Raw genomic sequence first — 67,423 nt, 5'->3', positions numbered from 1 at the left:
GGCTCATAGAAAAGGTGGTTTTTAGGATATTTTTGGACATGAAAACGATAAGAGAAACCAAATATTATTTATGTATATATGAACATACACTTAAACGCAAGAATTTAATTTTTCTTTGGTACTCATTTTTCTGGATGGATGCGATCTATAGCTCTTGTTAAGGCTTTATATCGTAAAATTCGGTATGTTGCCAAATGACAACAGTATGCATTTAAGGGTTAACTCTCCAATAAAAAGTTTTTTATATAAATAAATGAAAATGGTGGATTTATAAACAAGTTTGCGCAGCAGTTCACCGCGGACAATTCGTCCTTGCACGGTTTAGCACGTAGTTTTTACCTGAAACAATAATTAATCGGAAGGCTTTTCTGCACAGGACAGACTATTACGGTGATTGTAAGTATTTTTGAATTTTTAAAATAAAGTACTCGATTTTACTGCCTTTTTAGCGGTTAGAACATCAATAACATAGTAAAATAAGATTTGAGTATTAATACATTTTAGTTAAGTCTGTGCTCAATTGTATTCTCTAGAAATAGTGTTTACTTGTATACAAAGCTTTAACAGTTTTTTTTGTAATCGTGCACGGAGTTGTGGAAAACGTGGATTCCTTGGCTTTAAATTTTTCAAAAGGACCCAAATCAAATTAAACAGGTCCGTCACCAGGATTTTGTTTCGGGAGGGGCTTAAATTTTGTTGCATAAATCTGGACAAACATATGATTACGGCGTAAAAGCCAAATGTCAAAATTCACTTTAAAGGGAAATCCCGGACAAATCGCTACTGGTCGAACACAGTTCGCCGCACAAAAGGGAAAACTTTTCTTTTTTTGTTTACACCAACATCTGTGATTGGCGAGTGACCGTATGTTCGGAATTTTCATTCAAGGGGAACTTTGATAGTTGGCTTTAACGCCGCAATCAACCGTTGTCGAGAAATCTTTAAATTCTGATGACTTAAGATAGTCGCTAGAAACTACAAACTTTTTTTGAAAATTTCTTAATGAAAACAATTTGAAATCTAAGAGAATAGGAACACAAAAATTCTAAAAACCTGTTCACAAGAAAGGCGAATTATTTATGTTGAATCTGATTTTTAATATTTATTTACAAGTTACAATTTTTGTTATTAGAATTTTGATTTAAAATAGCGTTTAGAATCATTTTCAAAATTGTATTTTTGACTGCAAATAGTATGAATTATAAAAATATGTCAAAAGTTGTTGTAAGGAAAACTTTTTTATTGAAAGCTTCTCCACGATTCAAATACACTGAAAAAGTTTCTTTTACGTCTTTAAAACGATAAACATTTGATTTTTAACATTTTATAATGGGGTGACGCGAATAACTCCTTAAAAAGGGTATAATCACATGAATTAACTGTTTTTGTTGGAACAAAATTCCAAATATCTCGACAAACTTATGATTACGGCTTAAAAGCCAACTGTCAAAATTCTCTTTGAAAGGAAATTCCAGACAAACCGTTGCTGGCTAAACACATTTCATACCAGTTAATAAAAGAGAAAACTTTTCTCTTTTGTCTACCACCAACACCTGTGATTGGCGAGTCAAAGAGATTTTTGACAGTTGGCTTTTAAGTCGTAATCATATGTTTGTCGTGATATCTCGAAAACTATCGCATTTCGGAAGATTTACGTTAAATGCATTTAGATTAAAATGAATTATATTCTGTAATAAAATTCCAGTCTTGTATGTCAATTAGTATGAATTTTTAAAACATGTATAAAGTTATTGTTAGAAAAACTTTTACCGATAAGTTCTTCATCATTCAATTACATTCAAAATGTTCCTTTTCTCTTTAAGTTTTCGTTGACAAAATATAAAAAATAGAAAAAAATGGGTTTTTTCATAACTTAAATTTTTAATACATTTTTTTGTTTTTGTAAAAAATGACACAACATTTTTTTCAGTGTATATTTTTTCGTACATAAATATTTATTCCCTGAAACTCGTTCTCTGAAAGTTTTGCTGTATAAAATAAAGTAATCGAACAAAACAATTTTGAGATTAATGCACTTAGAAATGTTTACGCCCTTTAGAAACATTGCCCTTGTATCAAAATTTTGCGATTGCCAGAGAAAATTATGGAGATTAATAAATCGAACACAACTTCAAAGTTTCGTTAGAATCGACGATGGTCATATTTTGTGGTCGGCCGGATTTTCATGGAATCCCTCATGTGCGGGTGAGACGACGCACCGTGGTCACAAACTGAAAAAATGGTGAACAAAAGTATTTTTAGCTCTCGTCGATGTTTTTGTGATTAGGTGTGTCTGGCTGAGTTTCATGAAGTTTGATCATACCTATAAATTGGCTAGCACCTTCACTTTTCTTAAGGGGGTACTACCATTTCTAGACAGATTTTTTTATTCAACATTTTAAAAATATTTTTATTTTGCAACCTTGTGTAACGGTTCAGTTGGAGTAACTTAATTAAGGGTACTTTTTATTTAAATATTTGTACGAGCGATATATATCTATGTGTTGGCAGGGGTTCCTTAAAAGCAGCTTTTGGTTGTTTTTCCCAACAGTGAATTTATATAACTTAGGTTTGTTCTTGAAAGATTCTTTATGAAACAGCATCAATTCGTTGAAATTTTCGTTTTTATCCCAATATTGACATCACTACAACTAATACTTAGATACATATCGCCCGCATAAATATATAGATAAATAGACTTACAATCTTATATGTCACTGTGTTAGGTCCGTTAGTTTGTGGATATGCCTTATTAAGAACCTATAAGCCTTTCTATTCCCGTTAAAAAAGAAACGGTCCCAAATTATTTCGTGAGAAAAACAAAACATTTTACACTGCAAGAACCGGTTGAGGTTAGGTATTTCGTGAGGCATACAAACCAAAATCCTTTGGCGATACATTGCATCTGTGGTTGTAAATCAGCTGTCAGAAATCATAATACCTGACGCAAATGACCATTTAATGACATTCCGAGGTGAAAAAAATACATTTTAGCTACGTATCCTCTGCCATCGAGTGCGGCCGCAATTTCGATGCGGCATCTATCCCAATTGCAGGGGAGCGATGCCGCACGACGACATTTTCTTCTGAAATTTTGGAAGACCGTGCTCATGATCAGAATGTTTTCTAAAAGATCCCAGCTATTCAACCGATACATGATTTACCAAAAAAAATCGAACAATTTAAAAAAACGAAATTTTAATGCGGTACTGTAAAATTTTCGGCACTCCGTGAAGCAAATGGACGCACATAATCATTAATAACATTTTCGTGAGTTAATAATAAGGATTATTTTACATTTCCAGTGTTGTAATTCTTCGAAAGGCAAACTCACAATATCATATTACCGTATAAAAATAACCCTATATACGAGATATAGAGAGTGCGGCATCTCACCCGACGCGGCATCTTTCCCGAAATTACCTTATACTCAAACGTCCACCATTTTACGCTATTAATCTGTAGATGTCGCAGTGCGTAATTAAACTTCACGGCAATATGTTAATATGCCAAATATTATTAGTACATTTCCCCAAAATTCCACGCGGCCTTTCCTGATCGAAAGGAACGGCCGCGCTTCATGAAACACCCCCATAAAAATTGACATTTCTTGAGCGTTTTTTTTTTTCAAAAAGACATATCTGCAATGAGTTACTCTCTTTGTTTACTTTCTCTTCTGTTAATAATTCGGTCACTTTAACATTTATCACTGCTAGTTAAAACTACCGTCTTTCGATCTGTGCTGTAAAATAAGTGAAAAGTGTTATAGTGACGCCGTAAAAATCGAAAGAGAAAGTAAACTAAGAGAGTACCTCATTGCAGATATGTCTTTTTGAAAAAACGCTCAAGATTTGAAAAATTGTGCACTCGACCGACGAAACCAGGTGCCTTTAAGATCGACCTACTAATTTACCGACTAAATTGAATTACGTCGGTGGAAAATGTTTGTCACCATACACGGAAACGAAAAACTACCTAAAATTGAGTTCCTTTGACTCAATCTCGTGGTATCGTGGGGGTAGTTAAAATTAGGTAAACCGTGTTGAAGGTAGTTTTCATTTAACCACGGCAAACATTACAACTCATTGATAGGTTTTTTATACTCAAATTTAAGTTGAATTTACCTAATTTTAAGTATACCCCAAACAACTCAAAAGTACCTTCCTCCACGGAAGACCTCGACTGAGTCGAATCTCTCGTTTTGTTTTTGACAACACTAATAAGTGCGAAAGCGACGCACAACTCAAAAGTTAGTTAAAAGAACTTATTTATAATTAATTAATTAATATCAACAGACACAGTGTGGTCCTAATGATAATTTCTTAATCTAACTTATTCAGCAGGTTGTTTTATTTAACCGTGTATTGATCAATAGATTTTATACGTTTTAATCTGGTACTCGATTTAATCGACTGAAAAATCGGTTGGAAAAATTTTGTTGCATCGGAACAAGATTTAATAGTCATATTATTCCACAGACGAAATCGGTTCTCGTGTTGTTGACAAACGCTGAAGTCTGAAATTTTATGTTCTTAATACAAATTTTATTAGTTTTACACATATATGCAATTAATGAAAAGTGAAAGTGGTAAAACATTACAGTCACAAACTTTTAATAGCAAGAAGTGAATATCGCTCGGATTGATTTGGGTAAGTCTGACTAATATTTCTCTTGCTAGTTTTTTAGTAATTCCTAATAATATTCACTTGAAGATTCATTCAGACCGTTGATGCCTGTACGATAAAAAAAAAACAACCAGGAAGTTCAAGATTATTACAATTCCACTCCGCATTTGAAGAGCAACAAGAAGATCCGGAAGATCAACAAATCCTTCCAGGTTCCAAGCGTAAGTTGTTTTATTTTTTTTCACATTTATATAAAATAAAACAATATAAATGTCACACATTTTTCTGTGAAAAACTGTCTTCTACCTATTTTGAGAATTTCCCTGTAAAGGTAAGGTGCACCGGTTCCAACAGATCTACTTATTTAATCGTCTTCCATCAACCGATTTCGACAAATTTCGTCGACCTATTTCGTCGGATGTTGCGTCGACAGACACTCATGTTAAACACTCATAAACGTCGGTGCAACAATTTATAAATTCGTCGATTTCAAAGTCGGGCGATTCAGCCGACCAAAGCCGATTTAATCGGTGTGATAATCGGGAGGATTTTTTTTATGGGGACCGTGCTTAGCCAATCTGTCATAATGTTGCGAATTTGCATAACGAAGGGCTGAATGAGTAAACAAGTTGGTCCGAAAATCAGCGTTATGCAACGTTTTGTGCAGGTTGAGTATACCAGATGCAAGTGGTGCCAAATTTATCACGTGCAGTAAAATTCAAAAATTTCTTTTGAAGTATAGAATTGATAATATTGGTTTAATGAGCTATACTTATCAATCAAATTCTGTTTTAAAAATTGTTCTTGCGTTTAAGCAAAAATGGGAGGCTTATTACTACTGCAAATAGCAAATACAAATAGTAGTTACACAAAATCCTTGCTGGCAACCTTAGAGCGGCGTTTAGTAAGCAGTTGGTGCGGCGTGTACGTTTCGGTGAATGTCTCAATAAAAAGCGAGAAAAAAATAATCTCATTATTTGCTTACCCTAAACACACTGTTTATAATTTTCGAACTAAGTGATTTGTTTGAAATTGACGAAGAATAGCTCCGTGGAATATTATGAATGATTAAAGACTGAGTTGTTGTGGAAATAGGTGAAATATGCCGGTGCGTATTTAGATGATTGAGCTACTAGCGATGAAGAATTTCGTCTCATCGCTAAAGGGCGAACACGAAATTATTGCGACACCGAAAATGTCATGCCAATTTTCTTATAATGTTTAAAATCAAACCAAAATTTTGGGGTAGTTTTATACATATATTTACTTCAAAAATTAAAAGAAAAGTTAATCGATGGAGCCTTGAGTGTAAAATTGAACGCATTTTCGCTTGATACCCTCCATCAAAGTCTTTATAGTGTCATCCGGTACCAGTTTCTCAGTTTTTTCCATTTTCTTAACATGTCCTTCTCGTCTTTGACTGTCTTCTTGCTCTTCCGAAGTTCCCGCTTCATCATTGCCCAGTACTGCTCCACCGGGTGCAGCTCCGGACAGTTTGGCGGATTCATGTCCTTTGGACAAAATGGACAGAATTGGCCTCATACCACTCTAGGACACTTTTAGAATAGTGGCATGATGCCAAATCTGGACAAAATAGCGGAGCTTCGTCGTGCTGCTGCCAAAACGGCTCAGATTTGTAGATCGCCATTTACTGTGCCCTTTGTCACGAAAGGCTCACTCCTCAGTCCGCAAGAGCAGATGGCCTGCAAAATGAGATATTTGGAGGCGAACTTCGACAATTTCTTCTTCTTAAATTTGTCGTCCACATAGAACTTGCTCTTGCCGGTGAAAAACTCCAACCCCGGAATTTGCTTAAAATCGGCTTTTATATACGTTTCGTCGTCCATCACACAGCAGCCATATTTTGTCAGCATATTCTCGTAGAGCTTCCGTGCCCGAGTTTTAGCCGTCGATTGTTGCCGCTCTTCGCGGTTTGGGAAGTTCTGTACCTTGTATGTATGTAGTCCAGCTCTCTTCTTTGCATTCTGGACGTAGCTCTGCGACATGCCGATCTTTTTAGCCAAATCACGGCTTGAGACGTTGGGATTTGCTTTAATCATCCGCTTCACCTTTCCCTCCGTCTTTTTGTTCTCCGGTCCCGGTTTTCTTCCAGCTCCTTTGCCGTGATCCAACGTCAACCGCTCCTGGAACCGCTTCAACACTCTGGAGACGGTTGAATGGTGAATGTTCAACATTTTTCCCAACTGCCGGTGCGACAGGTCAGGAAATTCCAGGTGTTTGGAAAGAATTTGTTCTCTCGACTCGCGTTGGTTCACCTCCATTTTCGTTTAATCGAAAACCACGACTTCGAGTTTGACAGCATGTAAACAATACACATCAATGAGAAAGTGTGCAAAATTTGGTTGATTTTTACCCAATGGTAAAAAAGTTATGCCCTGTTGAATGTGTCGCAATAATTTCGTGTTCGCCTTTTCATATCTAGGCAAGACATCGGAGAAAATAGCGAGTGCTTTATTTTCAATCGACTATATGATTAATGAGACTATTGAGAAGTAATAGTAAAACTCCAAAGTTTTTTTTTTCGTTTCGTTTCATTTCAAATGGTAGTGCGAAAATAGAAGCATTCAATTCGAGTTTTCGTGGTGCTCAAACAGAAGTATTTTCCGATTCTCAGGACATTTTTGGTATTAAATTGGTGCTTGAGAATGAAGTAAGGATACTGATGCCATTTTATGCGCATTTCATCGATTGGAGGCTGCGTAATTAATAGAATAGTGTGACACCTTCCCTAATGGGGCCAAAATTAGGTATATGGATACTGAATTTTTTTTTTCGTTGCATCGAAAATTATTTTGATTTCAGTTCAAACGCGAAATAGTGAATTTACGCCTTTTATTTTTTTATTCACTGCGCGTAACTCAAATAAATGTTTGAAATTCAGTATTATCCACAACTTCTACACAATAAAATGTAATACGACATAAACATATTGGAGAATGTATTTTACATTAGGTACTATAAATACACATTGAGAGACAGCGCTATAGAAAAAAAGATTCCGCCAACTAGCCCCACACTCTTTTCTCAAATGTTCGGTGGCGAGAAACTTTTGCCTCCTTATCCTTTCTTGACATGATGGTGCTCAAACCGCTTATTAATATTGTAATCGGTATAGGCAATTATAAACTGGTACATCAGAACTGAATAATCAATATTTTGCAGCAAATTATCCTTTCAGAGCTTGCGGACCGTTAATTAACCTCTCGTCTACATTCCAATCGAAAACCAATTTTTCACTTGAATTGATATTTATTTCGAAGACAAAAAAATACAATTTTCGTTAATCCGAAACGACGCATTCAATGACCCGTGAGTGCTTTTGTCACCAAAACTTCCGCTTCGACGATGCGGCTCCCGCCGCTCAAAGCGGACGTCCTGCTAGTCTCGCTGGGTTCGAATGATTCGCCCCGCATGGTGGAATCTCCCACACGCTCCGACGGGGTTTCCACCGACGAGATAAACCTCGTTTGATCTCGGCGAGGAATGACGAACAGCTTTGTGCGTGTTCGGTTGAGATCTGCCAATGGGTCAGTTTTTTCTGCCGGTCCCGACGATGTCACTGTTTCTGCTGTTTTCAATGGCGTTTCAGTCTTGCCTATAGTGACGGTTCTAACCATTTTCCGATTAACACCATCACACCCCTTCTTCGGTAGGGAGGATTTGAGCGCACCGATGGGGAAAAATTCCTGATCTTTGAAGCGCGCGGACCCACTTCCAAAGGCCACTTTCATATTGCGACCTCGCTTTCGGCGCCGCACTGGAATGTCGACGGTGTGCATCCGAAGAGTGGCTGCCTGCCGGTACGGGTTCCAGTAAGGGTTAAACGTAAGGTCTAACCTAGGCCGCTGTTGTTGACAGCTGTCGATGGGACGGGGTGGCAGCGGCGGTGGGGAGACACATGTTGACAACTGATAACGACCGGGCGGTGGACGGGGAAATGGTTCCGCGCAGTATGAGTGGCGAACGGATGTCAGCGCTGCAAGGGCTGCTTCGGGTGTTTTCAGTTGACGTTCTCGACGCTGGCTACGAACTACGCCCGTTGGGATGTCGAATATGCCTTTGAAGTAACAATTCGGGCCCGGTTCGGCAGGATTGCGCCAACAGAGGGTCGCCTGGGATAAGGCCAATCGACAGCCGGGTCGTTGCTTGTGTCTGTCACCTGGAGGGCAGATATTTTGGTTGGAATGAAATTCCTTATTAAAAATTTTATTGCTTGCTAAATAAATTCAAAATTCAGATATCAGTGTCCAAATGTGATTTAAAATCTGGTTTTCTCAGTAATATGTTCAGTATCTACGTACTAGTGAGCAAATATTCAATCGAAATGGCACCTCCAAAAATTTACGAGAAAAACATATTCTACATTCCTACATGTAACAATCTGATCAATCGCCATTTTTCGGCTCGTTTGGTATTCAAACAATTCATTCGGTAGCTAATCCCTTTCACATAACTGCCCTCAATTTACCTGCCCGTATTTTCCCCACAAAGTATCGCTTCGGATGGGCTAGCTTGTTCATTTCGGCAGGAATTTTCCCTTCTTCGGTTTCGGTGTTTGCCAGTTTCCGCCGACTGCTGACCGATGTCTGCGTGAAGCGGTCTCCTGAGGAAAAAGGTAAAATATTATAAAAAAGACGCAAACAGGAAGAAACCGAAACCATCTCCGAAAATGGATCCAAATCAGCATCAGATCTGTATCCGGTGTGAGGGTAGGGTGTTTGGCCCCTTCATCGAATCCCGGTTTCGCACCAACGCACGTGAACAACATTCCGAAGCATTTTGTCGGATGATTAAATCGATTTGTTACAATCTCGAGCCGGGATAAGATGCTGGGGGTTCCGATGGAGCGGTTAAATTACCTGTGAAACATTGATAAGGTCCTTTGCAACCTGTTGATTTGATAGCTAAATCCGAGATATTACCACCTAATCGATACCTGCGAGATGATAGAAAAAAATTAAAGGATGTATGAAATCGTGGCAATTAAAGGTTTGTTCGATAATGGGCTGCGGGGGATCCAAGTATGTGATCACTAGTGATGGTATGGAAAATTTAATACCAATAAAGAAAACAATAAAAGTGAAAAGCGGAAAATTGAGAATGTTAGAATAAATATTCAACACAATAGGGGTCGGGCCACTCCGCAGGCAACCTTCATGGATGCGGAAACAGTTTTTACCGGGGGCGTTTGTATTAGGGTGGGTTTAAATTTACACTTTCACATAATACTACATGATACTTAGTCAAACTTTAAAGGAGACGCAATGAACCATATTAACCATAACCGTTCTACTTAAGCATAGAAAGTTATGATAGAACATGCGAAGAAGGTAGCTGAGAAAATTCAAGCTTTTGAATCACCCTTGTTTAAGTTGAAAAGGGTATTCGCATAGCTCCCCAACGGAGATGAACTGTAAAAAGAAGGATATATAAATTATGACCGGTTGATAGAAGCCAATAAAAATAAAAGGTAAATTTGATATCGAGTGAGGTTGATCTATTGGTTTATGGTACCCCTTTTTCCACTTAAGCATATGCTTAACTGATCTGGGTTGTTCTTTTGATCACTTTACATTGATTTATTTGCGTACATACCTGTTCGGGGGTAACATCCATTCCTTGTGACCATTTCGCAGTGATTTCGGGCAACGGTAGAAGGGAATGTGGTAAGTTGTTGGTTTGCCGATTTCTGTTTTGATGCTGGCATCAGCTTCAGCTGAAGGTTGAACGTAATCGAAATTTTAAACTTTGTCATGCTGCTAAGGTAATTTTCCTATTTAGTCATATTAGGCAGAGTGCCGCACTATTTAGGTACCTAATTGTTCGGTGCATAATCGGTCAAATGGTATCAATATTTGCACTTCGAGTTTAAGAGTCGGAACAATTTCACATTTACAAATCTTGTATGAGAAACGTGAAATGCACCATATTCGGGTGTAGGGGTAAGCATAGCGTGTAGTATATAAGCCGATTGCATTGTACGCAGCTTACATGGGTTCGATTCTCAACCCCACACATAGAGCTGGGGGGGGGGGGGGGGAGGGGAAGGAGGATGCAGCACCCAACTGCGTATTATACCTTCCTAGCGGACAACATATTCAAAGAATGTTCGATTGGAAATCAATGATCTAGACCTGCGCATCGATGTAATTTGGTAACCTTTCTAATAGATTTTTAGCTTCTGAAATATTATGATTGTAACGGTTTATATGGGAAATTTCAGTGTGACCTTACTGACCAGTCTGTAACTCCGGAATCGAAAGTCAGAATCAAATGAAATTCAATAGCAGTCTCTATCTACTGTATCTTTCAATTAAAATTAAGTTTGTAAAAATCGGTCAAGAATTCGCTGAGAAATAGGTGTGATCAGGGCCGGCGGAACACCTTTTTCCCGAGTGGGTAGTAAGATTCGGAGTTTTTTTTTGCCCGTACTGACGAAAGTTTAGATATGGCGTGTGTAAGAGAAAATTAAAATTCCCTGATAATATCTGTCCGCTATTTGGAAACACCCTTTGTTAACAAGGCTGTATGTCTGACTGCTCAGCGAAAATGTGTTTGTTGAATACAGATACTACAAATGTTCCGCAGCTAAGTACCAATTACTCCATTCTTTTAAATTTCGTTGCATTAATTTTCCGTTCCCTGCTATAAAACCTTCCTTTCGCGGGTACTGAAGCCCGCATGGTAGTGTTGACTCATGGGAAGGTAGCGGAGGTCGTTTTGAATATTTCTCCGATGGCAAAAATAATGCCGATAAGTCTCATTTTCGATGCTAATTATATCTAATACAACCTGCCCCTGGATGGTCTACTTCCGGACCAAAGACAAGCCATTTAACATCATCGATATATCGCGTGATCTAACTAAACAACACTCGGCCGTGTACGAAATAGTATTTTGTCTACGTACCCGCCCGGGAAGTAGAGATTGATGGTGTAGTCTCCGAGAAGGGCCTTAATTGCGAAATAGGGAAAATTCTGGTATGCAAGCGATTGCGTTCAGCAAAAATCGAAGAGTAACAGATAACTTATTTTCCATCAGCTTCATTTCAAGCCTTTCGCCGGATTTGTTCTTCTAAAATTTGTTCTTTTGAACGGGGCTCGTCTATTTGTTCGCCTTTTTGTACTGCGGGGCATGGACTGCTGTCGTTGCAAACAACGAGCCCATTGTAGAAATAATGCACGGTGTGGAAAATGTCACTTGTAAAATCCGAATCATGGGGTTGTCTTCATTCTGATAACCGATTTATCTTACTGTGTCATATTCGCGACAATTTCAATATGATCATCTTGAATACAATGAAACGAATGCCTACCAGCGCGGCCAAGCACGTTAGATTTATCGTTGTACTCTACCTCATTAGTGTGCTCATTGATCGAAAGAGCAAATCAATCCAAACAAAAGAAATTGCACTAGCTGCGTTCCTTGATATAGAAGGACCGTTTGACGATGCATCATACGATTCAATGAAAACGTCCATGGCAAAACGTGGCTTCGCAAATCTTGGAAGTTCCACGATTACAGTGAAGACCACAAAAGGGTGCTCACAAGGAGGAGTGCTGTCGCCTCTTCTGTGGTCTCTAGTGGTTGATGAACTTCTTACAAATCTGGAAGCACAAGGCTTCGAAATTATTGGATTTGCGGATGATGTAGTCATACTTGTTCGGGGAAAATTCGAAAATAGTATAACTAACCGCATGCAAAGTGCTCTAAATTATACGTTAGAATGGTGCAAACGAGAAGGGCTAAACATAAATCCTTCCAAAACAACCATTCACAAAGAAAAGAAAATATGCAATAAATGAGCTACGATTGGGAAATACTGTACTAAAACTTTCATCTGAAGTAAAATATCTAGGTATTACTCTTGATAAAAAGCTCAACTGGAGTTCACATTTACAGCAAACAATAAACAAGGCGACCAATGCCTTGCGGATAACTAAACAAACATTTGGAACTAAATGGGGATTGAGGCCAAAAATGATCACTGGATATATATGGCTACCGTGAGACCCAGAGCTACTTATGCAGCTTTGGTTTGGTGGCCGAAAATTAAGCAAAAAATCGTTCAAAACAAACTTGGAAAACTATAGCGTATTGCGACTGCAGTTATAACGGGTGCAAGGAGTAGCGCTCCAACCAAGGCCTTAGATGCACTGCTTAACCTACTTCCATTTAACCAAGTGGTGCAATTGGAAGCTGAAAAGGCTGCACTGAGGTTAAATCGGACTAAAAAATTCTTAAAAGGAAACCTTACAGAACATTTGAGTATCATAGGAAACTTTGCAATCAATCCTATTGTATTAACCCTTAAATGCGCAATGTTGTTTTAAAACAACATTGCGAAAACCATATTAAAATTATCAGAGTAACGTATTAATGCTGAGAGACAATTTTCAGAAAATTTGAAAAAAAATGCTTTGCGCCTTTAAGGGTTAACTAATGAAGACTGGAAGGAGAAAAGGTACATATTTGAAAAACCATTCAATATATTCGAAACAGAACGTATTGAATGGGAATCAGGAGGTCCTCAAGTTCTTTCAGGATCTATTCTTTTTTACACCGATGGTTCAAAAATGGGAAATAGAGTTGGAGCTGGAGTCACGGGCCCCGGGATAAACATCTCACTATCAATGGGAGCCTGGCCAACCGTATTTCAAGCTGAAATTCAGGCAATTGTGGAATGTGTTGCGACTTGCCTAAAAAGAAATTACAGACATACACAATTTTTTTATCTTCTCAGATAGCCAAGCAGCCCTTAATGCACTTAAATCCTTTACATGTAAATCCAAACTGGTTTGGGAATGCATTCAATCACTTCAACAACTTACTATGAAAAACAAAGTGAATATATTCTGGGTGTCCGGCCACAGTGGAGTTGAAGGAAATGAGAAGGCGGATCAACTCGCAAGGCTAGGCTCTTCAAAGCAATTCATTGGACCAGAGCCGTTCTGTGGTATATCTGGTTGTTCTCTGAAAGAAGAACTAAAAAATTGGCAGAGTAGTATGGTGGAATCCAACTGTAAAAACACCTCAGCAGCTGAACAGAGCAAACGATTCATAACACCAGATAATAAAGTAGCTCAAAAACTTCTCGGCTTATCTAAGAAGGATTTCAATACTTATACTGGGTTAATTACTGGACACTGTGGTAGTAATCATCACAAGAAGATAATTGGGAGGCTTCAAGATGACACTTATCGTTTTTGCAATAGTGATAGAGAATGTTCGAAACATTTATTGTGCAATTGTCCTGCACTATTCACAAAAAGGAACAAATTCTTCGAATTGGGACTAACTATACCATCGAGAATCTGTTCAATCTCTCCAAAAAAGGTAGTCGGTTTACCATTCCGTTATTGTCAGAGAGTGCTCAAAATTACACTCAGGTTTTTTTACGCGGGGGATACAGGCCGCGTAAATGAAAACCGCGTAAATTTCCAAATCCGCGTTAATGAAAACCGCGTAAATTTCAAAATCCGCGTAAATGAAAACCGCGTTAATTTCAAAATCCGCGTAAATGAAGACCACTTAAATTTAAGAATCCGCGATAAAGGGAACCTCGTTGATGGATACCGCGTAAATTCCAAAATCCGCGTAAATGAAAACCGCGTAAATTTCAAAAACCGCGTAAATGAAAACCGCGTAAATTTCAAAATCCGCGTAAATGAAAACCGCGTAAAAAAACCGCGTAAAAAATACCGCGTGAAAAAAAGCCGCGTAAAAAAACTTGAGTGTATATGCGAAAAGGTCCTATGAGGACTTTTTGAACATCGGATCGCCCAATATTTTTCGAATACACGCGACCTTAGAAACGCAAATAAAAAACTTGATGAAAACTGAAAAACGTGGTTATTGGCACCCGTTCGTCAACGGATTATCGAGAGAAACAATGTTTCGTCTGGCAGCTGGGCCCTACGCTGTGTACTCGATTCGGCCTTTGATCGGTATACATTGAACTAAGAATCCTTCATCGGCGACAACAGCATTCCACGTAGATTCACATTCAAATGATAGACGTTTCGCGATCAAAATATAATAATGTAAATAAACGTATACTTCAAATACACAAATTTATCTGACAGCAAAGATAATCGCGCTAAGCATTCTCCCCACAAAACTTATGGTTTTATAAGACTATGTCCACATCGTTACAGTTGCAAGAAGGCGCTTCGATCGATGAAGTATGGAAAGCATTCCTTATTTTCCTGGAGAAAATATAGACGTTCCTAGATTCATTATATTCAAATCGTTCCTGATTGCCTCATACAAATATTAGTTTGAGTTCTTTCGTATTATTCTATTCCGGGTAATAAGAAAAGCAGCACTTAGATTAGAATGGTAATGAGAAGGCGGACACTTAGGGATTAGAAGGTAATATTTGTGAAAGATCGCACAGCTTTAGCAAATTTTTTAGTATTTCTTGTCAGAGGACGCTCGAAAATTGGCAAATTTCGTGGGATAATGGAAGTTTAGGAATCCCAAAGCCATCAACCAACCTTGGTTAAAAAGAAAGGATGAAGGTCGTGACTTCCTTCGAGTGTCAATCATTATACGTTGAATGCGCATCTCCGGCGTATTGCGGTGGTGGAGAGTGTTATCTGCGTTTGCGATGACATTTATCGCTACATTAAACATGTTGTCGGGTCATGTGCCTAGTGTTCTACACACCAAAAAATCTGAATTGTACCGTTGAGGTAATTTGAAACTTGCCACAATTTAACAAACCGTGATTGACGAAATGACGAAATATAACCGTGTTTAGTTTAATTTTACATGAAAGATGTACTTTCCATGCACAGTGCCATAAAATTACACTCCTCCACATTTTAAACAAACGTCATATGTGGAGTAAAATTACGTGACTCGCAAAATTCAACAACATGTAAAATTAAAATCAAACGTAAAGCTATGTATTTTTTGATGGTATATGTTATGGTCACGAGACGTAGATTTACACGATTTTTTCTGTGTGTAGCGCCAGATCTCCGGTAAACAAATTCGTTCGACCTGGTTCTAGTCCGAGATGTACTGGCTATCCTCCAAATTTATGTATATCTTCTCTTTTGGTTGACTTGCTAAACAGCTACCTGCAAATGTGATTCAAAGAGTTCCCAGCGGATCCAAGGAGGCCAGTCGGCGATCCGGTTCATGATGTCCTGACAGTGTTCTTCCGTTTGCTACAAAGCTACAAGTTTAATTTCTTTTTATCCCTGTTATTGTTGTCCGCGCTCTCCTCGCTTTCTCTGCTCCTGATGTCGGAATCAACAATCTTTTGCATTCCTTATAAACTGATTGTCTAGCTATTGTTTCACCTTGTTCCAATGTTTAATCAAATGATTGGTCATGTTACAACATTACAAATTGTATATATTGTCCTTAAAAATATTTCTAACTGCATCCCATAGTCTGAATAAAATTGCATTAATATTGTTTTAATGATGTAGATGTGTCAAAATGTATTCCCATGAGCATAAATATAAAAAATAATTTCAAACAAATCCTAATTATTATCCCATATTCACAAAAATAAAAATAAATTGTAAAGCAAAGAAATTTGTATCTGAATAAAAATATGCAATTGTTTTACATCGAGGATTTCCAACGCAAGAATTTGGTGCGCAAGACACATACGTGGTTAGGGTTCGTCGCGGTGCGGATGTGGGCGGTAAATGGATTGTCCGCACCGCAACCGCAAGAAAATAATAAAACCGCACCGCTTACCGCAACCGCACTTTATTTACCGCACCGCACCGCGCGGTAATGCGGTAAATGCGGTAAAATTTTTATATTTTTAAAAATAGTGTTGAAAAATTGTACATTTGTGTAACCATATACCGTAAAACGGGGTATCCTTGATCACCGGGGTAAATTTGATCAAATGAGACTTTTTTCAGTAACGTACGATAAGATGATTCCTGCGAACAAAATTATCGAAACAAAATAGGAATAATATTCTCAACATGTTCAGCATCTACTAGCAACGATTATTTTGTCGCTTAATGTACTTTTTATGAACACAAATTCCAATTGAAAATGATACAACTTTCATGCATCGTTTCAATCTGTTCAAACAATTGCTTGTATATTAATTAAATCAACCAACTTCAACTGAAATGATCACTTTTTTAGAAACCGTAAATATTTTTGTCCAATAATTTATTTAAAAAATCCGAGATTTTATTGGTAACTATTTTATTTCGACTATTATTCTGAAAAATTTCGATAAAAATTGTCCAGGCAATTTTGTTTTCTTGCGAAACTACATATATCGGGCCATGAAATCACCTGCAGATATGCAATTTACACAACATTTGGAGCGTTATTTCTTATTTCGATACACATATTTGATGATCAAAGTTATCCCGAAAACAACGAATGAAAATTTACAACAAATTTATTTTATTTTTATAGTAAAACGAAATGAATTACCAAACAATTTAGACGTTTTCAATCTATGGATACCAGTGTACTTGTTTTAAAAATGCAAACAGTTACATCTACCTGATTTGAAGAAAGTTATTCGAAAAAATATAAAAAAATTATCAATTTTCCCCCCTTTACGGTAGCATACTTTTTGAGAAAGAGTCCAATAAAATTGACTGCAGAAAAATTCACATTGAATTTACACAGCAATCAATGAAAATAGAAATACGATGTTGATGAACGAATGATGGAATAATCATCCTAATTTGGACCCCTCCTTATTTTGGACGCTTTCATACATTTGTATCCTTTACTGCCAATTACTCCAAATTCGTTTGGCTTGATGAAGATAATTATATTCTTTGGGTTGTGTTTAAGTCCCAGCATAATTAGTTCATCTCTAATTCCTTTAAATTAGTCAAAATTCACAGTTGAAAAATTGATATCGAAAACGATTCATAGCTCCATGATTTCTAATAGAAATCGGGAGAAGTGACTTTTAAATTGGATTTAAGAGTAAAATTTTTTTTTCTAATGATTTTGTCTCTATTTGGATATTGCATTTCATGTATTTAAAATGGTTATTTTGTGAAGTTTTACTTAGAAGTATAAAATAACTAGTCCAAAATATGTCGTAAAAATAATAGCGTCAAAATATTTCGGACACAGCTAGATTTTCTTTTGTTATCGCAGTCTGTTTATCAATTTAGAATAATCAAAATTATCACTTTATCAATTTTGTTTTGCGGTGCGGTTGCGGTAAAAGCTTTTTCCCGCACCAAATCTGCGGGAAAAAGTGTCTCACCGCACCGCAAATTTTGCAGTGCGGGTGCGGTAAATACCGCGCAACCCTATGCGTGGTTAATCTTAGGTTTTGGTTTGTTCCAAGCTTTCGAGTGGGTAATTCCCCCTCGGTAATTTTCGAGTGGGTAGTACTACCCATACTACCCACGCATTCGGCCCTGAGTATGATGTTGGCTTAAGAACTTAGCGAGCTCCCCGGGGGTATCATCAACCGTCATAGGTGACCAATATGGGCAAAGTTACTTTGTTTCATCATTAGTTATCTAGACCCGCTAATCCAATAAATGTTGCACCCATTTTAATATCTACTACATTATTCGGATATCATGGTGTTACCAGGTTGATGTGTGCCACATTATCGAACCCGTAACTCCGGAACCGGAAGTTGGATCAACTGAAAAAGCTAATGGGAGTGGTCTACCTTTCATTTGAGACCAAGTTTATTTAAATCGGTTCAGGCATCTCTGAGAAACTCGTGTGAGTTTAAATGACGCACACACATACACATGAATGTCCTCTCGAAGTAATTCCCAACGGTTGTCCCCGGAAGAAGAGTATACGGAGATACAGGTGGATGAGATTTAGCCGGTAGGCTTGCTGGAGAAAGGGCTGCGGTAAGAATCCGACAGTACTACGGCCAAGTTGATAGTGGTCTCTTGAAGATTTCCCTTCGATAAAAAAACGCACACATACATACATACACACAATTTCCGATCTCAACGTACTGAATCGAATGGTATACGACACACGGCCCTCCGGATCTCGGGTAAAGCATCGGTTTTGAAGTGATTGCATAGTATATGAGAAAGGCAAAACTATTACACCACAAAGGCACTACAGCGAAGGTTATATTTGTATACCTACTGATTTTTTTCAGGAGGAGGTACATGAGGGATATATAGGGAAGGTCGCGGCTTGCCATCACATCCCCAACTGGAAAGAACGTTGATCTTTTTCGGGTCCGGAGGGAAACAAATAATTGAGACCTGGCACCACAATATTCGGCGCACGTCCAGACAATATGCTCGGTGTCGTGATAACCATCTTCTATTTTACCCAGAAAAAGGGGGAGCAACTTGTCAGTTTCTTCGAGCGGATTGCCTTAATTAAGCTGTCCGAAACCATGAAGTAATATTGTTGTTGTTGTTTATTAACGATACTTTACACCAAGAAGGCATGCATTGGTGTTGGGAGAAAATAGTTTTTGGCTGAACATTTTATAATGCAGTTATCGTTTCAATTGAAAGTATTATAAAGCTACAACATTCTAAAAAAGGTTTGTTTTTGAGCTTCAATTTTCCAACATTTTTCAGCTTTCCGGGATTCGGGAAATTAATTTTTCCCCGGAAAATCTCAGGATCCCGGGGATACAGAATAAAGATTAAAAAAAGTAATGGTGGAATGATTGGAATGAGGATACGTTAAACAAATTTTGCAATTTGAAAGATTCACGAGTTGGTCTAATTAAAAGTAGTCACGGTGTCCGATTCATACTAAAACAGATACTACCACAGTTTACGCCAACCGCTACATCTTTTATACCCCAGTATAAAATTGACATAAAAGTAAGCTAATTTAAAACGGAAGAGCTCCGTGCCCGAAAGCAACAGAATCAATCATTCCGGTTTTAAGTATCAATTACTTTGTTCTGACCTCTACATCACAGAGCAGACAAATCCAGCAACCGCAGTAATAATTGATGACACCGAATTTACGACGACGATTGGCAATTTTTATCTGGCTCACAGCAGATCAAGAAGCTGGCCAAAAGTCAGTCGAAGCTGGAAAAAAACAATAAAAAGTTATCGAGCCTGATGTTGCAGACAACACGGCTAGCTGCGCCAGTTCGGTAAATACATATCTATTGGCATTTGACTGCGGTCGATGGAAGATCCAACATCGTCGGCAACTCCTTCAACTTCACTCCAAAGTGGGTGAAAAAAATAACGTAAAATTTTAATCCGCTTTCTGATGCTCGTTTCCACTTCCATATCTATAATAGGTATATGTCGATGGAATAAAAAGAAAACATTAGGAAACAATCAAAGTTTGAAAATTGCACGTAGGCGGCGATGTACACGTGTCATGGCGGTAAAAATAACTTCACAGCCGATCTTTTGATATACGGAGTGTGAAATATCGCTCAGATGGAAGGGAGACAAATGTTGATTTGTTTCAGAACACGGCTCTGTGTGTTTGGCTTTGATCTAAAAATCAATACAAGACACGGGTAATGGTGATTTGGCAAATCTGAATTTTGAATGAAATGCAGTTAGTTCAGTTTAGAGACTTTATTGGTGTCTTTAATTTTCAAAAAAACAATTTTTGTTCGAATTAGTACTAATCAGTCAGAATTGTGCATACAAAAAATTAAAAAGTGCATTTATAAACTTAAGTCTCATCTCAATTCTTTTTTTTTTTCATTTACCAGTGAGCCAATTATTTTCGTTATTATTCCAAATTACCAGATCTCGACGTTTCATGACATTGGGAGTGCTGATAGGGAGTGCTGAATTGTGTGCATATTGTGGGCAGAGTCCACTTGACCTATTACCACGCTTCGCTACACTTTTGCAGAAATACTAAAAAGGAGCTTTGCTAAATCATTATGCTTTTTTGGCTCAGAAAGAGTTTGACTCTGATGAACCCAATATGGTGATATCTTTTACTGCTCCTTAAAACTATAGGCAGATGAAACTCCTTGTGAAAGGTTCAATTGTTCTTTTGAGAGACAACCAAATATACCAGCTCGAGGAAGATCTGACAGCTACTGGTCGTAGAAATTTGAGATCAATCAAGGAGTTTCCAGCATTTCCAGAAACCCAAACATCTCATGTGACGTTTCAAACAGAGACTCAATTTTGTGTAGGACTGGTTGGGTCTAGGTTAGGTACCGGTAACTTTGTGATAATGCGGAGCTCTTCCCATCATGGAGCAGATTTCAATTCTCACGGTGCTGCATGGGGTTGTCTTCTCGATGATAATTCTCACTCTCTAGCTCACTCTATACTGTGCAACTGTTTTAACATTCAATTAGCTAGATATTACTGGGTAGGGATCATTATGAAAATTTAGAGCCATAGTACTCAAGTGAGAGCAAGGATGTGAAGTATACAGATCGGAAAACTAGAAGTGGCAAGGTCACTAGAAACAGGCTTAAAATCCTACAGGCTAGTCTTTTGTCCTCTGTTGGCAGGGGTCGAGCTTAGGCAGCACAACTACGAATCGCTCAAGTCGACCAACATGCCTCCTGGTAAAGACAGACTTGTCCCTCCTTACCGTGAGTACCGTCTATAATTCGATTTTAGATTTTACTTCAATACAATTTATTATCAATAAATCTGAACGGGAATGACAGGGCCATTGCGTGGTCATCTTGCGCCTCTGGGGAGATTCAGTTGAGTGCCCCTTGGTGTTTGTATTGGTTTGCTTTTTCAGTTCAACTTACGTCCGCACTGCCAATTTTTGTCATCTTTCGACAAGATTCGACTGACTACTTGATTGTTTGTACCACGGGTTATGAAATGTGCTAGATGCCTGCAATTAGGTCATATAGACACCCAAGTGTGACATGAGGGCAATTCTTGCAGCGGGGCAACTGGAAAGTATGCCAATTGAGGGGGAGCCTGCATGCTATCTTGTCATGGCATGCGTACAATCAACGCCAGGAGAAACTTGGGATTTGGGATCATACAAAGAGTACCCAGCACTCCCAGGGGCACATAAACCTCAAGTGTCACAACATTACAGCCAGAGATTCAATCTAATGCCTATCGGACTGATAAAATTCTCTGACATCGTTGACTGGCTATTTACTACTTTTAACAACTTTGATTCTGCTTACTTTATCAGCTTTTCTTCCTACACTGGAAACATTATTGAAGCAGTTGCTTGCTAAATGTTACTCTTTTCCGATACCGTTTCCGTGACTGCATCATCAAGCTCGTGGTAATGCATCAAGTCAGTCCAGTCGGAGATTTAGTCAGAATTGGAGTGGTTGAAGTCAAAAGCATCAATTGTCTGCAGTGCTGATGTATACATCAAGTCGTAGCACGAAGTGTTTGTGGTTGATGATCGACATTCAGAATAGTAAGCGGAAGTTTAAGCAGCGATATCGATATCAGCGTTGTTTGCGAGCGCAAGATCGAGAATTCTTCCATTCATATTTTTGAGTAAATAGATCTGGTACCGACAGCCTGCAACCATTGTTTCCGTTATTGCTTCATCTTGTTCAGATGAAGCGTTAATAGGTGTGTAACATGTTAAATCCCTGTCATTTTCGACATATAGGACACCTGGAGAACGGTTTCTGCACTTGTTGTGATAGATGTCACGACATACATCATGTTGTCTGGACTTTTGCACTGTACTGTCTTCGATTAAAGTATTACATCGCACCGACTTAGGTTATAATCGATTTTGAACCTATTTTTAATTTGAACGAATATTTTCTAATATTTAAATCAACTAAATAATAAACAAGTTTTAACAGCAAACAATAAACATCATTTTGGCCGTACAGCGAGTTACGAGTGTTACTTAATTCTCCGGAAAGATCTTCCCGCAATGTTAAAGGTAAAATTTTGCTAGATGTACCGGAGAGTCTATATTGTCTGCCAGCAGGTTGAAAATGAAAAGTTGTGGCGAAAAGATTAGGCTATTTTGCAGCGTAGGGAGATTGATGAGCGTACAGCGATTTTTATATGGAAGCAGGGATCAGCAGATTTTCGATTTTGTTTGACGAAATACAAAACTGATAAATTTATTCTGTGCCCGTTCTATACGTTTAATTTGGACTGTGTGATACGAAACCCAAATAGTAATTTCATATTCCAGTATACTGCATTCCAGTGTGACGTGTAGATTTGTAGATAATACACATAATAGAGATTGCAAGTGTTGTGTTTTATGAGTCCAAGTATAGTGTCATAACGGAAGAGAAATGTGCGAGAAACACCTAAGTCCATGAAGAGTATTCGAAAATAATTGGAAAGTGTTCCTTGAGCGGAAGTAATTGTGCTGCATAACGGAATATTCGCTCTCATTTCGTTTCTATCACTCGAGTCAATGATCCTATCGACGTACACTTGCAATGTACAACAGTTTTCATTAAACGATAAATTATCATATCATCAGTGTGCATGACTATAAACGGCGACAATTACACGGCAGAGGTCGTTCACAAAGAGCACAAAAATATGAGGTCTGAGATGGCTTCCTTGAGAAACGATCGATGTAATGTGAAATTGATCTGAAAGTGGGTTCACTTGTAAGGTGCAACGAGATCTAATTAGTCGGCCAGTCCGGCAATCCAATTCGCCTTGGATTTTCCACATCAAGCCGATGAGGGACACGGTTGAATGCTTTCGAGAAATCTACATACAACCGCATGGATCTGTGATCGTTTTTCCAAGTTTTCAAGCAGTGTCGACTTGTAACTTATTAGATTCGTAGTTGTCGAGTGCTTTCGCACAAATCCATGCTGCTTTGAAGTGCTGGTGAGTTTTAATGCGGGGGGATAGATAATATCTTACAACTTACTCTTGTGGCCTGTTTGTAACAACAAACCGTTTAGTTGAACTTCGAATTGGTAAAATCAGAGTTATATTTTTCATTTCCGTCTCTTTTATGCTGCTGTGATGTTTATGCATTCAAGAACGACAATTTCCAGTGCATAAAATTTCAGCAGAAGGAACGAGAGGAAGATAGAAAAATGGTGTTAAATTTGCTATGAAACAAATTTCTATATGGCATACTATTATAATTTTGATGCACGCCACGTGAATTTCAATAGTTTTCATAGGATATTTATGTGTGACAGAAAATTTTTATGTGCTGCAACGAATTGCAAAAATTCATGTGTGAAATCAATAGATTAAATATAGCGAATTTTCTCGGTGTAAATTTTCGGCTGTTTTTGTTATGAAAAGAGTTTGTATATATCACACAAGGAAAAAATATCAAAATTCAGTACAATTTATGCATTTTAAATAGTGAAAATACCTCAGCCATGAATGACCATTGGGCACCATGGGTAAAAGAAACCAAAATTATTAGTCGTTATGAAACGACGAGAGAGGATTTCTTTTTTGCTTTTTTATTTGGTGTATACCCGAATCATAACAATGATGTTCATACCACTGAGACCAGCGACAATCCTTATATAGTGTTCTGTATCCACTATAAGAAGTTAACTTTACTACTTATTAGGGACACTCAAAAGTAAATATTTTATCATTACGAGCCAAATACATTTTCCAACACAGTGAAGACTCGTCTTTATCAGTCCATTGGTGTATTTTGGACTGACAAAATGGAGGAAGATTTAGAATATCGAGACATTAAACTGAAGCTGTTAAAATATTTTTAGTCTCTAAACATAACCTAATAACGCTTCCTGACTATGTAGTATAAATTTGCCTCAAAATTTTTATTCTTGCATAATTTACATTATAGAAAAATATGCTCAAAAAGGATTTATTCAAATCTGACATGGTTCGCCTGATAGAGACCATCAAATGGATATGAAGCTGACAAAATCGCGTAAAAAGTGAATAAAATCGGGTGTAGACCGAAACAAGGCAGACAACAACGGGGGCTGATAAAATCCGGTCTTCGTTGCAGTAATTATGGTATGCTGAATTCATTTTCGTCTCACTATGGTGCTTCAAAAATGATTATTTAGTTTACCGGGTCAAAAAAGAAGTGTTCGAATAATTTCATAATGTTGAATTTATTTTTGAATCCATCCATGCTAAATCAATTTTGGGAGCAGCACGAGTTCTTCATATATCACGAACTAGATACACGCAATGCTTAGCAAGTGACATCTGTGCTCATCGTTAAAACAATTAGAGATAAGGAAACTGAGTGTCTGCGGATGTCTTCAAGGTGGCGTGCTGTCACCAGTTCTATGGAACCTTGTCGCCGATGGTTTGTAGAGGCAACTTAATGAGTTTGGGTATCCGACATATGGTTTCGCCAATGATTATCATATAATGATCACCGGTATTTACATCAACACTGTTTTTGCCTCTTTCGATTCTATGAAAGCGAGTAGCAGAAGCAGCGACTTTCGATTTCCTGTGACAATACGAGAATTCAATCTCCTTTTAATATTAAATTAGCAAGTTTGATTCTCATTATAATTTTCATTAAATGAAATTATAGCAATGTGCATCATAGAACTGCAGCTATAACGCGGCAACAACAGGAAATATGCACACCAATAGTGTTTCAGTCGTCCAATATCATCGCTCGCTTCTAATTCCACGAAATCGAACAACTACAAGTAAATATCAATCTCAAAGCGAAAACGAGTGTTCGTTTTCGCAAAGTTCCGATGCTTTAGAAAGTAGCGTCGCTGTCTCGTCATTTTCGCTTGATTTTGGTAAATGAAAAAAACATTTTTCGGCTCTGGTTCCTAGTGTGGTAAGGAACTATAGAGTTTATTGGGAAGTTCTGTGAACCAAGTTAATTATAGAGAAAATACAGCACTATTGTTGCAGTGTCGATGACTGATCTTTGGAATGTATGGAGAACAAAAAGGTTTTAAGCCGAGCTCTGGCTTCCAAAACGTCAAGGCAAATTTTTATAAACCTAAATTGGTTTAAGCTGTATTTGAATGACAATATCTCGTCGGGGGTGTTGTCGTTCTATTATGTCACTATACCATCGGGGGCGTTGATATATCCGCACATCGCAAAGTGTCTTTTATTCCCTTTGGAGGGGAGAATCCTTCCGTATTGTCTATGTTTCTCTGTTTCGTTGTTTTCCTTATCCCTAACCTTGCCACTTCCCCAATCCTTCTCATAATGAAAATGCTAAATAGACAAATCACGGCAAGGCACAAATCTCCGATCAACATGGGGATCGTGCCATTTGATTCAGTCGCTACTGATTCCTGATTCGCTCCACAATGCACTGGAGGCTTAAATCTATTGGCTGTGAACGTAAAACTTAGAGTGTACCTTTGACATCGTACTGCAATAATTTATAAAAGTAAATTATTAAATTTGTTCACATTAGTTTGTTAAATTTAAAAAAGTTTTCAAATGTAGTCGTAATTTAATGAAATGTGTAAAAAATGTAAAACATAAATAAATAAATAAATAAATAAATAAATAAATAAATAAATAAATAAATAAATAAATAAATAAATAAATAAATAAATAAATAAATAAATAAATAAATAAATAAATAAATAAATAAATAAATAAATAAATAAATAAATAAATAAATAAATAAATAAATAAATAAATAAATAAATAAATAAATAAATAAATAAACAAATTCTGAAACAAACTGAAAATACAGTTTACATGATAATTGTTTAACTGCAATCGGAAATTTATGAATAGCACCGTGAGCGTAATGCAATTGCCCTAATTATATAATCGTTACCTATCAACAATAGCCCCCAAATAGTCCACATCGAATCCTAAACGGTATTCAAGTATGTTGATAATCATGGTGCGATTCGGACAACAAACTTTTGAACACGAATGACTCAGCAATTCAGTAGGGCACCAGTCATTTATCACGTATGTAAAATGATCTTAGCAAATCTCATTGAATCGGTACGAGTGCGGTACCCTCTTTCGCCCCTCCGCGCTTGACTGCTGGCATTGGTGAACAAAAAAGGATTTATATGCTTTTGATTTATCGTCGTCCTTCGAGAGTGCAACTTTTTGACTTGGCACATTCTGATCTTCGAAAAGCTTAAGCGGATTTCATTAGTGGCGAGTGTGACCTAATTTCACTCCCCCGCCACCCACTATTGTTTAACACTAACAGTGGCTAACTCGAGAGGGAAAATGCTTTAAAGCATGCCCCAGGGATGATTTTTTATTGAATCGGTTTTTTTTTCGAGCTCGAGGAATAATTCTCTATTGAATCAACTTTAGTGCTGGTTGTCTGCGCTGCCAGAAAAAAATATATGTGCTATATGGTTGGAAAGTTTACTTTCCAGAGACGTGGACTCACATAAATTTTGCACTTAAACACAGGCTATGGAACAAATCATCCTCGTTGATAAATCGATCATGCTTACGGAGTAACTTTCAACGAACGCTCTCCGCCTGTCGTGCGCTGCAAAGCATCTTATTTGATATTGATAAAGTGCTCATCCATCATTTTATTCCTCCCCTAAGTCAATGTCTAGTTCCATCTAGGTCGATATACGTATAGCTACTATGTAGCAAGCAACGCAATAAAGTACTCCCGAAGACATTCTAGCTCCTGCTGATGGTCTTTACGAACCAGAAAGCGATAATACAATTCTTTGAGTGTCAGAAAGAAACAAACGGTTGGGAGGGGATGGGTGGTAAGCTGCGTCACACAGGACAGTTCATTCTTCTTTTTCCTGGACATCCTCGGCTTGGTTGAGCACTTCGCCAGCTGCAGTATATTGGAACCAACCATCGTCATCGTCAGTATAGTGCTAAACTAAGATTCCGTCAACAATGAACAAAACAAAACATAAAATTCACAGTTTATACATAAACTAGGTCCGGTATAGTATTTCATCGTCTGCTACAGAATGCATCACTAGGGGACGCTCTGGGCACACAATCACACCTGCTGATCTGCCATTTACGACTATTTTGTTCGAATCAGATTCAACTTCCAGCTTCGTGAGGCGTACGGAGGACGTAGATTGATACAAGAATAAATAACTATAGGATGGGGAACAGAATCTGTTGGAACAATAAAAACGGAAATATTCTTCTACTCAATGGAAGCATGGATATCCAATGAGCTGCGACGGGTTCATTTCTCCACCCAAGAACCGAGAGCAGGTGGAGCTGATAGTTTTCTTCTTCGTTTATATTTTCAATTGAATTTCCAATGGAATCAGGTGCCACATATCCCATCTACGTGTCTTAGCGCTGACGATGAAAAATTGTTGTCAGAAAAATTTATTAGCTATTTCATAAGGTGGATCGGTGTGTGGGCCGATATACGTAGTTAGCTTGAGTACTTAACATAGGCGGCTGATGCGACGGGCAACGGTGGCACGTATCCTCTCATTGAACTAGAGCATATCGAGTAAAAATTTAGAATATGCGAATTGTGTATCTTTTGGGGAAATTATCCGTAAAGAGTTCATTTCTAGCACCTAGATATAGCTTTGTAATAAACAGGTCGAGAATTTTTCAGTTTTGGTTAGGGTCGTAGCGTGGTTTTCCTGCGCCCTTTGTGGAGTCTCAGTTTTGTGGGCCTTGCGGCATTTGTCTATGTTAGTAATATTGTCAGCAAATATACCGCGGGAATGTGAAGTTAAGTATCTATAAGGCCATCTATTCGGAAATTGAAGTATATTTCAATCTACCTAAAAGAAATCAAGTTCATAGAATGGAAATTTCACATGGACGTGGAATACAACAAATATTGTATGTTCACTGACACAAACTGGATGAATAATTCTTTCGATTCAATAACACAATGTATATTCGTAAATTAGGAGTAATGTATTTCACATTACAATGCAGCTTGCCGTTTTCTCATTTTTACGTAAGAAGTTTTGCCGATTTGACAAGGCAGTTTCGGTTAAAACCCGTTGGGAATGGCACCCCTTGCACAGCCTTAGGGTTATTATTTCCTGAGACAATTAAAACATCAGTCGAAGAAATCACATGAAAGTTAAATCACATCAAAGTTTTTTTCAATTTCTTTTATAAAAAGGGTTGTGCATAGAACACGACCGCGGTGATATTGAAAATGCAACTTTTTCAGGGCTGGCAGAATACGGGGGTAGTATGAGTAGCGCTACCCATTCTAAAACAAGCGAGTAGTTAATAACCCACTCGAAACGTTGGAACAAATCATAAATTTCAAGTCTGGCACCGTGTTTGCACAAACTCATTGCAAGATTTGTGAACGTAAAGCAAACATGCAAAATGTATTATTTGTAGTGATACATTAACTACAACAGTACAACACTATCATCTTTGCTATGTTTTCAAACTAATCGATTATTCATTCGTTCTGTGACTTTCGGACCGAGTGATCGATCTTTTCAGTCCGTGCAGTGTAACGTTAATAAGAATATTGCTAATCCGCTGCCAAGGTTATCTTGGGCATTCTCCGCCTCGCCGAGGTTTCAGTACTTTTTCCCTTCATTTGTATTTCTGCCCATTTACCGTTATTCGACCAGTGAGCAGTGAAGCAGTGTTTTGTGTCTAGTAAGCCGACTGGATTCCGTTATATATAGGGGAACCCGCTATTAATACCATGGGGGTAATTAGGACCCCTTCGTTTTCTCAGAAAATCGAAAGACTTTCTGACTGTCGTACATATTCGTGGAAGCTATTCTAAAACATTAATTTTGACAGATGAATATCAGTTATTTTACAACGTTTTTCATTTTTTCGCTATCCTCAAACCAAAAATCATTATAATTGTAAAACCGTGATTAACCGTTTAGCGACTTGCGGCTACGCACACGCCACAGAAAAGAAAATACATGATGCGCCATTCGACAGCTGTGAGTTTTTCTAACGATTTTTTTGCTTCTCAATAAGTTTCTACAATAAATTTTCACAGGTAAAGATAGTTCCATTGTAAAAAAAAATAAAAAAATGACGGTCTGAATTGCCCGTAGGGAGGTCCGAATTACCCCTACATTGTAAATGGATGGAAAAACGTAGTTTTGCAAATCTTCACCTAGCGCTGCCATGAAGTGGTGCAAATGAGCTTTTATCGCTTCAAAATATAGCTGAGGTTTCAAACTAACAATTAGGACTTTTGACTTTTGGCCCACCTATAAGGGTGATTTGCTTAGGTCGGTCTGAATAGCCCCGGTTCCCCTACAAGTTAAGTACAGATATAACAGTACACTTCCCATTCTTGTTTTTAAAATGAAAAATGACTTCCTCTGATAACGATTTGCCTTAAGTCAAGATGGATGAAGAAATAAAATCGGGGAGGCGACTGAAAATGGATCCATCGTCCGCAACTGGGCCATTTGTGACAAGAAATGTTTGAATCTATTGCAAATTTCTTGAGCTCTGACGGATCGATATTCAGCTGTGACAGAAATATCGAATATTCTCCCTGATAAGCTTCCAGTGGTGGTAAACAGTTTGAATCAGGCAAATTATATTACTGGCTATGAGCCTTTTACGAAGCAGTATAGGGTATATGTACCATCAAATCAGATTGAGTGTGACGGGGTTGTCTCCGATCCGAGTTGGAATTGCACAGATTTGCTGACAAGTGGGGTTGGTTGTCATGCCGGTGGAGATACTGGAGGGCAAAAGTTTGCATTCAGCATCAGTCGCAGCTGGCTGGAAGAGGACATATGTCAACTCAGACTCTTATCGGGCGACCTTCGCCGTTTCTGCTCTACCTCACTACCTCCTCTTTGACAAGGTTCATTAATTTGTTCGCCTTTTTGTGCCGTGGGGCATGAACTGTACAAATTGCAAACAATTGGGACACACAGCCTCCTATTGTAGCAATAAGGCTCGTTGTGGGAAATGCGTTGGGAATCATGCGGATGTTTTCCATAGAATAGAAGTCGAAAGTGTCTCTGTTATGGGGGAAACCCGAGCAATCTCCTGACATGTCCCGCGTACAAACAGCACGAGGAGAATCTTAAGCGTTCCACGGACGATCCAAGCGATATTTTGCAGAAATGCTATAGATGGCTACGCCTTCGGACCCCAACGACTATACTAACTTGTGTAGCGACGGCGACTTCTGCTGTGTCTAGAAACAATAGAAAAAGGAGGAACATTTCCTCTCTCAAACTTCGTTGTAAAGGCCAGAAGGTGGCCTTTTTTTTCCTGGTTTTCGAGGAAGTACTGGTTCAAAATCAAAGCAAGTCGCTCCCGGTCTCGATAATCTGAGCTTGAAAAAGGCGTTCCCAGCACTTCCAAGAACATCAAAAACCCCAAGTGTTCCCATATCGCCGCCAGGGAAAGAAACCAGTGCTGGCTTAATAAATTGTAGACATTGTAGACCGTATTCTTACAGCTTTAAATATTTCTTAAAAGCATCTTGATAAGCTTTCTCCCCGCAGTAAAAACATTCTTGATGCAGTTCACTACGAAATGGCCCCTCCTTTCAGCGATTGTATCCTTCGATGGCTAATTCATCGAACGAGGTCACGGATTTAATCACTGTTGTACAGTGGAATTGCAGAAGCATTATCCCCAAAATCGATTATTTTAAAAGTTTTTTTACTAAATAACTTGAGTTGCTATGCATTTGTACTGTGCGAAACATGGCTTACTTCAGATATAGACCTACATTTCCACAATTTTAATATTATTCACTTCAATCGAGAAGACTCTTACGGAGGAGTACTTTTGGGGATCAAAAAGTTCTGTTCTTTCAATCGATTCGACCTCCTCTCGACACCAGGCATTGAAGTTGTCGCTTACCAAACCAGAATTGCATTGCTTCCACCTATATTCCCCATAGAGCATCAGTTAGTCACCGACGGCCTGACGACATTGCAGAACTCCTTCCCGACCGAGGCTAATTTTAGGTGATTTTAACTGCTACGGTACGGCATGGGGTTGCCTTCATGATGATAATCGATAATCGATGTTTGCGACAATTTCAATATGACCATTTTGAAGACGGGTGAAATGACACGGATTCTGGCCCCGCCAGCGCGTCCGAACGCCTTCGACGTGTCCCTCTACTAGACATCGCTGCGGTTAGATTGCATGTGGAAGGTAGTCTCTGATCCCCACGCAGCGACCATCTGCCAATCATAATAAATATTGCTGACGGTTCAGGGCCACCAAATGTAATCAATGTTTCGTATGATTTCACACGAAATATTGAATGGAAAAGCTACGCGTCCGCGATATCCGACACAAATGAATCCACACAAGAGCTTCCTTCGGAGGAATAGTACGGGTTCCTGGCTGGCTTGATTCTCGATACCTCAATTCAAGCTCAGACTAAACGCGTACTGGACTCGAATTCTCGCGGACGGCCTCCCAACTTATGATGGGACAAAAAGTGCTCAGAAGTGTACGCGGTACTTACGGGACGATAGGTTATCCGCTAGTTATTGGCAGTGTTAGACCCGCGAATGGAGAGTTTGATGAAAGCTAAGAAACGGAGCTACTGGCGCCGGTTCGTTGACGGACTAACCAGAGAAACATCGATTAGCACTCTCTGGGGCACGGCGTATGCGAAACCGAAACAGCGCTAACGAGAGCGGGGAATATTCAAACCGTTGGATATTCGATTTCATAATGAAGGTTTGTCCGGACTCCGCCCCGGAACAGAAGACCTACCGCACTACGTCCCCTCACGATAGTGCGAGCGAAATACCAAAATCATATTCAACAGACGACGCCGACAGGGTGGTCTCTGTTACAGTGCCCAAAGCTGCCGATTTGCAAGATAATTTGGACAATTTGTCTGCTGGGGCTCTTCAGCTGAGGATCGATTTTTCCAATGAGTAAACTGAATTGGATTGTCTTTTCCAGGGAACGTGAACCGGCACAACTCCAGTTTCTATTAATGGGTATAATGATCAATCAGGTTTTCACAATTAAATATCTCGGGGTCTGGTTCGACTCTAAAGATACCTGGGGATGTCACATTAGGTACCTGAAACAGAAATGCCAACAAAGGATCAATTTTCTCCGGACAATAACTGGAACATGGTGGGGGCCCATCCAGGACACCTGATCAGGCTGTACCAAACAATGATATTGTCGGTGATGGAGTATAGGAGTTTCTGTTTCCGCTCCGCTGCGAACATACGCTTCATCAAACTGGAGAGAATCTAGTATCGTTGGTTGCGCATTGCTGTTCTACCGTTGAAAAATCTATTTTGGGAACTCTCAGGGGCGGCGAAACACTTTACGCCCGAGTGGGTAGAAAGCATAGGGTGAGGGGTCCATTAGTAAGGATTGTTTCCCTTTTCGCAATGCAAACGCTTACATTACATTCACATTAAATCACGTTCGTTTATGCAAATGGAATTGTGGTATATCGATGTTTTCAAATGTGTGTAGTGTGAGATACATGCGTTGCGTATCTAAATTTTTTGGAATGGTTCAAAATTTCGATTGGGTAATTACCCACTCGGTTATTTTCGAGTGGGTACTACTACCCATACTACCCACGCTTTCCGCCGGCCCTGGGAACTCTCATATCGATTGCTCATCTGATGCGACATCTTGAACCCCCTGATGATTTGAAAGTGCGAGAGGCTCGTCGAGCTTAATGTTCAAACATGTTTTATGTCCTTGTACTTCGACTGCATGGCACAGAGCATCAATTCATTTCTATATAATCCTTACCGTGTGGTTTTGTGTCCTTATGCACAAAGCGGTTTTTCACCATATTCCTTATTGAAAAATGTACCAGGGTGCCATCATGTGACCACTTTTGCCCTTATCACTACGCCGGTAGTACCTGAATTTAAAACCAGCGCGATCTGATGGTCTGACCGCGTTTGGAGGATTCCCTGCGGGTCCGAAAAGTACCACCCGTCGACCCGGTTCATTATGTCAAGGCAACCCGAGGCTGTAATTAATGTCGCTGATATTACGCTTACCCAAATGTTGCAGGTTTGAGTCTTAACCCCTCTCCCCTGTCGTCACGGTTAGAGCTTCCATCCCGGGAATTTATTTCCCGGGAATCCCGGGATTTTTGGATTTCTCGGGATTCTCGATTCCCGGGAAATTGTGTTTTCTCATTCCCGGGATTCTGGAATCCCGGGAAAAAAGATTTTTAATTTATTCCATAAGATTTAGATTCTCCAAATGAAATTCTGTAGGAAATATCTTTACCGGCAAACATTTGGAGTAAGTAGTGAATGCAGATTATGCTTTTCCAACTGATTTGCAGATCAATGGACTATATATCTTAAGGCTCACTGATGTTTTCGTGTTCCACGCCATACTCAAAACACTGCTAAAGAATGTTGCATTCATTCAAATTTTCATTCAAAAATGGATTAATTTGCCGGTTTTTATACCGAACCATTTCCTTACAGTAGCGTTAGTGATGCGCACGATATCTCTGCCACCGATGAACCGATTGATCAGATTTTTAACAATTCTTTTAATAGTTTATTTTAATAGTTAGATCATGAATGAAAGGGCTTGCAATCAAATTAGTAATGGAAATTGCGTTACTTTCCTAAAAAATCGATGTGTGTGTGTTTCAAAACTTGGGATGGTTTGTAGTGATATCATGCTTAACGCAAACGTTATTTAAAATAAGGAATGTTTCTAGAACGTCTGCAGAAATATTTGGTCAGTTCATCGAATGCATATTTCGTCTTATTTGTTATACTGTAACTGTAATATCTGTAAATTTTTGGATGTATGAAAAGATAACGTTGTATCTGTCCAATATCCTGCACATCCAAACTCTTTGAATGCTTTCAAGGATTCAGGCAGGATTTTTGAAGGGATACGATCAAGCAATCCAGATACTTGCCCGTAACAGGAAATCGATACGAAATAGGCTTCATCCATCGTTGCACAGTTCGTCCATTATCTGCTTGATTTTGATTCACACTTAATTCGAAATGATGCTGATCCTACTGTGACGGAAATGGATTCCATGTATAAACTTTCCTCTTTTGGTCGGAAGTAACTGCACATTACCCAGAAGCAGCTCAATCTTTTCATTTAAAATGACCAAATAAGGTGCTTTGCATTAAATTGATCACATTCCATCGTATCAGAACAACGAATTCCAAGTTTGGACAGTAACTCCAGCAGCTGCGTTTAGTATATCGTCTCAATCGTAATCGTAATTACCAAAATTTAGGCTATACATATAGTAAAATTTTGCGTAAACTTATTGACGAGTTATCAAATGATTGAATGATGTGTAGGCCACCAAATCGCCATCTTCTGACAACTGCTTTAGGGCAGATATACATGCAATCAAACGGGTTTGAAAACTTTTCAATTTATTCTTTTGTTTTCAAGGGAAACATTCACCTTTTCATTTTTCTTCTGTATTCCCGGGATCCCGGGATTTCCCGGGAAATTTATTATTTATTTCCCGAATCCCGGGAAGCTGAAAACCGTCGGGAAATGGAAGCTCTAGTCACGGTTCGCCTTCTCTCCCCTTCCTATGATACTATAGCTGCTATCGGTAGGTTAGTTAATATCTTGCCAAGCATGAACCATTCTTCTAAAAGCAAACGTTATTGAATTTTCCTAGTTCTAATATATCGTGGTTAAAACCTGAACTACTAGTCTTAAAAAGTATATATTTTGTTGGCTCCCTTGCCCCACTTTCTCAAAATAAAAAAAATAACTATTGTTCCCCTTCTTGTGAATAGAACTGTATCCCTAGTTTTAAAATAGCTGTAAAATATTCCATAAAACTATTTTTTCCCTTTTTTATATCAAATAGTACTCCTAGTTTAAGATAGCTGTAAAATTTTTCCTCTTTGATCTAATATTAAAAACTTTTCCAAAATTGTAATTTCCTAGCTTTAAGGTATTTCAAATTTAAAAAGAGAAATTGGCATCGAACTGATGAAAAAATCAGTAAACTGCTCTGACATAAGTAAATGCAAAGCTTCAACCACACGAAATAATGTTCCCAGTCGCATCGCTTGCTTGAAGTGAAGTCTGGCTACGCACTAATCAATCAGTGGGACTAAGGAGTTTTTATTATTATTATTTTATTATTTTATATTATTTCCTTATAGTTTCCTTATAGTACATTTTTGGTGTAGAACCGGTCTGATCGGCATTTCGCCCTAGGCCAAAAATGCGTGCCCCCCTCAACCCAAATTTTAACTAGGACGAATTAGCGCATGGGCGCCATTTAAACTCCTTTTTACATTTCTTACAAAAGAAATGTATAGGATTCGCTCAAACTTTGAAAACTTTTTCCGAGGCCCGGAGGGCCGAGTTTCATATACCAATCGACTCAGCTCGACAAATTGAGACAATGTCTGTATGTGTGTGTGTGTATGTGTGTATGTATGTATGTACAAAATGTCATGTAATTATCTCAGCAATGGCTGAACCGATCTTAATGAAACTAGTTTCAAATGAAAGGCCTATCGCTCCCATTTGACACTATTATTTTTGTTTTTCGATATGTTATTTACTTTCTGAAATATGAGTAATTTTGTCAAAACAGGGCTGGTTTGAAGCGAATAACATTCGAACAAGGCAACTATATCGCGTGAAGTAAACAAAAACAAAAAGCTTATGAAAATACCTTTCTAACAAGCTATAGATTGTCAAAATCCGTTCAGGAGCGGCGGAGATATTAAACATTTTGTATTTTCATTCTTCGCTTACCAATTTCCACTAATGAAAAATGAGACCGTTCCATACAGAGTATTGCTTTACTGGTTTTTTAGGGTCAAAACTAAACCGATTTTGAATATCCGGGTATGCAAACACATCTGCGTGATTCAAGGATTTTGATTCCGAAAACATTTTGTGAATTTACTTAATAATCAATTACCTATTTCTCAAAAATTAATAAGCAAGTTCATTTCAAAGACAAAATAATATGTAAATTCACTTCAAAGTGCAAATTTGCCCAGAGTTTTTTTATTTCGATTATAGAGATTTTAACCTTAAGGTCATTCGCCTCTTCGGGTTAGAATTTTTTTTATGAAAAATTTCTAACCCTATGTGCGGGGCCGGGACACGAACCCAGGTGCGCTGCGTACAAGGCAATCGATTTACCAACTACGCTACATCAACACTCATTGTCCAGAGTTGATGTATTTACCCGCTGGATTGAGCAATGCGTTCACTCGTGAGATAAACGTTGGATGGTATATGAATACATCAAGTAATCCTCCTAGTAGTGAGAAAATAGATTTCTAATAAAATTCATATTCATATTATACTCGTAGCATCACCAAGAGCAACTGTATTTTTGAATAACAAAATTGTAGTGAAAATTTATCAGTTGCATTATTGAAAATAAAGATGTAAGGAATCAAAATTTCGCACTATAAACAAAAATAATGTCACAGCTCTAACCATAACTTACCATTCCTCACAACTGACACTGAGTTGAACTGAAAACCCCAATATACATTTTTCATGATCAATGTTACTAAAAGCATATTTTTTGCGAAAAAATGCGACATGTAATTTCAAGAATGTTCGTGTCTCAAAGCAGTCCAGGGGCACTTTCAATACTAATTGGCTTTTCGATGAATTTAAATAATTATTCTGGTAGTTTGAACCATTTCTTTGCAATGGTATTGCTTTGTATAGGACTCATTTACCCATATCTCCAGAACGAGAGTTCAGAACGAAACAATTCGCAAGTAATAAGGATGGGTGGAAAAAGACTGCATTGTAATCGACTGCATGTACGAGTTTTATGCCATCGACAATAATATAATTACCAACATAGCCTGGACATTTGACATTCTTTTCTAGATATTTCAATGCGAATGAATACTATTTACAGGTGGCCTTTTCTCAGTTTACTATTTCTAATTACGCGTTAAAATACTGGACCTGAAAATTCCCTTCTTTACAAAATCATTTTTCAGATGTCTGTAACCAAAAAGATATCTTTTAATTCCAAAACAAATTCCTGATTTCTAGATTTTCTGATGACTAATTAAGGACCAGCAATAAAGTAGAAACACCAGATAATCCTAAAAATTCCGTCAAGAAAAGAAGAACGAAAACGTGCTCTTTGCAATGGGATTTTCACAAACATTTCAGAATATTCTAAAACAATGGTTTTGGAATTCGTGAAATTCGTTTTATTCATTTACTTCATTTCAATAACTTTCTTAAAATATTATTATATATTCTCATTTTTTCCAGCTCATTCCTTTAATGTATTATATTCGTTTGGTTTATTTTTTGCATTTTAAATATTTGACTAATAGTAAATATATGATCATTTCATTGCAAAGATTTTTTTCATTTAGCATTGTTTTTATTTATTTTGTTTATGTGATCTAATTTTATCTATTGTATTCATTTAATTCTTTGTATGCATTCCGATCAATTTATTATCTTATGTATCTTATTCGAATTATTCATTTAATTTAGTTTTATTCACTTTTTTCTAATATTTTTTTCTGATATTTTTCCGGTTCAATAAAAGTTATTCATTTTAATAATCTGACTAATTTTGTTCAGTCATTCACTTTATTCATTTCATCTAGAGCATTAATTAGACACAATATAATTTCTTCTATTAATTCTATTACTTTTTAATATCGCTGATTTTTTCATTTTAATAAGTTAACTGCTTAAAAACAAACAAAATGGAAAAATGATAAAAAGTATAGACAGAAAACATTTTTATTGTGATAAAAATTCTTCATTTTGTTTATTTTATTCATTCCATTCATTTTATTGATTTCATTAACTCTCTGTTTATCCTGTTATTTATGAACAACAACATTTTCAAATAGCTATACTGCCCATGCTTGCAAATCAGTCCCATAAAGATAGGAAATCCCATAGAAAACGGGACAAATATGCGTTCAATATACTAACTTTGGGGTTGGACAAGATTTCTTCACAAAAAAGTAAAACTAATAATTGTGACAATCACCGTTTATTTAAGCGCTAATAGTTACAAGAAAGATCCCTATAACTGAAGTTATTGCAATTGCTCTGATTGGATTTCACTGGAGCAGTGCTGCCAGAGACATTTTCAGTTATCAGTGAAAAATTATATTTTGATATATCTTCGTTTTCTTCAACTATTTTTGAAAACTGATAAATCTTATTAATTTGGACTACTTTCGGCTACCTTTTCTGCCCAAACGAACTATTGAAAACTTTGCAGGAGATGTGTATTAAGGATTGGTATGTAAAAATTCAGCAGCTTCTAACACTGCTAGAGAAGCATCTATCTTGATCAAAACAGGTTTTTCGTCTTTCTTTACTCTAACAATTTTAAGAAAAACGGTTTTGGAACCCTATATGTGCTAGAAAATTATGTATGAGAGTTAATTTAATCCATATTATTCATATTATTTATTTTATTATTCCAATTTTTTATGGTTTTATTCATATTATTTATTTCAATCATTTTATTAATGGTTAGTTTTTCCCAGTTCACATATTCTATTCAGTTTCTTAATTTTATCAATTCGGTTTAGCCAGTCCTTTATGTTATTGTATGATAGCTTTTATCCTGAAACAATTTAATTTACTCTCTTAATTTCATTACGTTTTAATATCGTCTAATTTTAATTTGAGCTAATTTGATTTATTTATTTTATTAATTTGATTTATGTTAACCATTCTGTCCATTTTATGAATAACTTTGTTATTTTAAATTTTGTTTTGTTTTATTATTTTTCTTTAATTTATTCAGTTTATTCGAAGCGTTATTCGTGCACATCTCACATCTAGTTGTTCGTAAATTTAGCGTGTGATCGGCAAGCTAATGAATAATACAACAGTGATACGTGTAAGAAATGTCTCATCTCACTGATAGGTGGATTAAATCGGTTTTTTAATATTAAAATAATTATTTAGTATCATTCAGTATCATTATTATTATTATTGGTTGTAATGCATTCTTACCTTTGCGTTTCCATAATTTACCTTGAGGCTGATATTTACCGCTTATTGCTATTTCATATTCCTTTGCCATTGCAAATCTCCTCTTTAGATTTCAGATTTTAATTTTTTTTCCTCTTTGTTAGTCCTTTTTCCGTTCTGTTAATAAGCTTCTTCTGTGTCCACGATTTTATGAATTATTCCGCTCGTACATGAAAGAGAGATTAGTAGATACGAAGATTTCTTGAATGAATATTTCTTTTATGGGACTGTAAATGTGAACTCTTCTAGAATGTTTAAGTTGATTTGTACCAGATTGTTAATATGACATCTGGTTGATAGAATGAATTCATATTTTTTTTGAGGTCGCTAGCCGTGCATTGAAGAATGCCTAAAACTCTGAACTAGGCCCCGTCGAGTCCAGTCCGTCATCTGTCCGTCTCGTCCTGTCGTGTCTGGGGCTTCCAGGTTACGTGCATTCACCAGACGAGACTAGCTTATGTCAGCCTAATTGTGCACTGGTTTCGTAGAATCGAGGCGATCATCGAAATGATAGATCCTACGAGTGAATGCACTTGGCCCAGTCATCTGTCGAGCATTTGTATATTTGCGTGTGTGAATGTTTACGTGTTTATGCGAAGTTTAGCATGTTGAGATATGTGTGTTACCTGTAAATAATATGTTAATACAAATATGCATGATGTTAAAATAAGACATGTGTAATATGCTACTTACAGTTTGTTGTTCGTTCCTACTTATCTGATTCAATTGAGTACGAAAGTACATCTCAATTTTTCTAAAACCTGGCGACGTCTGATGGCAGCGAATAGTCATTGTTGACAGCAATGTTGCCCTTTTATGTTAAATTATCTCGGAGAAGTCATCAGAGGAATATGACGCATGAGATCGAAAATAAATAAAATAAAATAAAGAGTAGAGTTAGTACTGTTATTGAATATTAATTGAACAACACATGTACCATGCAATAAAACTACTTGGAATCGTCCAAATACCAGAAAATGATATATATATATTTACCATTAACGACAATTAACTCCGTTAGAAGTTTCTCATGCTATGCTGGACGGGAATGGATGATTGACGTGCATCGGTAAATCAATCGTACCTTCATTTATCCAATCCGAATGAATCGAATCGAATACACGAATTGAACACCAGTAAAAAGTGACCAACGAATCCCAAGAAGGATCACCCACTGTTCTATCATATAAGCCAGTTCTGCATCCATTCCCTGGTCCACATGTCACAAATACTCAGACGCCCACATACACAGATAGCACACAATTGTACACTAGTACCAAAAACTACAATTACTACAACACAACACAACTAATAGGGTTCTACTGTTATTTTTTTAATGCGCCTGTGCACGTTGCCGAGGTCGACCGATAAATCGACACACAATGACTTCCACTGCGAGCCGTGCTCACAAAGACTGCCGTTAAGCTGTTGAACAATGTCTGCAAACACAGCCCACAGAAAAAGTCAATCCACGGCGACCCGCCAATCGGCCACGCCAGTGTGCACAGGCTCTTAGTTGACTGTTAGTTTGGGCTGGTGCAGAGTATGAAAAAACACAAAACATAAAAAAGGCCCATAAGCCCTCTCGGTCTCCTCGATGCACCACTATCGAGGCGCAATGCAATAACCATCCTAAAGCAGGTGTCTAAAGATGTTTGCAATACCGTCAAACCCGTCAACCTAGGAGAGGGATTATTATTTTATTATTTTATATTATTATATTATTATTATTTTTTTTATTATTTATTATTTTTATTATTATTTTTATTTTTTTTATATTTTTAGAACTCTAAGCACCTTGAGTGGGATTTACATAAGTGTCACTGAGTTGAGGCCTTCCGTTAAGTAAGTACCACATCAACAGTTCCGTTCTAATATCCCAAGTTACGGTAAAGATGGTCGAGCCTCGCAATGCACAGTGTTTTAAAACGTCGTTTTCGTGCTCAAAATTAATAGCGTCTAAACCGTTGACCTTAGATATATAGTTTGTTCGGAGAAGTTGTTGTTCTTATGATTGCGCATCCACAGGAGTATACCGTTTAGTGATTAATTCACCTATAAGTGATATACGAAATTTATTTTCCGAAATAATTAAGATAGAGACTTTGTGTCTTCGGCAAAGTTGTAGCAAATGTTACTGCAAAAGAAATTGCTGAAGACACCATATATCTATCTTTAGTAGTTTACGAGTTATGAAACATATTATAAGGAAGACCCCTTAAAATTAGTTTTTTCATGATAACTTTTTTAGACATTCTCGTATCTACTTGGAATTTTTCACAAAGTTATTTGCCGTATCGAAACACATATTTTTGCCGAACATAGTTACTTCCTATCTGTTGAATTTAAAAAGATATTCCAAATTTTACGATTTTTTTGGGCTAACTTCCACCTTAAATAATTCGTTAAGGAGCAAAAAGGAGCAAACAACATCATAACATACTGAAAGTACTAGCTTTTTACTTTCATATAGTGGCCCGATTGTTAGTGGACGCTATTCTCCCCGAGTGTTATGTTCAATACAATATGCCATCGCAGTGGTATAAAATGAAATATTCAAGCGCACTGCGATAAGTAGCTTCATCTTTTCATGATAAATTGCATAAAACATGTTCATAGATGTCCAAAAAAGGAAAAGGGAACTTTGACCACAATCAAGATCAAAGTACGAAACATTTATAATGATGCTTGATTAACGTCACCTGTTCACAATGTGGATCCTGTCGTGAATGAAGCTCGGGGATGGTTAAAAAAAGTATAAAATGAATTTTAGGAGAGGCCAAAGCTCTTCTAGCGGAAGAAGAAAGCTTTGAAGATGACGGAGAAAACGATTATTAAAAATATATTTATTTATCTATTTTATAATGAATATATTGACATTATTAAACACATCAAAAACTGCACTTTGATTTTTGAAAGGCAAACTATATGCATTGCATGTTATAGGCAAACGTGTTCTATGCAATTTACTATAAAACATGAAGCTGTTTGTCGCAGTGCGCTTGAATATTTCATTTTATACCACTGCGATGGCATATTGTATTGAACATAACACCACAGACTAACAGACATAACACTCGAAAACAATGCTTCGCCCGCTTTAACGGTCATTTTAAATGTATTTGTAGTTGGGACTGTGGCCACATTTGAAATTATGGCGCCACTGACATATGAACAAGCATATGGGGGATAGACCACTAGTAAAAAATTGTTCCCAAACATGAGGGGTAACTCATCAGCAAATGAGTGTTTGGGACTGTGAATGAAAGGTGGAGCTAGTGTTCTGGGAAAATTGCCGGATCGATGTTTTTTGTGGGAATTCCCTCATAGTGTTATGTCTGTTAGTCTGTGATAACACTCGGGGAGAATCGCGTCGACTAACAATCGGGCCACTATATGAAAGTAAAAAGCTAGTACTTTCAGTATGTTATGATGTTGTTTGCTCCTTTTTGCTCCTTAACGAATTATTTAAGGTGGAAGTTATCCCAAAAAAATCGTAAAATTTGGAATATCTTTTTAAATTCAACAGATAGGAAGTGACTATGTTCGGCAAAAATATGTGTTTTGATACCGCAAATAACTTTGTGGAAGATTCCAAGTAGATACGAGAATGTCTAAAAAAGTTATCATGAAAAAACTAATTTTAAGGGGTCTTCCTTATAATATGTTCCATAACTCGTAAACTACTAAAGATAGATATATGGTGTCTTCAGCTATTTCTTTTCTAGTAACATTTGCTAAAACTTTGCCGAAGACACAAATTCTCTATCTTCGGAAAATAAATTTCGTATATCACTTATAGGTGAATTAATCACTGAACGGTATACTTCTGTGGATGCGCAATCATAAGAACAACAACTTCTCTGAACAAACTATATCTCTAAAGTCAACGGTTTAGACGCTACTAATTTTGAGCACGAAAACGACGTTTTAAAACACTGTGCAATGGTTCAATTTCGATGTATATCAGAGTGTGGGTAATACTTATACGAACAAACAAATCTTCAAACACACTCTGTGAATATAATCGATGGATTGGCCTCTTGCGAATTAAGTTCATTTTTTTGGCATTTCCGACCACTGTGCTACAGCGTTTAACAGTTTGATAAAACGACACATCAAACTAAATTATCTACAGTTTTACGACTGAGGTCAGGCCATTCCATCAGTTTTTTTTTATCGAGCATCAGTTGCAATCCAAAGTTGTACAGTTCGACAGCGAGCGAAACAAATTATCCACATACCTTTCCGGTTGCCCGACTCTTCATAACTTTTTGTCCGCTGCAAAAGCTTCCGGCGGTTGCGTTGGAGTACGTTCAGTTCATCCCGGTGCTTCACCGGTAAGGCAAGCCCTAAAACGAGACGAGAAAAAAAAACGAAAAAAAAAGTCTGTCAGCCAAGGAATGCGCGCAAAGTTTCAAAACAGTAATTGACAATAAAGAAGGTTGATCAACGACAAACACGAGCACACGACTCTTTCGCCGAATGATCCCGCGGTAGGTATAGGTACATAAAACAGCTTCTCTCTGTTTAGGTTCAACTTTGATTGTTTTGCTACTCGGAAGAGAAAAAAAAACAACATAATTTATACTGGAGGCAGTCGACTTCGAGCAATCAAAAAAAGATTGACGAAAAGTTGCAATAAAAGTTTTTTTTTCATTTATTTTCAGCGTATTTCGCACATCCGGGGCAACGGTTGAAAAGACCGTTTGAGTTTTCGCTCCCCCCTGAGCGGATGAGGATGAATTGAATCGCTGAAAAATAAGCTTCCTTCCGCCCGGGGGTGGTTTCCGATCGTTCGGTTGTTTATTGCTTCGATATCCTTCCCTGTGCCTGTGAGCGGCGGGCGGTGTGCTCTTCGCTTGGATTCTTTATTAACGGTGGCGGCCAGCCGGTTGTGTTTGGTAGGTACATAATCGAATCATTTCAGATTGAGCTTCGTTTGTGTTATAGGGCAAGGCGAACATTTTTAATTCTGAAAGTGCATCTTTAATATGGTCACACACATCAAAATAAGCCCAAAACCAAATTTGCTGTCATTTGAACAATTTTGCCTCGATGGAGCATACATGTTAGGGGACATCCATAAATTATGTCAAGCGCTTATTTGGGAAGAAGAAGGCATGTGATGTAGCGTGTGTTTACACAAGACTTACGAGAGCGTATAAATAATGTGCCCATAAGTGCAGTAGCGGCGGTTAATTTTAGGACAGTTCTGTAACATGATTTATGGAGAATCCGTCACGTAACTTTTCGGTTAAATCCATATACAATATTTTAAGTATTTTCAAACGAAGTTGTTTTTTCTTGAAACTTTAAAAATATAGGTTCAATCAAGTTCCACTTTAAAAATTATTAGTGGTAGTGTACAGGGACGGCCTATAAAATGTGGCATTGCTGACATAGTCGCTACCAAGCGTCAAAGAAATTACATACGAGCACAGAGGCAATTTTCGTTTTGAAGGGTGCTAAACCCTTCCTACACAAGGACTTCGAGCTTTAACCGATTTAACAGAGTACTCCTTTCCTTTTCAGCGCGAATTAACGAAAACTTTCAATTTACCAAAACTTTTTCTGGGATAAGATTTTTCATTTTTAAGCAGTTTTGCTTCTGGTTTCTGTCAAACTCGAAAAAAAATCAGGAGAAACTCACTGCCGATGTCTTCCCCCAGACCAACTAAATACGTTGAACGAATGAATGAATCCAACACCTCCCAGAGCGATTGGATGATTGGGTTAGGAAAAGTCCCAATAGTTAGGGGTCAGTAGGATCGAGATAATTTTCACACTAACTTTTGCACACAAACAACGGCACATTGTATCTGGCGGGTGAAAATATTTGCTTGGAGAACGATTCGGTGCCGGTGAAGTGCACCGATTTCAACGTCGGGCGGGGGCCCATATCTTAGCCGAAGCAGAACCCAAAGATTAGAGTTGGCCTCCGGTGGGTTTCGGCTGCTGCTGCTGGTTGCTACGATGCTAGGAAGATTTCTATCCCTTGGAAGCAGAAGGAAACGAAAGTAAATGTTAGTTCACCGTTCGTGCTTTCTGTATGTTTTGTGCGATTTATTTCTCTATTCTCTGGTGTTACCTTAAATTTCAAACCCTGGATCGAGTGGTTGATAAGGTTGGCGAAATCGAAGCGAAATTTTGCACTATCTTCGCTAGAAAGTATTTATACTGACACGACACAAAATCGAAATACGCTTGCCTGCTGTGATTAATATTTAGATGGAAAGCTGTTAAGAGCAACGAATTCAATTACACCCAGCGTTGTAGAGAACTTGGCACAATTGGATAAAATTGTAAAAATCTGGCTTAATATCATACAATAAAACTGCACTGTGCTTACAATTATGATGTTGATGCTGGAAAGATTGTCGAAATTTACCGAAATGCCTGGAATCAGCTTTATTACTTGTATTTCAGCTATCCATAGTCTGTAGTCGATTCGGATCCCAAGGTATATTCGGTATATTCTTATTTTTAGGGTATTTTTTGGGCACCAAGGTATTTTTAGAGTATCATGGAAAGGGCAGGAAATGGAAAACCACTTTTTGCCATCTTCGGAGTTGTTTACCTTCAAAAATGTTGAGTTTTAGGTATAAAATCGTTAATAACCCTGATTATTTAAAATTTAATAGGTTGGTATCGGAAGAAGAAACATTCGAATTAGCAAGAGCTAACCTTTGTTCAAAGTCGATTTTTTTTGTGAAATTAAATTCGAAGATGTAGTACTTAAAAACTGATTTATTAAGAGTCACCCTAAACCAAACAAGTAAAATCCTTACAAAATAGCAACAAATAGAGATAGTGTAATGGTGACATTGGCATTTTCAGCAAATTTCAATTTCATTCCTCAGAAATGATTTCTCTAGATTTCTTTAGAAGGTTATGTTATCCTGTCTATTATGGCAGCCCTAAGTTTGCGCCGCTAAAACAACAAAAAAGATCCATAAAAAATTGAAAAACGATCCTTAAAAAAGTTGTCCATGTTCCATAAAACAAAGCCGAAAATCCATAAAACAGTGTGAATGATCCATAAAAAGGGATCAAATCGATCCATAGATTATGTAAAATTGAACCATAAAATGGTCGCAAAAGAGCACTAAAATAGTAATAAAAGAGCAATTAAATTCAACCAATGCCCCATAAAAATATTGGAAATGTTCCATAAAATGATACATTTTGCGCCATAAATTAACTGACATTGATCCATAGAATATTAACAATGTACAATAAAACACGTCGATATGTTCCATAATATCGACAAAAATGTTCCACGGTATTACAAAATGGAGCAATAAAATGTCAGAAAAAGTTCCATAATTTTTTTTGACATTAAAAATGTCTTACTCCACTATCTGGGGCTAGGTGTCATTCTAAAATCTAAACTATCTCCCATGTAACGAAACTATGTAAGGTTTGCACGCTTATAACTCCGATATTACTAGATGGATTTTAATCATTCATACACCAACCGATTCAGAAACACCTAACTTAAATATTGGTAATAATTTAATATCTCCCCAATAAAAGTAGACTTTTGGAAATTGGTAAAATTAAAAAGTTCACAAAAAACGGGAAAATTACCACTCGTGAGGCAGATTTCTCAGACACAGCCGTCAAGAGAGGGCAGCTTAGTTGCTCAATGAAACACGAAAAGTCATAAATAGAAGCAACGCATGTCCGTTTAAATCAGTTGTTGCTCTTATCCCATACGAGTAACAACGTCTCCCGGCGATGCTATAAGCGCTATCGATTTTCGGTAACGTTGGCATTTGCACACACTCGCACCTAAGTGACTAAACCATATACGGTTAGTTTATAAATAGAGGTGATGCGTACCCGTTTGAATCAGTTTTTGTTCTTATGTCTAGGGATGTCCGATTTTTCCAATTAATCGATTAGTAGCTAATCGATTATTTTTTACATCTTTATTAATCGTAATCGATTAAAACCAAGAAATAATCGATTAATCGAAGTAATCGATTAGTTTATAAATTTTTTTGAGAGCAGTAACAAAAAATACAAAACATCCATCTCAATCTGATTATGATGATCGTTCACTTCGGTATATAGTAAAATTTCGGCGAATGGCTAAAGCTGGCTTCACAATCTTCTACCCAGGGCCGTCTTTAGACTACTCGGGGCACTTGGGCACTATTGAGCTAAAGGCCCCTTTAATTGAACAGGTATAAACAGCTGTCGAGGATGAGTATGATCCAAAACTGATTCCCAGCATCAAGGAACCACTTCTACCTCATGCCATGCTGAGACACTCTTTCATATTTGAGCCAAATCAGTCAACCGTGTCGAACATATTTAACAAAATACAAAGTGGGATTCAAAATATATGGAGAACAAAGACTATTCCAGATTTTCACAACCTGATGTCCAAATATCGTCGAAAAAAAAAAGATAATCTGAGTGCATCTTAAAAAGTTATTTGTTTTCCTGACCGGTAGTAGCAAACGGCCTAACACACTATTTGTGGCGGTGGGAGTTCGAACTCAGGTGAGCCGCCTACAGTGTAGCTGACCTACCAACTACGCTATAGTCTTCCCAGATGGTGTAATCTGACCACCCAACCAGTATTCCACTTTGCTTACAGATGGCCGAATTTTATATAATAATAACAAAATCCCTATTCAACAAACTGTTGTGTCGAAGACAGCCATAACACGATCGCTATTCAATATTAGAAGAGGTCAATATCTTAGTTGTCGCGTAAAGTTTGTTTTAAATTACTTTTAAAGCGAAACATAAAAATTACTCGAATCCCTCAGTATGATCGGTATCATTCCCTTCAATGCCAGTAATGTAAAACAGTCGGAATATAAGAGATGCCGAGTGTTCATCAACTGAAGTTTTAAATTAAGCAAGGAAAAACTGAATTTTAAAATTAAATATATTTTATTTTAGCACTGCAAGAATATTCTGCTTGTGTGAAGCATACTTTGAATATTTATAAAAATATTTACGGTACCAAATAGCCGAGGTTCTTCAAATATCCTCAAAATGCACGCACATTTGTCATGACCTCTTTAGTCAAATCTAGGGTAAAGCTAAGGTAGATACGTGGAGACACTTTCACAATAGCTCTATTTAACTTCTTTTTTTTGGGATTTCACGAACGTTTACGTTCATGACATTTTTTTAGTACGGCAGAGTGTAGTACAAAAATAACATTATTGGTTCTGTACTAGAAAAACTCTAGAAAGAGAACTGCGGAGCCTCCATTTTGGAACGATTGGATTCGCGTTTAGCTGTCAAAAAACGAATCCAATCGAACATTGCCTATCCTTATAATATTGGACGTGTTGCCATACAATGCCGGGGCATACGTTGCCAAAAATGCTGTTTTTCTCTCCGCAGTTCTCTTACTAGAGTTTTTCTATTTTGTACCAGTCTAAGACTGACCAGGCAGAGTGAAACATGCCAAATCCGGCCAACAAGTGTCGAGTCATCGTACGTTTCGATGCATCCAGGTGGATTTGTCCGTTGAAAGACCAAGATGCGATTGAAAAATGAATATTTTGCTACATCCGCAGTTCGCTTGCCAAGCAAGGTTTTTGGTTGGTTGGCTAAGGTTCGGAGGCCAAACGTTGCACTGTTATTAAAAATAAATTAAAACTTGAATGGAAATGTTGGATTGACGTTTGAATTGGTTCAATAGTGATGCAATGCTTCGTTTCCTGTCGCTCTGATGCTCTTTAAACATTTCGATCACACGGCATACGGTGCAATGCATGATTTCGAGCTGCTAAGTGTGGGCCCCCAAAATCCCGGGGCCCCTGGTCTTGATCCAGTCTGCCCATGCATAAAGACGGAATTGCTTCTACCAAGTTTAATTTAAAGTACCCTTTATCAGAATTCAAAGAATTTCTCATGGATTTAGGGGACCATTCATAAATTACGTAACGCAAAAATTGCCTAACATTGACTCCCCCTCCCCCCATGTAACAAATTGTCACAAATTTCTTCATTCCCCTTCCCCTGTTACGTAACAAATTCCCAGAAAATTTTTTTTTTTCTTCGGTGAAAACATGTTACGTAACGATCTAGCTAACTCCCCCTCCCCCCTAAGTCACAACATGTCACAACTTGTTGTACCCCCTCACCCCCCTAAAAGCGTTACGTAATTTATGAATGGTCCCTAGTGTCTGTTGGAGAGACGCATATAGTGTACCTAAAACTCTCCTTCTCTTCAGACCGTTTGCGGCCGGTACTGTTTTAAGCCCTTTCTTGCTTGAACTCAAGACAACCTAAGAGTATTTATAGAGCGAATCCGGCACGAATGACAACGTTCAATTCGTAATCCCGCGATTGATCTAATCTTTCCAACTGATCTGTTCAAATTATTCAAAGATTTGATCGTGAATGTAAGACTTCCAAAAACGTAAGTTTCAACACCCCCTAGAAGTGAATTTCAAAGTTACAATTGGCAGCACAATATATTGTTGCTCTTAGACTTATGAATTTCTATGTTAATTAGTATTTTAGGTTAAGTTGTAGTCTGAAGGCGCTTTTCGCCAAGATGAAATAAATTAAATAAATTAAAATTAAAATTTTAACGTATTAAAAAAATTAATCGACCAATAATCGACGCTAACTAATCGATTATCCGATAATCGTCAAATTCGTTAATCGATTAAAAATTTATCGATTAGTTTCCATAATAATCGATTAGTTCGATTAATCGAGAACTAATCGGACATCCCTACTTATGTCGAACGGGTAAGATCATGGTTGCAGCGTCTGGGCACTACAATAAGCGGTAGACGCTATGCATTTTCGGCAGCGGTGGCCGTGTGCGGATTTTTCGGGTACCAGCACGATGTCACAGAATGATTTTCAAAGTGGGTGGGCGGGGTGGTTTGGATTTAATTCAATACGGTGTGTGCTGCTTAATAGTGTTGCGTTTGAAAAAAATATATTTATTTTTATGCATGCGTGTGCGTTGTAACTTGTTAATCCATGTTTACGGCGCTTTGTAGCTGCGTAGGGTAAAGAGCCTATTGGTTTTCATGTTTCATATTTCGGTTATATGTTTTTTATCAGTAAGGCATCTGACAACGTGCTTCTGTAGTTATTGCACTGTTCAGCAGCGTAGTATTTTATATAGGAGAGTACACTCAGGGTTTTTTACGCGGATTTTGAAATTTACGCGGTTTTCATTAACTCGTTTTTTTTTTAAATTTACGCGGTTTTCATTTACACGGCCTGTATCCCCTGCGTGAAAAATCTGAGTGTAATTGCATAGGAAACAATCACATTTCCAGCAGAACTTTTTGTTTTATAATTTCAAACACTTTTGTTTCGTACTGCACACAACGGAAAATTTTAAAACAGTACTTACCGTCCCAGCAGCAGTTTAAGCGGGTGTTCTTTTTCGATTCAAATTCAAGTCTTAAGCGTTACTGGACTTTTGTTTTCCCAGTTTATCCAGTCAGAATATCTGTCCTACCCTATGTATTTAAAACACAGTTCTAATTGCGTTTTAAAGTATACAACAAATAGAACGGTTGGGTATACTAATTTAAATTTTAAAATAAATCTGTTTTAAATTATGAAACAAACCGCTGTACTGAAGATATAATTATGTCAGTCCTATTACCACATAAAACACCTATATAACATAAAACGCTGCAAAATTGGTTTAATAATACAATGTTTACACTACAGAGTTATAACACGTTTTAATAATTGGCAACAAGAAAAATGTCACCAAGATAGCATAAAAACCCGTTTTAACTGGTAGTGCGAACGTTGTACAACAATGTAATTTATCAAATAATTTCATTTGTTCAACCAGTAATCGATCAAGAAATACTTAACCTTAAGATTGTTTACTTAAGTTCATTAGTACATTATTGAAAATTTAAATGGAAAATGAAATTTCATATTTCATGGAGAATCTGTATATTTCCATTGGCGGGCGTTGGCTTCCTCATCACAGCTCTCAATATGGAACTTTTCTTTTGAATATATTTTCTGGACAGACCAGCCTATTTTTACTATATGGATCAGCCAAATAATGCCAATCACCTAGTGAGCTACATTTTTAATGTCACCGTGGTCGTGTCCTGTACACAACCCTTTAATTTTTTAATTTGTTTATTTGACACGGCTCAATGCGTTAGCTTAGAGGAGCCATGGGTCTTTTATATATTTACAATATGTAAAAATTAAAAATTACAATACATTTTATTTTGAGCCTGTAAGATCCCGTGCGCCCAACTTGCTATTGCGAGCAGAGATCTTTTTTCGCGTCGGGAAGATGTTCCTTCTTTCGTCAACTTCAGGGTTATCCACGTCTCTCTCGTTGTCGTTTACGTTCGTATCATCATCTTGATTACTGCCTTGATACTCGCGATCAGATGTTCTTCCTGGCTTCTTGCCCTTGTGGGTCACGAATGTGAACACCCTATCCTTGGTGGCAGCTTCTTCACTTGTGGTATTAGTTGTTACGTTCGAATTACTTAACGCAGCGTTTGCAGTTGTCATTATTGCCTTAACTGCAGCCACAAATTTGGCAACCGATTGTGGTTCAGGTAAAGATATTGGGGCTTGGGTGTTGGCATTTTTTTCTGCAACTGAGCCTTCCTTAGCAGTTTCTGCAGGGTTGTCCGTAGTGCGCCGTTTGTTCACAGAATTGGCACGTTTTAGTTTGTCCTTGATATTTACAAAGAGTTCGCTGTGTAATGGTATTACCCCCTTCTGTGTTGTACTGCAGGGTAAGGTAAGAGGGAATGGGTTGGTCTACCCGCATTCTCACCACAAAGACCCCATTTGAAATACCTGGGAAGTAGTTTCTCCATGTGTCCTCCGTAATAGATTCCACTGCTCCGAAATACGACATAAATCTTTTAATTGCCACTTTGCAAGTAAGTGGAGATAAATCGTGTAATTTAACTTCTATATTTCCATTATCCATGTATATAGGGATCTTGATTTCAGCGTTGTCACAAACAAGCACGTGTTTTAAGTTGTTCTGCGAAATGAATCTTTTCGCCTGGGCGAATTTGTTGAAGGTTATCAGCACCGCATGCCTGACGTGCTCAAGCTGTATGGAGGTGACTTCCGAAAACCGAAGCTGCATTTTCACCTTCAGCAGATGTTCCACATCACGAATACTTGGTCTTATGCGAAAAGACCTGAAGTCAATGGCCACTGTGTTAGGCCGAATAATCACGTTTTGTTGATGAGATTCAGTCATCTTGATAGATCACGCAAGAATAAAAATAACGGTATCCTTTGTTCTTCAGACAATGCGCACAAGTAACTGTTTTTTTTCGTTTGCTTTGCACTGGCTCGTGCAGAAGCAGGAGCACACTGAGTATCGTGACGTGACCGATGTGTTTGATGGTTGCAAATAGACTGGGCTTCCATAAATTTGATGAAAATGTTTGCTAAATATTTTTTCTTGGTCCATAGAAGATGTAAAAATGAACATTAGAAATGATTCATATATCGAACGTTAAATTATGGTTCATGGATATTTACAAAACGATCCATAGGAAAAGAAAATGTAAAACGATCCATTAATATGTGCTTATGCACCAGAAACATTAAATTTTATGAATTCATGCGAAATTTTTGCTATTCGAACTAATAATAAAGTTTATTACATTTGGTTGTAATGTCAAACTACAACAAACCATGCATACATGCACTGCATATAACTACAACAAACAATGCATACATTATATTTAAACTTAAGCTTCCGTATCCCACTAGTCAGGTAACTGACCTTAGCTAACCTGAAATCATTATGGTAACTCTTTAAACGTCAGGGTATTTATGATATTAGAGCGCTGAGACTTATTAGACCACTGATACAGGCTGGCATGAGTCGCAAATACTATCTGAATAACTATCTGAAGCGAAAATGGACACTTTATACACTTTATACACTAATGTGCTTCGCTGCCGCTCAGTCGGCTTTTAACTAGCTATAGCCCCTACGTTTAAGTAAACCGGGCAAACGAGAGGACCACAGGTTTGCTTGCAATTCCAGCTACGGGTTAATCAATGCCTCGTCCAACGGATCCTCAGCGGCTTTGCGCCGCTTCGGATCCTTGGCCTCGGATATGCGGCCAAGCCGCATCACACTAGCTCCCAGTATAAGCTCACTTGTTAAAACACTGTCACTGTTATGAGAATTATTAAGCACAACTTATTTTTTCAGTTTAACATAAAATTTCGCATGAATTCATTAAATTTATTTTTTCTAGTGCATAAGCACATATTAATGGATCGTTTTACATCTTCTTTTCTTATGGATCGTTTTGTAAATACCCATGAACCATAATTTAACGTTCGATATAGGAAACATTTCTAATGTTCATTTTTACATCTTCTATGGACCAAGAAAAGATATTTAGCAAACATTATGGAACATATCGACGTGTTTTATTGTACATTGTTAATATTCTATGGATCAATGTCAGTTAATTTATGGCGCAAAATGTATCATTTTATGGAACATTTCCAATATTTTTATGGGGCATTGGTTGATTTTAATTGCTCTTTTATTACTATTTTAGTGCTCTTTTGCGACCATTTTATGGTTCAATTTTACATAATCTATGGATCAAATCACCCCTTTTTATGGATCATTCACATTGTTTTATGGATTTTCAGTTTTGTTTTATGGAACATGGACAACTTCTTTATGGATCGTTTTACAATTCTTTAGGGATTTTTTTTCAATATTTTATATGCAAAAGTACATTTTCCCGTCTATTATTGCTCCGGAGATTATTCTTTGATTTAAAAGGCTGAGTGAAACACCCTAATTTTGTTTACTCGTACTTATTGTCGTGATATTGTTCCGAAAACATTGAATGTCTTGTACTTACGGTTTATAGTTGTTGGATTCTCGAACAAACAAATCAATTTGTGGTCTAATCCAAATTGGTGCTTCTGTCTAGAGCTTCCATCCTGGGAATTTATTTCCCGGGAATCCCGAGATTTTCGTATTTTCCGGTATTCTCGAATCCCGGGAAATTATGTTCTCTCATTTCCGGGATTCGGGAATCTCGAAACATTTTTTAATTGATTCCAAAAGACTTACGTCCTGCAAAAGTAATTCTTCAGGTAATACCTCGACCGGTAAACACTAAGAGTAGGTAGTAATTGTAAATTATACTCTTTCAACTGGTTCGCAGGTCAATTCGGTACAATGCAGACATTTTTTTTCGTTTTTGCCTTTCTCATATGGAATGCAATTGCTTCAAAAACTGATTTTTCACCAGGGCCCGGAGGGCCGAGAGTCATATACTCATATACTCTACTCAGTTCGTCGAGATCTGAAAATGTCTGTGCGCGTGTATGTATGTGTATGTATGTTAAGAAAATGTCCACATCGGTTTATCGTAGATGGCTGAACCGATTTTCAAAAACTTAGTCGCAAATGAAAGGTATGATATTCCCATCGAATGCTATTGAATTTCATTTTAATCCGACTTTCGGAGTTACGAATTGAGAAAGAACGGTCACATAGAAAATGTAGTTATAGATTGTCCACAACGGTTTCTCGGAACTTTCTGAACTGATTTTCACAAACGTAGTCTTAATTTAGAGGTGCAACGTTCTCATCGGCTTCTATTGATTTTTTTGTGTATTTGACTTCCAGTTCCCCAATTATAGGGCGATGAGAACGATTACACCGAAAATCCCGATTATAATGTATACAGTATTCATGTAAAAAAAATCCCGATTATAATGTATACAGTATTATGTAAAAATGTGAATTTTTTTTCGAAATTGTCAGTACAATTGCTTAGATTTCTAGTTCATTACCGGCCATTCAACGTTTCTCTGGCACCATAGACGGTTCTGGCATTCCCGAGAAAAATGGCCATCTCTCAAGATTAACATGTTCACATCGATATATCGGAGATTGTTAAACCGATTTTTATAAACTTAGTTTCAAATGAAAGGTATATTATCACCATAGATTGTTGTAAAACTGGAAGCTTCCGGTGATATGCCCTAGAAAAAATTCTAAATACCGTGTGCTTCCTTCGGGAAGTGTTTCTATGGAGACGCATGGTACTTGGATAGAATTGCAGCAACGACAGTCGTTGATTGCAGTGTGTATATCTCATATTATGTGGTTTTGATCAAATATATAACCCGTCCACATGTTTTAAAGATATGAAAGAAATCAACAAAATGCATAAAAAATTACATACAGGGTGTTTGGTTCATGGTTAAGAACCTCTCGAGGGGTGATCGACTGTCATATTTGGAGAAAAAAATCGTTCTACACATACCATCAAATCTCAACCATTACAAAGTTATTGAACTTTTTGTGTTAAAAACTTATTTGTCTTAAAATACTTCTAACTCAAAAAGTATACTTTGTATTTCAAATATTTTAGGTCCACTGGGAAGGTGAGAAAATTTCACATTGAGTGCCCTCACATGTTTTAGCTTATGAGTTTGAATAGCCTTTACAAAGTAATTTATTGAAAATTAAACAATTTTAATCGATTTTTCGTTCATTTCTTGAAAATCCTAATTGTTAACCTCATCATTTTAATAATCCAGATTGTTAGTCTTGAAGAGCTGCATAATTCGTTCTTTGACATGATACACTTACCTTTTCTTATTTTCACGAGTTTGGGTTACTCAACTTGGATGTTTTTATCTCATTTTCGCTAATACCAGCTCTAATTGAAAAAGTATGGCACTTATTGTACTTTTTTTTCTTTTTATTTGAAAGCCAGGAAAATTTTACAGAAAAAAATGTATTAATACCTATCAGTTAAGTGAATTTAGTATTCCTTTAGAAGTTAATTAGTTTAAAGTTAGTGCTATTATTAGCATTTTCGTTAATTTTCTTAAAATAGTAAATAATAAACATCACCATAATTATCATGGAAATAATGCATCTCAGCAAGTTCTACAGTTCTTTCTTTGATTCCATTCAATTATCTCTTTTGGTTTCGACGCAAAATCGTTTTATCACATCGTTTCATATGCAAAAAGAACGATTTCGAACCCACTACATTTGTGGCGAGGTCGTGCTGTGTTAACTATTAAATAGCAGCAAAATGAAGAGAGAGGTAAACAAAGTGTCAAATAAAAAGTTATAGAAAACATTAAGGGGCATCATATGAACAATAGTAACGATAAATTTTGTTGATTAATAATTAGAATAATCAAAAAACTCTCTAAAAAGCACAAATTTTGAGTTATTTCGATAGTAAAAAATCATTTAGTACACTTAACTAAAAAATATTTGTACATACACTGATAGGACATTTTCTCAGCTTTCCAATGAAATCTTATAAATAACGATATGAAGCATATTTTTTAGATTAGAGTCTTTACAGGAAATGTATAGTAATGAAATTATAAAGAAATGAGAAGAGATAAGAATATGACGTCCAAGAACAAATTATGAATCGTCATGAAACCCAACTTTTTAATAATAGATATTGCTATAATCATACTTCATTATTTCGAGAAAATTAGCAAAAACCTTCTCAAAACACTAACTTTTAACTACTTTACAGCTAAACGGTAATTAAAACTAATTAACTAAATGATATGAGAACACCATTTAATAGGAAATTTTCTCACTTTTCGAATGGAACTAAAAGGTTTAAAATACAAAGTATACTTTTAAAGTTAGAGGTATTTTAAGACAAATAAGTTTTTTACAGAAAAAGTTCAATAACTCTGTAACGGTTGAGATTTGATGGTATGTGTAGAACAATTTTTTTCTCCAAATATGACAGTCTAATACCCCCCGAGAGGTTCTTAACCATGAACCAAACACCCTGTATATCCTTTTTGGAAAAAATCTGAAAAAATTAAAAATGTACTTGCCTCTGTGAATTTTTCAAATTTTTCCAGTGGGAGGGTTTTTTTGGAAATAAAGTTAAACAAAAATCTAAAAAAACCACTAGGATACTAACTAGAACCAGCCAGTATTATGTATAAATATTTTACTACCATTTATTCTTGATGCAAAACCATTTTTTCGTTTGTTTGAATCACTCGCGTAGCTAAGACTACTATGGTAATGGTTGTTCGAATTTTTTCCTTGAACTTTTAACAATTCGAATACAGTTATAACTTTTATAGACAATTATAAATAAATATAGAAGGGTAGGGGGAAGTGGGCCAGTACGGACCGCAGGCCAAATCGGACCCCCAGTTGTTTCTCAGCTATGGTAATATTATGAAAAGCGCATATATCATTTTCATGGCTGTCATGTAGCTCTGTTCTATCTCACAAAATTTGGCGGTTCTCAGTTTTCGTGTGCGTGCGCTAGACCCGAATGTTGTTTTGGAGCGCTTCTTTTGTAAAATGTGTAAGCCGAAAAACAAGATTTTGGTTGGCAGCAACAATTAATTAAATCAAGTCAATTATCGATTTTGGATCTAGTGGACAATATCTTTTATTTAATATCTTTTTTGCACGAGACTAGTAACTGTTTTTGTGTAATCGGTGTGTGAATAGTAGAGTATGGGTTGGTCCAATTCGAGCCTTTTGCCGTATATACGATCTGATACGCGATCGCGAAAACCCGTTTGCGAGGTCGGTCGTCGAGCTTTCAGGAAAACATAAGTTTTCGCAAATCGGTTGACAGATTTCGACGTTATAGCTCATATGCAGGTAGCCACCATCCTAGCTTGAGTCTTGCTCTGCATGCGGCTCCACTTAAACAGTACGCTTAAAGTTCGTTACCATTCTGAATTCAGCATACATATGAAGGGCCAAAAGGGGGGTGGCGGACCCGTAGGCAATTACACCTACTCAGTATCCGCGGGAATCAAAGAGTCTCCTTCCAACAATATAATCCAACAGATTGAATAACGAAATTCGCGATACTTGTCAAGCTTTCCACGGGATGGTTTGTTTGATGAAGGACGCGTCAAATTGTTTACAACTGTTGGAGAGAACTGTGGCCGTCGCGTGCGACAACCACCTTTCCTCCTTGACTCCGATTGGCTGCCACTTCATTGTCCAGTTGTAACTTCAATGATGTCCTGATGCACCCTCCTCGTCCCGTAAATGATATACATATAAATAATACCAATATTATAATATTATATGGATAAATTAAATAAACAGTTCAATAAATAAGAAGTAATCATTAAACAATTAATAATTATATGAATCAATAAATAAATAAGTAAATGAAAAAAAGAGAGAAAAAATAATAAAAAAGAAAAAAAAATGAATAAATAAATAAATAGTTGAATTAATTATTTAATTATTCAATAATTAATTAAATAATCAACGAATTGTTATAAGGATAATTAACAGAATTCAAGATGTCTTACAGGAATAGGGAATTCGGAATTTAGTTGCTGTTCTGATGTCCTGATGTACCCTCCTCACCCTGTAAACGATACACATATGATGTCAATATTATAATATTATATGGATAGATTAAATAAAATATTAGATGAGTAAATAGTAGGGTAAGGTGGGGCAAATCCGAACTAGTAAATGGTTTTGGCTGTAAAATGTTCATTTTACATCGGATCAAGTCGTTTTATATACCAAATTAAAGGTTAGACTTCTAAGCAACTGTATAGCTTTTTATTTGCATCCAGGGAAACTTTGAGATTCAAGCGTTTTACGAAAACGTTCATTTTTGCTGTTTTCAAAAATAGTGGGGTAAACCCGTCCGCCTACATTTTTGGTTGATTTAGTACAGATATTATCCAAATTTTATGATTTTTCAATCATAAACCAATGAATGCTATGTTCTTGAATGGTAACATGAAGAAAATGGAATTCAGTGTCAATTTTTGAATGTCAAAATCATGAGCAGTAGCACGTAAAGATATTCCCATTTGCATCAGAGCAATTACTCGACAAATACTATATTCATCACGTTTTTGTGTCTTTCATTTGTAATTATGAACCACGTTCGGATTTGCCCCACCTTACCCTACAGTAAACTAATAAATAAATAGATAATTAAATAATTATGTGAATAAATAAATAAATAAATATATGAATAATAACGAAAAAAAAACATAGGTGGATTGAAAAATAAATACATACATAGTTAAATAAATAAATGTCTGAATAAATAAATAATTAAATGATTACATAAATAAATAATCAACGGATTGTCAAGATATCACAACGGGCATACAGAAATATGGAGTTCGGAGTTTATTTGCTTTTATGATGTCCTCATGTACCCTCCTCATCCTATAAATGATATACATATGATATCAATATTCTAATATTACATGGATATATTATATAAACTATTAAATAATTAAATAATATAATAAACTAACAGATGATTAAATAGATAAATAAATATGTGAATAAAAAATAGATAATTATATGAATAAATAAAAATACATAGAAATCTTGAAAAATAAATAAATGATAAACGCGTGAATATAAAATATACCGACACTGAACCGGACCCTCGAACCGGTTAGATGAGAATTGTGTCCTATAAAAAGCACTCAACAAATCAAAAACGACCTAATACTCGAATCTCTATTACATACAAAACAAAACCTAGCCCGTTCGATTCCTGAGGCTATTCCAATGATTTGGTGAACGAGCATTGTAGTAAATGACATAATTTTACTTTTCGCCTTTCTCATATAGAAAGGTTATGCAATCACTCTGAAGATCGTCAAGCCAATCCCGGCCCGGAGGGCCGTGTGTCATATACCATTCGACTCAGTTCGTCGAGATCGGAAAATGTCTGTGTGTATGTATGTGTTTTTTTTTGTCGAGGGGGAATCTTCAAAAGCGACCACTACCGACTTGGCCGTGGTACTGTTGGATTCTTACTGCAGCTCTTTTTCCAGCAAGTCTACCGACTAAACCTCAAGCTCCTGTATCTCCGTATCCCCTTCCTCTCGGGACCACCGTTGAGTATTTATTCGGTAGGGGATTGTGCTCTTGCACCTCTTCTTTCTTAGAGCCCCTTGGCTCCTCGACTGCGCCTGTTGGATGTGTGGGTGTTTTATCGATTTATTATAATTTTTTGTTCTTGTTTTTATTATTATTATTATTATTATTATTATTATTATTATTATTATTATTATTATTATTATTATTATTATTATTATTATTATTATTATTATTATTATTATTATTATTATTATTATTATTATTATTATTATTATTATTATTATTTTTACTGTATCGATTTTGTTGGCTATTTTCGGCAAATTTGAGACTAAGAGAAACGAAGGTAATGAAATTGAAAGACGGATAGGTATTCTAGAGCGAATCAGTTATAAACTTAAAACGGAAAACTAGGACTAGGCAGGTTCATATGGACATGATCGAAATGAAATGTGAAGAATTCTTTGCCTTCTGCTAAATAGGAGTAGGAGTAGTAACATATTATTGTTTTTGTTTTTCTTTTTTTTCTTTTTTTATCAATATTTTTTATTAGCATTTTTTTAACCACGTACCTACTGCTTGCAACGTTACTGGTCCGCTAGCGACTGCCGTCGCCAACGTCGGAACCCGACTAGACGTGAACCGATCCAGAGATACCGAAACGTAACTTAATGCTCGTATCTCCGCTGCGCTAGAGCTCCGACAGAATTAATGTTAGTGTCATTAGCTCTTATCTGTCCTTGAGCCCGTTGTTCCTCTGCAATACGCGGATCCCGGTGGCTCTCCTGTGTAGGTCAGTGAGTCAACCCGCGATCCAACCCTCGCTGCGTAACCGGTCGCCAACGTTGGATCCCGTCGAGACATGAACCGATCCGGAGATGCCGAAACATGACTCGCATCCCTTCACAGCTACTCTCGCAGGATTTTTAACCAATGTGAAGCTGCTTGTTGGTGTCGCTAATTTAGTGCTCGTTTCTCCGCTGCGCTTGAGCTCCGGTAGAATTAGTGTTGCTGTCTTTAGCTCCTAGCTGTCATTTGGCCCGTTGGTCCCTCTGTATACGCTGAGCCTTTTTGGCTCTCCCATGTACATTGAGTCAGCACACGATTCAGCCTTCGCTACGTAACCGGTCGACCCCAGGACCGTCGCCATCGTCCTGGGGTCGACCGGTTACGTAGCGTAAAGCTTACGATTAAGAGAATGAATACACAATTATTATACGTCAACACAAGAAGCACACAAAAACAACCGGCTGTACTGCAGCGATCATGGCATGAACGTAAGTTTGTCACATCTTCAATTTTAATAACACATATCAAAGTGTTATAAGGTCAAGTTAGATTAAGGAAGGCTCATTCCCAAGTTATATCTGTGTGACAATTGTTGAAGAGTTATTGAATAAATGAATAAATCAACTTTATTTCGTACTTCTTGGATTCTGTGTACACAGCTTTTTATTACTGTTGCGTCAGTTACGTCACCGGCTGGAGCTAGGTAGTCAATTAGTCTGTCACCTCTTGTAGCTTACTTCTTTGCTAGTGGTGCTGGTTGTTGATTTGGAAGTACTAGCCGTAGTTTTTGTTGGATGGCTTTGCTGGCATGCGAACACTTTGCTGGGATGGTATTCGTTTGTGGAATAGAAAAAGATGTAACAGTTTGTTGGTTTTATTTGCACTGTTTGTTGCACAAATTAGCAGTATCTGTGTATAATTTTCAGTTTTGTGTACAATTGTACAGTCTGAATAAATAATTAATACATACTATGGTCTATATAATGATATTGCCTTGCTTTTATAAAAGACAGGTAGGAAGGTGTAGGACAACCGTATTTCCACAATTCTGTTCTTTCTGTTCTATTATTAAATAACTACTATTCACGTGACCCGTGCCACTACGTGTAAACGTACCTAGATCTTGTTGTCGTCCGTACATACGGGAATCTCGAGCTTTCATCCTTGGCTTGACTTATGAACGATATTAGTACAACATTAGACAATTACATTAGTCAAACCTGTATTTACACCTACCAACGAAGAAGCAATTAACAAGAAAGACAGATTTACACAAATTACGACAAAAATCTGAAAAGAATATACAAAAGCAACATGACGGCAATAGCGACGACAGCATGGACGGATGCGAGCAGCGTTGTTATCAATAATAAACTCAATCCAGCAGGAAGAACACAAGATTTCATTAGTGGCGTTAACTTGTACAACCAAACAAAAACTGCAGTAAAAGGTGGACTTCAGTTGACAACCCCAGAAATAGAACCAACATTCCGGCGGACCAAATTTTCCATCTCTAATCCAATCATTCAATGTATGGCACTGCACTTGATTCACCCATCTAGATTAAGTTCAAGTTCGAGCTACCGGTGGCTCTAGCAAGTTCCAATTGAAAGCAAATTCCAACGTCGGCAAATTGAGGAACAAATAAAACCGTGGCTCGAGTTTCTTCCAATAGCAAAATTAGCATTCTTCATCGTCATCTGATAAATTTTCAATTTGCACAATGAATTTCGCATCTTTCCGTTAGTTTTATTTGCCGGTAATGCTGCCGCTTCCTGTCAGCGCAATCGGGTGCAATTCAGTTTCGGACGAGTTTAAACTACGAGAATGAAACAAAAAAGCAGAGAAAGAAACCGGCAGCGGTTCACCGAGCCAAGTGCTTTCGGGAACAAAAGCGTGAAAACTGCGAGAAACCTCAGCGACGGCGGCGGATTTTCCACCCACCCCTTTTTTACCCCGTGTTAGTTGCCGGGCAGGAAGAGCAAGAGCAAATATTCACTTCGCTCCCCCGTTCGGTTTCGGGCGAATGATAAATTGAATAAATGATTAGATAATTTCAAACAATTTCATTCCATACGCGAAGCCAAATTGAATAAAATTTATTTAATTCGCTCGTTATGGAATGTGTTCCTTCATCATCAGATTCGGAGCGACGAACTATCCTCGCTGGTATGTCGGATTGGTTGGTAGTGACTTGATTGTAGGTTGTAGTTTTTTTACGGTTGGTATACTAGAGACTGCTTGATGTTTGGGAACTACGCGTTTTGTTGTTCCGGGCCACGGGAGGGTATTACGTGACATTGATGTCTAGAGTGTTTGGATGTGAATGATATCTTCAGTTGAACACAGTTTGTTGCTATCTCTGCGGGTACATCCTTGTTCTCAGAATATATAGGATACATGCTTCGACATCTCCAGAAAGTGTTCTTACTTGCACAGGAGATGCGTACCGTTATTAAAAGATGTGTCATTTTGCACAGTCCATGAAATTTATATATAATGGTTTATCCAGTTTCACCTGATAGAATGTTCGTATATTCACGAAAGGCATTCAAATTAGTACTGGTGATATGTTGGTGAATGATTCTGTGGGAAAGGTTGCACCAACTCTCAACAGCAAACTCGATCTTTTGTATATTTAGCTTTAAGCTAGAATTAGGGCTTATTAATAATGATTGCATGTGACATATAGTGTAAAATATGCTTACAAATTTGGTGATCGTAAGAATCCAGTGGAACGGCCGCGTCGAGCAGAATGACTGCGATCGGCAGCGTTGCCAACACGAGGGGGTTTGTCGGCACATACCCCCGCTCGTAAACCTAGGTGATGTTCCGGAACGCGAGAAGAAGGTTTACTTTCATCAAAGACGTCCAATACAGTCAGCTTCATGGCTGGTCTTCGAATGATCCTCGTCCAGGTTCGCACCAACGCTTGTCGCAATCCGCCATCTCGTCCTGGGATGGTCGTCTCGATCCGTCCCCGAATCCACTGGTTCCTCGCCGTCCCACCAACCACCAAGATCAGATCGCCGATTTTCAGATCCTTAACGTCGTGGAATCATTTGCATCTGTGTGTGTGAACTGGAAGGTATTCCTTCAGTCACCTGCGCAGAATTTTTCGTTGATGAAGCTGGTTAATTTCTAACTGTTTCTGAGGCCCATACGACAGTCCACCGACTTCGTTGGGAGGAATTTGCTGCCGGAAGAGTTTCCCAACAAAAACTGCAAGGAGCAGCCCTATGAGGTTGCACGAACTATAGAGTAGGACTATACTACTTAATGTAAAATATTTATTTTCTTAGTACATTTAGAATAAAATAAATTTCTTACGCATAGTTTAAGCTTAACCAATTAACATCGAATGTTACATATTGAACCAAACCTTCTTGGTTATCAGGTCATTTCATTTGTAGTAGGTGATCGAATCCGATTAAACTTATTTGATAAGATGTGAATAAGGAAGACAGAAAACCGTGACCGAACTAATATCTGGAACTAAATCTTTATAGCACAAGATCAGCTTTTTAAAAATGTAAAAACTTTTCGATTGTGTGTGGTAAAAAACCCGGACCGAATGCAGCGAATGCAGTGGTCTTAAACTACAAATATGCAAGAATCGAATGCAATTTTATATATGGACTTAGATGCGTTTTTGCAACGGTTTTTCGAGTGGCAGTGTATTCATTCATAAATAGGCTTTGTAGTACGTTCCTATTAGCAGAATATAATTAGGATGGGCTGAGTGGAAATAAATCACGTGAAGTGGAAATGAATCATTGAATTGATCGAACGTAAATAATAAACTTTCGTTGTGCTTTCCATCGATCCGCGTAAATTTGTTACTAAGAAAGTTTACCTTTTTGCGCAACGAAAGCACAGATTGCTATCATGCAGGTTACGCATGCAATCGCTAACAAGCAGGGATGCCACATTGAAATTTGTGTTTCGGTCAAAAATATCTTTTTACCATCTGTGATAATTGAAACAGGAAAAAATCTGCGATAGATTTCCGAAAAATCTGTAAACAATCACAATATTTCCAAAAATCTATGAAATTTTCATCGAAATTCCAAAAATCTACCATCTGTGAAAAAGAATCTGTGATCAAAAATTGCGACAAAAATCTGTGACAATACAGAAACATCTGTGAATATGCTAACAAATTAAATATACCTACATTAGCCTCAAACATTGAACCCAAGCGCACAAAGCAAAACGACTCGACGCTGATGATGATGGGTAGAGCGAAAGACAGCCAGTGCCACGACACTATGTTAACTGTGTTTGCAAATGTAGCTCGAATGTACAAGCGATTTTGTGTACGAATAATTGTGTTCGACATTGTACATAAAAGTATGCTGGAAACGAGCACAACACAAAAGAAAGCATTGTATTTGAACGGACAAGCAAAATGAGTCAACACGTGTTGGACGGTACTGGGCAGCGTACGTCTACAGCCAGTGTAACGGACTTCTATCTCAGGTACACTGGGTGTGAATTGTAGAATTTCCAAAGTGCAACCCCATATCGAAAACAAAGACGTAGTCCTACGTCAAAAATGGTTGGGCGTCAGCGCTTCTTGATCTGCATGTTCTAAAAGGATATATGTGAGTGGCCTGGAGTTTATCATTGATTCCGCTTCAAGTAGGATCGTTTCGAGTGTCTCATCGTCTGGGCGACGAGGACCGTTCAGCACTGCTTCAGTCGCTATCTTAACAGAGCGAACAAACCTTTCCCAAACTCCGTCCATGCGTGGTACTGCTGAAGGGATGAACTTCCACGTAGTCTGCACCGTAATGAATTTCTCGACCAGCGCCTTGTTTGCTTCGGTGCGAGCCTTTAACTCGTTGCTCATGCCTTGGAAGCAAGTCGCATTATCGGACCAGAACTCCTTTGGAATACTGCGGCGCGATACAAAACGTTGGACCGCCATAATGCACGACTCTGTGCTCAATGAATGTACCACCTCCAAGTGTATAGCTCTGGTGGTGAGATCGGTGAAAAGGGCTATCCATCGCTTGACATTGCTTCTGCCCACCTTAATCAGCACCGGACCGAAGTAATCCAACCCAGTAAATGTGAAGGGTTGAACGAAGCCTTCAGGCGCATCTCAGGAAGCGGGGCCATGGCAGGTGGTGTCGGAGCAGCCTTCACGATGCGATACCATGCACATGTGCTCGCAAATTTGTCCCACAGCCTTCTCAGTTTCGGGATTTCAAAACGTTGGCGAATTTCGTTTAAGATGGTTTCTCAGTTGGCGTGGCGGTAGCGATGATGGAACCAGTCTACAATTAAAAAGGTAATTAGGTGTTGATTGGGGAGGATTACAGGGAACTTAGCTTCGGTCGGCGCGTAAGATGCAACACCGATTCGGCCTCGACTCCGCAGGATTCCTCTTTCGTCGAGCAAAGGCCATTTAGTGTAAATATCACTGAACCTCTCTACAACTTGGTGACGCTGTTCGGGTGGTCCTTGCGTTTTGACGAGAACGGCGATTTCGTTCGGAAACATTTCGCCTTGCGCTGCCTTCCATAGCGCTTCTTCTGTACGTCGTAGTTCGTTGGTTAGGATGCTGTGCTCCAACATTTGCCCTTCCTTTATTCGACAAATGTTGTCTACAAAGCGTAACACGTATGCTGCTGCTCGGTGCATTTTAGTCCATTGGCCGAAATTCATTATTGGGGCAAAATGAGCTAAGTGGCACTGAGTTGGTCGTAATTCTTTTTGCGTAGTATTTATGGGCTGTTGCCGTGGCCAGTTTTCTGCGATGACATGGATAAAACTCTGTCCCTGGAACCAGACATTATTCATATTCAGCTGTGGACCATTATCCCACTTTGATGCAAGACATCCACATCCACTCTTTCTACTCAGTGGACGTTAATATCTCGCCAACGCGAACAGCGGCAAATTGCTTGTACTGCCTGTGATCGTGTGAACGAATCCACGTAAGTACGGTTCCAGAATCACTCCAAAGGTAGCGTTGGCTAATGGGGAAGGTGTGTTGACTTTGAATAGCACCCATTAATCGAGTGCTAAGAACAGCCGCATTCAGCATTCTAGTTTCGGGATAGAGAGCGTTTTCAACGGCGCGATTTTGGTCTTTGCACCGACAAGCGCCACTTGCACACCATTATCTGTCTCTCAGCAGAAATGTACTGCGCAGGCATACGCTGCTTCGCTGGCACCGACGAGAACATAGAGTTGAAGATTATCATGGTTTTTGGGGAACGGTGAGCGGAAGTAGCATCTCGGTATACGAAGAGTGTTCAGCAGCGGAAAAAGATCTGACCATTGTTGCCAGCGTTCATTGATTTCATCCGGTACTTTCTGGTTCCACTCTGTTCCTTTCGCCCAAATATCCTGAAGGAGGATT

General features: G+C 37.6%; 1 protein-coding gene across 2 annotated transcripts; it reads right to left on the bottom strand.

The window, feature by feature from the left end:
- Positions 1-7,932: 7,932 nt before the first annotated feature.
- On the bottom strand, positions 7,933-45,578 carry LOC131684966 (uncharacterized). Of its 2 annotated transcripts, none has more exons than XM_058968264.1 (7): positions 45,484-45,578; positions 45,186-45,389; positions 43,637-43,744; positions 10,243-10,363; positions 9,507-9,583; positions 9,116-9,250; positions 7,933-8,806 (listed from the first exon to the last, which is right to left on the bottom strand). In XM_058968264.1, exons 2-7 carry the CDS (start codon positions 45,292-45,294, stop codon positions 7,947-7,949), a joined length of 1,410 nt encoding a protein of 469 aa, XP_058824247.1. In that variant the 5' UTR covers positions 45,295-45,389; positions 45,484-45,578; the 3' UTR covers positions 7,933-7,946. The 2 variants fall into 2 exon arrangements, with proteins under 2 accessions (XP_058824247.1, XP_058824248.1); XM_058968265.1 differs by having other exon boundaries at positions 9,116-9,247.
- Positions 45,579-67,423: the final 21,845 nt, after the last annotated feature.

Source organism: Topomyia yanbarensis, chromosome 2 (assembly GCF_030247195.1).
Source record: "Topomyia yanbarensis strain Yona2022 chromosome 2, ASM3024719v1, whole genome shotgun sequence".
NCBI lineage: Eukaryota > Metazoa > Arthropoda > Insecta > Diptera > Culicidae > Topomyia > Topomyia yanbarensis.
This window is presented reverse-complemented; position numbering and strand designations above follow the sequence as displayed.

Excerpts from the sequence above, each read along its gene's own strand:
- LOC131684966 (XM_058968264.1), bottom strand. The coding sequence starts at position 45,294 with ATGGGCCCCCGCCCGACGTTGAAATCGGTGCACTTCACCGGCACCGAA. Across the intron at positions 43,745-45,185 it reads GCCGTTGTTTGTGTGCAAAA|GGCTTGCCTTACCGGTGAAG; the intron begins GTTAGTGTGAAA and ends GTCTCGTTTTAG. Across the intron at positions 9,251-9,506 it reads ACCTTATCAATGTTTCACAG|GAGACCGCTTCACGCAGACA; the intron begins GTAATTTAACCG and ends CTTTTTCCTCAG.